This window comes from Aphelocoma coerulescens (assembly GCF_041296385.1).
Source record: "Aphelocoma coerulescens isolate FSJ_1873_10779 chromosome W unlocalized genomic scaffold, UR_Acoe_1.0 ChrW_unloc_scaf_5, whole genome shotgun sequence".
In the NCBI taxonomy this organism is placed as follows: Eukaryota; Metazoa; Chordata; class Aves; order Passeriformes; family Corvidae; genus Aphelocoma; species Aphelocoma coerulescens.
Window position 1 is genome coordinate 209,328 of NW_027184084.1, and position 72,089 is coordinate 281,416.

The 72,089-nt window shown below is 43.7% G+C and overlaps 1 protein-coding gene across 4 annotated transcripts; it reads left to right on the plus strand.

Moving 5' to 3' along the window:
* Positions 1-6,368: 6,368 nt before the first annotated feature.
* Positions 6,369-50,678, plus strand: LOC138102912 (protein fem-1 homolog C-like). Of its 4 annotated transcripts, none has more exons than XM_069000706.1 (3): positions 6,369-6,395; positions 7,327-8,036; positions 45,723-50,678. In XM_069000706.1, exons 2-3 carry the CDS (start codon positions 7,493-7,495, stop codon positions 47,027-47,029), a joined length of 1,851 nt encoding a protein of 616 aa, XP_068856807.1. In that variant the 5' UTR covers positions 6,369-6,395; positions 7,327-7,492; the 3' UTR covers positions 47,030-50,678. The 4 variants fall into 4 exon arrangements, with proteins under 4 accessions (XP_068856807.1, XP_068856804.1, XP_068856806.1 ...); XM_069000703.1 differs by having other exon boundaries at positions 6,386-6,461; XM_069000705.1 differs by having other exon boundaries at positions 6,388-6,446.
* Positions 50,679-72,089: the final 21,411 nt, after the last annotated feature.

Below are 72,089 nucleotides of genomic sequence, written 5' to 3' on the forward strand. Positions count from 1 at the left end.
ATATCCCCTGGTGCACCTGGCCCATCTCCTGGCACATCTCCTGCATCCCTTTCACCAGTACCCCCACCCAGTTCGGGTAGTCCATTTCTGAGGTGGGCTGTTGGGCGGTATCAGGCTGTGGGGCAGGGTCAGGCTGTGGGGCAGGATCAGGCTCTGGGGTAGGATCTCTAGTCTCTGGGGCCGTGTCAGGTTCTGGGGCAGGATCAGGCTCTGGGGTAGGATCTCTAGTCTCTGGGGCCGGTGTCTGGGTAGTTATCCAAGCCAATCTCAACTTATCCCTGAGTGCTAAATAGAGTAGGCCTACCAGCAGCAGGTGGTTAGTACTCAGAGGGAATCTAAACCCTTCAAAAATTGATGGGGTGGGTCCAAAGAACTGGTTGAGGGGTTGGGAGAAAACTTCCCCTGGTGTCATTTCCTCACAGAAGGTACCATTGTTAACATAACCCCAAAAACATGCGCTCAGTGTGTGATAGCCGTTTATCCACGTGCCCACATTCCAGAGGAAGTTAAAAACCCATAAATTCCTCACCTTCTCGACCCTTAGCGCAAACTGGATAACAGCAATGGTAGCCTTAGTCAGAGGACCCATGTTTAGGTAAGGAGCTGCAAAGGGGAAGAATATAGACATGACCACGTGCCACCCGAACCAGGGTAAACTAGACCACATAGTGCTGCCTAACAAGGTTCTAACATCCAGCAAACAAAATTAAGTTATTCAGGAACTGTTATTCCTTTTTCGCCTCTCTCTCTTAATGCCCTCATGTCCCATGGTTGGGTGCCAAGATCTGTCTTGGTTTGAAAGACAGGTGTCTGCTAAGGAAGGCAGAAGCCTCCCTTGGAATGGCAGATGCAACCCCCTTCCCCCCAAGTTATTATAATTTTGAAATCAAGGGGCAGGCAGGGCGAGCAGGGCTACAATGCAGAGAAGGCTAGAAGCAACGGCGGGGCAGGGTGGCCACAGCCCAGCTTCCAGCGGAGCAGGGAAGGCGGGCTTTGGGATCCCAGGGCTTCTCCAGCAGAAAGACAAACAGCCAAAGAAAGGCAGCTTCCTTATCTCTGGACGCCAAGACCGACTGCCCCCACACACTCATGTGAAAACAAAAGAATAGCCAGATGCACCCCACCCTATAGCTAGCTCTTTCGTTTTTCTTAAGTACTCAGCCATTTGCTCCCCTGGCAACCTGTATGGGGGAAATTCCTTTAACAGAAGAAAAAACCAGGAGACCTCCCAAAACCCCAACAAAAAGATTACTTCCCACTCCAGGAACCACACTTGAGTCCGAATAGAACAGCCGAATTAGAGAAATTAAAAAGTTATCAAGAATGGATAGCAAAAGGGCTGGAAAGGGCCATTCCCAAAACCCTAAATTGGTCAGCTTTGTATGCAGTGAAACTGGGTCCTTCCGAGTCACCATCCGAATTCCTAGGTCGTCTGAGGGACGCAATGCGCTGCAATACATTGCTGGATCCTGAGACTGAGGTAGGGGTACAACAGCTGGTATCTTTGTTTCTAGGGCAATCCACAGGAGATATCAGACGTAAATTGCAAAATCTTCAGGGGCCAGAGGGGAGGAACCTGGAAACTCTATTAGATATAGCTTGGAGGGTATTCAGTAACAGAGAAGAAAGTTACAAGCAAGGGATGAAATTAGTAGCAGTAGTAAGGGAAGGAAATAGGGAAAAACCTAGACAGGGACCCCCCAGACAAGGACCTCCCAGACAGGGCCTACCCCAGCTAGGTAAAGACCAATGCGCGATTTGCAGGAGACTCGGTCATTGGAAGAATCAGTGCCCAGAAAGAAGACAAGAAGACTGCACACACCGAAGTTAAAACTTTTAATCGGTCCGACAGACTGCCAGAACAGAGGAGACCAAGAAAGAGGGAGGGTGGTTGCACACATGAAAGAAGATTGAAGAGGACCAGGGGATTCTACCCTAGCAGATCCACTGGTTATAATGAAGCCAGGGGAAAAGGAAAAAGAAATAGAATTTTTGGTTGGTATGGGGGCAGCATATTCAGTTTTAAATAAAGCTTTAATGCCTGTGGGGGATGACTACATTGTGGTACAAGGAGCAACTGGTCAATCTGAAAAAGCATATTTTTGCAAGCCATTGAAATATAAATTTGGGAAACAATGGGCTATTCACAAGTTTTTATATTTACCCAATTCCCCAAAAGCACTTTTAGGAAGAGATCTTTTGGAACAATTACAAGCAACCATTACATTTAGGAATGGGGAAATTATTCTGGAGGTAAATGATCAACAGTATGTGGAAATACTGAGCCTAATATTAACAACTAAAGGCTTTGCAGAGGAAATTAGAGAAGAGATAACGATTCAAGTGTTCCCAGGAGTCTTGGCTACAGATGTGCCCAGAAGGGCCAAGAATGCTACCCCAATGCAGATCAGACTCAAAGAAGGAAAACAACCAGTTAGGATTAAACAATACCCCCTCAAAAGAGAAGAAAGAGAAGGGATTAGCCCAGTGATTGAAAACTTTTTACAGTTAGGAGTGTTAAAAGAGTGCCAGTCTGATTTTAACACTCCTATCTTGCCTGTCCGAAAACCTGATGGGTCATATCGGGTGGTACAGGATTTACGAGCTGTTAACAAGATAACTGAAGATCTCTATCCTGTGGTAGTGAATCCTTACGCTCTGTTAACATGCTTAACACCAGAGCTAACTTGGTTTACCCTTTTTAGATTTAAAGGATGCCTTCTTTTGCCTCCCTCTCCATCAAGCCAGCCAGAAAATTTTTACATTTGAATGGGAAAGCCCTAAGAGTGGGTGCAAAACTCAGCTCACATGGACGGTGTTGCCTCAAGGATTTAAGAACAGACCCACCCTGTTTGGAGAACAACTTGCGAAAGACCTAGAGTCCTGGGAAGCCCCACCAGAAGAAGGAAAGCTATTGCAGTACGTGGATGACCTTTTAATAGCTACCATAACAGAGGAAGCTTGCGTAGCCTGGATGGTAAGCCTCTTAAACTTTCTGGGGTTCCAAGTGATGCCTTAAGAGGCCTCCCAGAAACAGAGACTAGACAAGAGTAAGGGAATAAAAGTAGGTATTTATTTGAAAGGCCTTCAAAGGTATACCCTGGTGGCTCTGAAGCTATTCTCAAAATGGACCCCAAGATGGACCCCAGGTCACGAGTTCTTCACTCTTTTATAGGTTTGGTTCATTTGCATAACAGGGTTAATTCTCCAATTAAAGCTTCAGTTTTCCCCTCAGCTTGCCCCCCCCCTTAGCGGCTCTTTGGTTTATACTTTTGGCCTAGGACAGTCTTGGTGTCCTTGGAAAGCAGGGCCAGAGAAGCTTTGTTATGTCTACCTAGCATGACAGAGCAGAAATTAACAGGCTACAAGAAACTTCAGTCACACACCAAGCAGCACAGAATTTAAAAATATAAAAGTTAAAACCTAAGGCATCAAAAAGGTACAGAGTATCTAAGAAAAAGGCTCAGGTGGTGAAACAAGAAGTGATCTACCTGGGCTATGAAGTTAGCGCCAGACAACAAACTTTGGGGCAAGATCGCTAAGAAGCGATATTTCAAACCACTAAACCCCAAACAGTGAAAGAGTTACGGACTTTTCTGGGGATGACAGGATTGTAGATACAAAAATGGTGCTAGTGAGGATTTTCTTGCTATTTTCTAAGTCCGTGAAAGACTTTTTTTCTGTCACAGAAGAGGTAGCAGAGTATGTAAACAACCAAGCCACCTGGAACCTTGAAAAGTCTTATTTATGGTATAGTAGAAAAATATTTTGACAATGGATGTTTTAGGATTTTAGCCAATCACCCCCAAGGGGTGGCTGGTCCTTTGTCCAATTAGACTATGAAGAAAAAAGTCTATAAAAGATTTTGTAAAATAATTAAATAAATCAATCTTGCTGAAAAATTCCTGCCTGCTGGATCTTCTCTCCTCCTCCTCCCTATGGCTGCAGGACACGGTGATATACCCTAGGGCCTAGGCCTGCAGTAATACAGGATGGTGTAGACTATGGAGCTACAATTACGGGCTGCTCGTGAGTCTTTTCTGCATATCGCCCATCACCCCACAGGCACAGCAGGGCACTGAAACCCCCACACAAGCCTCTCACCCTGGCCTACATCATGGGTGGGCAGTGAAGGTCTGCCTACAAACTGCAGGCTCCGCAGGCCTCCATGGCTGCCTCTCCCACTAAATGGAGCATCATGATATGCAGAAAAGACTCCACTACTGAAATAAGCAGTCAAGTAGGTATGTTTATTCCAGTGCTGGGACGCATGGGGGATATTTCCTCCAAATTCATGTGTGCCCACAGCTGCATTCAGCTTGGTATATATTTGGTTACAAGCTCCATATTCAATACGTTTCCCAATACGCCTATAGATATTCATTACCTAGCCCCGCCTAGCCTCACCTCGTATTATAATGAGCCCAAAAGTCATTTACATCTGCATTGTGCTTGTGCAGTGTCGTCTGGTGGTCGTGGGCAGGGATCTCCGGGATGAAGTAAGAGTCTTCCTCAGATGAAGTAGAGTCTTCTTCATTCTGAACTTTTCACCATGCTTCCCTGCACATGCTCTTTATGTCCCTGGCCCAAGTACAAACTTCAAGGCTGGTTTAAGTTAGTTTTAGGTTTGAAAACAGGATCTTTGGTCAAGATTCCTTCCCCTTATCAATAGTCATATGTCATACATGAAATCCCTATTTGTGCTTGGTCTTTGCATATTAAGTGCTTTAATTAATTTTGAGTTAAATATTTTTAAATTGAATGTTAAAATTAACCCATCAGCCCAGGTACACAAATCAAGTTTTATTATTATGGTTTTCACTTGTTCAAAGCAGTTCATTTGCACCCTTCCCAGTAAAAAAATCCCCAGTTAAAAGTTCCCCAGTTAAAATCCCTTTTCAAACATTAATCACTTGTACACCATAAGAGTTATCCTTCCTGTGTTTACTGTATACTTTTACAAGTGTTTTAAGATGTGTTGGATGTATTTTTTTATGTTTTGTACTTTGGTTCCAAGGCAGATTTCAAAACCCCAGTTCCAACAAACAGCCCAGCCCCCATAGCCATTGCCCTGTAGGCAAGTACCATAGCAACCTGAATTTTAATGACCCTTATCTCAGCTAATACCACCCCTCTGACAAGGATGAGCCATTGGTGGACAGAGATAATCTGTCAAAGGGAAAACACCAATCACCTTAAACCAAAGGGGCGGACTGTGGGCGGACTGTGGGCGGACTGTGGGCGGAACAAAGGCCATAAAACAGGGAGCACAGGAAAGACACGCCCCTTTTGTCTCCAGCCTGCTGAGGAATTCAGTGCTGGAAAAACCTACTCCTTTTAAGGAGCCTTTAGAAATATATATATTTTTTTTTGACCAGCCTAGCACTACAAGCCCTTTTTTTCTCTACCTGAGGTCCAGTGCTGTCTAAGCCTGAAGATCTCTAATCCCTGCACTCCTGGGGCATACCTCCTGAGCCACTAGGATCCCAAATTTTTATATTTTGCTAATTTTTGCAATTTTTCAATTTTTCTGTTTTAATAAATTGTTTTAATTTCTACTAAGAGTTGTCTCATTCCTCACAACTCTTATCTTCTCATTCTGCTTTGGTAGGCACAATAAGTGTTGAGCAATCTATATGCATTGTTTTTAACAAAGAGCTTCTTAGCAAATCATGTAACCTCTGTTCTTCCCCCCTCCCCGATTCATCAAATTACTCCCTTCAATTCAGCAGTAAACCGATCTATTTCTGAGGAGGAAACACCCACTTTTCTTTCTCCAGACAGGGCAGGTTTTGCATCCCGCTGCAAGGGATGGGTTTATTGCCCAGAGCTGCTGAGCAGATCCGCACATGATCAGCCGTGAGGGATTTCCTCCTGCAGCCCTGCGGGGTTTTGCTACTTTCCATAGAAGCGCTCCTCTCCGAGTACCGTGCGCCCCCACTGTCCCCTCACCCCTGTGACATCCCTCCCCGCCGGTGCACGCTCCGCTGTAGCTCTGCCTTGCCCTTTGTTTTATTCTAGAGAATGGAAAAGAAGACACGGGCTGGGGAAAAAGAACCCCTCCTACCTGATCCCCACACACCACAGCTAATCAAAACCTACCTCCTTCCCGCTGCGTTCTGCCAGCCCGCAGGCGCTATAGTGGAGGGCAGTGCAAGAGTCCTCGCCCGCCCCCCCGTAGAGGACAGCTATCGCATCGCCACCGTCCGCCAGAACCGCCCCACTCTCAGCATAGATTGAGCGACGGCGTAGTCCCACCTCCCACCCTGCTCCGAGTGGCTGGCGGCGCTCAGGCGTGTTTCTCATTGGGTCTGGCGGTGGCCGGGATGTACTTGGTAGGTTCCTCTGTTCCGGAGCGTAGGGTTGGTGGTAGAGGTTCGTCGCTGTGGGGATTGGTCTGTCGTGGAGGAGCTGGACGGAGTGCGGGAGGCGGCGGGTGCTTCTATGTGAGGGTGGCTTAGGTGGGAGAGAACCGGTGGCGTCCTGGGAAAGTAGCCCGCACCATTGGGTCCTTCCCCACCTTTTGTGGGCGGAGGAGGCGGCGATGCCACTGCTGCCGCCTCTCCGGGCAGGCGGTGGAGGCCGTCCTGTCGCAGCGGTCGTGTGAGGAGCGGCTCTGAGGGAACTGGAAAGGGGTTTTTGGGGACTCTAGGGTGGTTTGGGAGGCGGGTGGTTGTTGGACTAGAGGTAGAAAAGAGAGGGACGATCTGAAGCGAGGCACGGGGTAATCCGGGGTGGCGGGGGGGGGGGGTAGGCGACTTTGGGGTGGGAGGCAAATATAGCGTAGTCTTGAAGGAGGAGGTTTGGAGGCGGGGGGCTTTGGGCAGGCTGACGGTGTTTATGATGGAAGGGCAAGTTCGGGGTTTCGGCGGTGTCTGATACTAAATCACGCGACTATGGCAAGGACGTGTTTTGTTTTTCCGATCAGGCTCTGAAATTGCTCCCTCGCCAGTAGGGTGGAGGTAGCAAGGGGACGCGTGTGTTTGTGAGCATGGGTCTCCGAAGAGGACCTGAGGGGGTGGGGCTCATGGTTCTTTACTTAGGCCGTACTTAAAAGCAGAAATTGATACAAGTGTACGGTTTGTTATGTTGTGAGGGGAAAGTGTTTTCCTGCAAATGGTATAGATAGTGCACTGCTAGGATCTGGCCTCCTGCTCAATATCTTCCTTTAAGAGATACTGTGCAGTCCAGGGAAGTTCCATGAACGGCAGCTGGATGTTGGTGCACCACAGCCAGTGGTTTAAGTATAGCTGTAGAAAAATGTAATTGTACATGCTTATTTGAGAAGTAAAAGGTAAAAACATCCAGATTTTTTTTCTTTTGCAGTTATCAAGTGCAGCCTGTGCTTTGTCAGGACCTCGTTCAGCGTGTCCATGTTTTCCCATCTGTCTGATCTGAGAAAAAGTTGGGGCTGTGTGTTTCCAATAAGGTTTTGTTTGTGACCCTGAAAAGGACAGGTGTGTATCCTTCAAGAAATAGAGGTACAGACTAAATGGATCTAAAGACAGCAGTGTTCAACGCAGCTCGTGATGGCAAGCTGCGTCTCCTTTCCAAGTTACTGGCAAGCAAAACTAGAGAAGAGGTGGCCTTACTAATGTCAGAAAAAACCAACGGTGCCACACCACTTTTGATGGCAGCCCGTTATGGGCACGTTGACATGGTGGAATACTTGTTGGATTATTGCTCTGCTTCTATAGAGATTGGTGGTTCAGTTAATTTTGATGGTGAGATCATTGAGGGAGCTCCACCATTATGGGCAGCATCAGCTGCTGGACACTTGAAGGTGGTTCAGTGTCTGTTGGATCATGGTGCATCTGTCAACAACACAACTGTAACAAATTCAACTCCACTTAGAGCAGCCTGTTTTGATGGTCACTTGGAAATAGTAAAATACCTTGTGGAGCACAAAGCAGACTTGGAAGTATCAAACCGTCATGGGCATACATGCTTGATGATCTCATGTTACAAAGGCCACAAAGAAATTGCTCAGTATTTACTTGAAAAAGGAGCTGATGTTAACAGAAAAAGTGTTAAAGGTAAGTTTGTTTTATTTTTCCTTGTAGTAAATAGGAGTGAAGTTACTCATATTCTTGAGGAGAATGACATCCAGAAATATTCCTCTAGTCTCACAATGTGAATGTATTTTCCAGTAAGAGATGAAGTGTATTTAGCTATGCTTTTACAATTTTTTTCAGCATACTCATTTAATAGTGGCTATAAAATGTAATTCTAAATTGATACACTTTAACCTAAAGACTTTGCATTTATGCAGATGCAAAGAGTTAATTGACTTTTGCTGAGAACTCCTATTTGTAGCAGGTTTGTATAGTAATAAATATGTGAGCATATATTGTGTAAATTTTAGGATGTTTTTCATACTGTTTAACAAGCCAAATATGCTGTATTTAAAATACACCTGTGCCACTAAGATTAGAATAGGGAAAGATGCATAAAGGAGAATAATTCTTTTCTACATTGGAAACGAATAATCACTTTCCTCTTTACTCCTCCTCTACCTCAAACTCCTGAATTCTTTTGGACCTTTTTTTCAATGTTAGTAGACAAAAATGTATTTTAGAATTGAGATGAAGCTTCATGTGACTGATTGCAACAGAAAGACTTCCAGAGGTGCACAGATCACAAAGAACATCTGTTTGCCTTGGTATACAATTATCCTGACACACTGTTCAAAGTGAAGACTTACGTCCTTTTTGCTGTGATCATATTTATGTGGACCTCTAATTCTAATTGCTGGCTTTTGTTACATCTCAAACTTATATGTGAATATGATATTGGCCTAAAAAGCATGTTGATTATTGCAGGTTATGGTTAACTTTTTTAGCTCATTCAGCCAGGATTGTGTCTCAGCAGCTTCTTTTTTTAAAAATATGTTTATTAATAATTTATCTCCTAATAAATCTTTCTGTAGCATAATATTTCAGTTGGCCTTTTCTGGATAATTACAATTTTAACAGTATCATATACTTCAAGTATATTTTGACAAAAAAACCTGTAGTGCCTAGCTTACTGCACAATATTGTTAAATACCAAATATGAGAGTAATCTCTTTGAAAAAGCTGTTCAGTTAAATATGCCTTTTTCCTGCAAGTCATGGAGTTAGGTGGGTTTCATATAAAGAAAGCTAAACAAAAAATGTGTCATAGACGTGGGCAGAGCAAAATAAATCTTCCTTTGGAAGGATTTAAGGTTGCCGAGGAATCACAGACTTGTGGTGGGATAAAAATGTCATGTTTCTAGACTGGGCTCTTGGAATAACAAGCTAAATATAAATATATAATGCTGTTATGAGAGATTACTACAGGTTCTCTTCCAGGTATTTTTGAAACCAGGTGTGGCAGAGTAGTAGACAGAAGACTCTCGGTCAGGAACAAGAAGTATGACATTGATTATGTGGCTGATAATGATTAGATTTATTGCTAATACAGTATCTAAATACTGCCAATGCAGTATAAGCAGGTGTAAAGGGTTAAAATATCAACAGGTTCGGCTAGAAACATACAGTTTTACAGTCTTTGGCCTTGCAGAATGCACAATTACAAAGTAAGAAAGCATCTATGGAGCTACTTTAGGATTTTATATACATATGTGGCCAGATCTTAGTGCTTTTACTCACCCATCCAAAAGTGAGTGTTCCCTATCTTTTGGACTGGATGTGCCTTGCAGGTGTCCCTGCCGGGGAGGGGGGAGGGATCCACCCGGAAGCTGCCTGCAATCGCAGGAGACCAGTTGGTCCGTTCTCCAGCAGCATTTTATACCCTTTTGCAGGTTGATGTGTACCAAAGTCAATCGCAATCATCATAGCTCCCCCATCTCTGGAATGCATTAATTTTGCGAGCTTTCAGACAGTTCCTCCTGCAATTCCCACAGGGTGTTCTTATCTTAGGACATATCGCATTGCCCATCAGAGACGGTAGGGGGAGAGTGTCGGGGTTCAGAGAACTCCCAAGAAGACCCGACTATCTTTCGTCGTCACAGCAGGGAAAGTGAGAGGGCAAAATTACTCGAACTATCCCTTAGGCTTTTCCAGTAGATTTTCTTATTGTAAGATAAGACTATTCACATTTAAAAACCAGGGACAATTCTAGAGCTGAGAGAAATGTGAAAACATGTTTTCAAGTGTTGACACTTCCAAGGAAAACTTCAAATACTTGGCGATTACAAGATAGGTAAGTCACAGAGGTCTAGAAGCCAGGATGACAAGTGAGACTGGGATAAAAGAGTAGTTTAAAAGCATGCAATTAAGTCCTGCTTCTACAATACAGTCATAATCCATCTGTGGTTTGGACTGCTAACATTCAGAATGCAGATGTTTTGGAAGTAAAGCTGTGGAAGTGCAAAAGTATAGTGATTCAAAGAAAATCACTTAACAGCATAACCTGTTAAGAAAGCATTCCTCTATTCAGTACCGGGAACGTGCTGGGGGTGTCCCTTTCCATAAGCACGCTCGCTGGGGCATTGTTACCTTGGGTTTATATACATTTTAATATTCAAAGAATTCCCCAAGCTGCACCCAAAGTCTGTCCCCCTTGGTATGTAACAGGCACGTAATTCAAAATTTCTTGGATTTTTGGTCCTTTATGTTTTCATGGAGCAAAATTGTCATCTACTGTCTGTTGTTCGGAACTGCATTCTTTATTTTGGGGGTTTTGGGGTGTTTTATAGGATTCCAGCGTTTTCCTCATCATGTCCTCTGCTTGAACTTCCATGCTTGCGCATGCCCTGTCCATCTGTGCTGACTTGTCCACCTTTTATCTTGGAAACGTGAGACCCATGCAATTAGCCTCAGCAAGGCAAAACTTATATGAGTCTTTCATCTTGACAGGTTTCTACTTATTTAGTGTTCTGAAGGTCTTAGGTCACTGTAATCAAGCCGCAGCTGGGGAGGTTTGCTCATCTTCTCAGTCCCTTGTTATTAACGTTCTACTATGAGCTAATAGTCTAAATAGCAATTAAAACAAAGCTACGAATGGTGGTTATATGGTAAAACTAAACTATAGATTGAAAGTTACAAAGTTTAAGCAAAGTCAAGCAAGTAAAGCTAAATTATAAAATGAAAGTTACAATGTTTAGGCAAACTACAAAAACGAGTAAAAACAAACTACCAAACTAGGCAAAAATACAAAATTCTTTTTTAACTCCATTTAAGAGCTAGGATATGATTTCTGAGCGCATCAGGTAGGATACTACACTGAGGTAAAGTATAGGTTTAGCACCATCTAACAGGAGATGATGGTGAAGGAGGAGGTAACAAGATGTTTGGGGTTAGACAAGTGCTACTCTGCAACAGATGGTCAATAGTTTTGAATTTAAAATATGAACATTTAGTTGTCTTTCTTCTTGCCCCTGTTTTACTGATCTGACTTTTACAGTTTCCTCAAACTTTTATGAAGAATATATGGGCCACAGAAATGGAAACAAAGGATTTTCTTAGTACTTTGTCACCTAAACAGTGCAGGGGGTGTGGGGGTGTGTGGTGGTGGTGATGATAAACAGGATAAGAAAACTCTCCTGTTTTTCTTTCAGAATTGTGGAAAATAGCAAAGATACCTGTAGAATTCAAGACATTTTTAGAAAAGCAGAAAGTAGTTAAAGCAATGCTTCCAATGTGAGTTAATTCGGCATTGTTGTCCTAATTCAGAGGCTTTTCCAGTACATTACTCTTAGTTTGAGAAGCTGCAGGTTACAACTATCTGGGCTTGATAGGTTTCACTGATATGAAACAGAGGTTTTGAACAGCAAATTAGTTTGTGTGGGGTTATTTTTTGTTTGATTGGGTTTTTTGTTTGTTTTCCTCTTAAAATAAGGAACAGTATGGACAGTACTGTGTATGGTGGTTTGACCGTGGCTGGATGTCAGGCACCCACCAAAACCGCTCTATCACTCCCCTCCTCAGCTGGACAGGGGAGAGGAAATATAACAATGGTTCATGAGTTGAGATAAGGATGAGTAAAGATCACTCACGGATTCCCATCATGGGCAAAACAGGCTATTCTCTGGGATTTTCTCTTTTGCTGTGGTATTGTCCGGGGTACAGAATAAAGGAGGGGTGGAGTTTCTAGCACTGTTTAATTCCATACCACCTACATCATGGCGGGGGTGTGGTTTCAGAAGAAAACGGCGAGCCGCCGGAAGTTTGTGCAGGTTTACCTCGGATGGGGAAAAGGGTAGACTGGTCCCTTAAACACACGGCAAGTGGTAACTGTTGCTGAAGCTGCAGAAAGGGGTAACCGTTGCCGAAGCCACAGCATGACGCAACTGCTGCTACCGCTGCAGCCGCCGAGAGCCCCACCGCAAGACACAGCGCCCATCAGGGCTGCCGCCAGGACTACCGCCGCCCCGGGGGGAGGGAGCCCCCTGCATCGGGACTGCTGCTGCAACCGAGAGAGCCACTGTTTTGGCAGCATAGCTCCTGTTAGGACTAACTACCTTTCCAGGTACCGCGTAGTCCACTGCGGGGGGGGGGGGCAGGCGCCATTTTTGTCTTTTGTTTTCGGCCGTGAAGCCTTGGTCAGTGAATGTCTTTTAGTATGTTAATCATCCTCTTTTTGTGTACTTGTGTATTAATCTTGTTGTTGTTACTGTTCATTTTTCTTATTTAATTGCTGCTTTTTTTTTCAAGTAAATGGTTCTTAACTTGGAATCTCTGCTTTTAGTCTCCCTTTCACCCGCGGGTGGGGGGGGGGGGGGGGCGAAGAGAGCAGTTTAAGTGGGGGTTAATTTATTCAGCTGTGTTTTTAAACAAGCACAGGTATGTAAATCAAAACTCAAACCATCAAGTTTAGAATCCTGATAAACAGCCTTTGTGACAGGCTTTTAATATAGCTGCTGCAGTGATTCAGTATAATTGGAACCCATACCTAGGAACCAGAGGAATGCATATTGTGAAAAACGAGGTTCACTCTCCTGTGAGAATTTAAAGGGTTTAATATAAAGACAATAAGAGACACATAAAATAAAGCAAAGGGGTAACGGCCAGGTGCCTTGGCGCTCTGGCAAGAGCACCCCTGATGCTAGAGGTGAGTCCTTTTTATACCATTTTTACTGTCTGTTCTTCATTCATATTAAAACTTTTCCTGGAGCTGTTCTGCATGGCCACTCCTTGGTTCTGCCTTTTTAGAGCATGCGTAGTCTTCTGCCTTGTGGTTTTATTTCTCTTGATTCTTGGGGTTGGGCCTGCTAGGTAAGAGTCGATGGTAGGGTGGATCTCTTAATTCTCCAGACAGTCAGGGCTGATTGCAGCTTTGGGCCTCTTCGTCTCTCTGGGCAGAGCGGTGATAACAGCTCTCGAACTCTCCTGGCCGCCCCCCCTTCTCCGGGCAGAGTAGCCTTTAGGCCCTTTTGTTCCCTGGACAAAGTGTTGATTAGCAGCTCCTTGGGCCTCATCCTCTGTTTGCTTGGAGGTTATCTTACTTGCTCACACTTGCTAACATTCTTGCTAAAAAGAGAGAAAACTACATCCACACAGCAAAAAAGCATTTCTAACATTATATAATATATACCTTTATACTTTGCGAGAAGCCAATATAATATATGTTTATAACAATCCCCCCTTTTTCTATTTTATAAATCATTTGGCTTGAGCAATAATTCTTTTTTCTTGGCTTCTAATGCCCGTTCGTTCTTTTCACAGATCAATTTGGCTTCTTCGAGAGGGTCTTTTATATCACTTTGTCTTTTTAATACAATAATTTTTTGTGCTGTTCCAGACATAGCCAACTTTGGGTCAGTAGGCATTGCCACAACTTGCATGCCTTGAACTACGCTGGTGATTAGACGAATAAAGCAAGGGATCAAGCAAGGGAGAAATATTAGACCAGCTGTAGCACATAAGAGGAAGAAACCTAGCTTCTTCCACCATTCTTTCCTCAACATGCCATCCCACCAGTTAGCAGACATCATTGATTCCCATTTTTGGACCGGTATATAGGCTATTTTTCTGATATTGTTGGCGATATCTAGAACGGCATCCCCATTGTCATCAATTTTTAAACAACAGTCCGATGTATTGAACTTCCCGCACACACCCCCTTCTTCAGCCAGTAAATAGTCTAAAGCCAGCCTATTTTGATATATTGCAGCTCTGGTTTGGAGTTGCTGGCTGACATTTAATTCCATAGCCCCAGCTGTTTCATTGGTTATGATTTCTACAAGAGCTTGGAGTCTGATGATACGATTCAGCATGTAAATTGGGGTTCGATATCCCCAACTTCCATCTTGTGCCCAGGTAGCTGGCCCATATGTTTCTAATATTCGTTCAGGGGGCCATTCCTCATCTTTCCATTTTTTGAATCCTCCAATTAAATCTCTTTTATTTCTTTTGAAGTCTTCATAGACAGGTATTCCTAATTGATCTCCCTCTGGTTCTGGTAAAAGGAAAAACCCTGGTTGAATGATTCCTAGTGTACAACTCCCTTTCCAATGTGAAGGGAGTCTTGGGTATGCCCTTTTCCCACATATCCAAAAGAAGCCATCTGGTGCTTTCCAATAATCACCTTCTTGTTGATTTATATTCTCCCAAAATTTGGATATTTCTGTGATTCCAAAATAAGGATTTTTCCTTGTGTCATTACACTGAAAGAGTCCAACTTCATTATCATATACACAGTCTTTTCCTTTTTTCCGAGCCCAATACCAAGTTGGTTTTTCTGGGACCCACCACGTTGAAGTTTTGTTACTCACTTTATACCTTTTACAGGGAGTGTTTCCTACTTCATTAAGAAAGTTTTTCCCAGTTCGCCAGAGGCATTCTTCTCCTATCACTGTTAAAATCCACCCCTCAGGTCGGTTCCCCCCTCTTATATTTGTCCGGTTCCATTTAAGGAGTTCTACCGGGCCTATGCTGCTACCTTTCCATGGCCATTCTTCTGTCATTAAAGCTCCTCCACAGACCCAACAGTTGGTTAAGTTCTTTACCTATCCTCTCCCCCAATTCCACAAACAGGTGTTTTCCTAACCTTGGGTTTTTCCTCTTTTAACTGTTGTTTGAGCTTTGCATACAGGTCCTGGCGTGAGGTGAATATAGGGTGAGGTTGCTGTGCTGGCTTTGTATCTTTACTTACCACTTGTTCTTTTACCAAATCTTGGACTGTTCCCCTGGTGGCAGCTGTGAAGCAAATCCATTTTTCTCCTTTTGGACAATTACTTCCTAGTCTGTTTCCATTTGTTCCTAAATTTTCTGTAATCCAATATTTTTCTCCTTTATGCATGCAAATACCTAATTTGGATGAGTCGTAACAGTGACTGTTGATATGGGTATGAGTAATAAGAAAGAAGCCCCGGTGTCTTTGCATGTAGGGTTTTCGATAGCATTTGTAACATGGTCTTGCCAGTGTCTCGAAAGGGACCAGGATAAGTGACAAAAGAAGGAATAACAGAGGTCCGGCATGGCTTATACTCCCACCTCCCTTGCCTATGAGGTTGCAACCCATAGCAGGTGTATTGGATCTTCTTGGTGGCGAGTACAGTGGCCAACCTGGTCTTGCCCTCTATTTCCTTGCCACTTCCTTTGTAGCTTTTAGGCAAATTTCTTTTGGCACCTTTTTAACTGTAGTATCTTATTGTATCTTAGGTGTTTCCCATTCAACAGGCACTAGTAATTCCCATCTGCAGAGCAAAGTTATTGCTTTTGTTGCTTATGATTTTGTCTGGATAGGGGGTCAATTTTGTGCTTGACACATTTTACAACTAGGGTGTCGATGGTGTGGAATGCCAATTTCCCTCCAGATTAATTACTTATATTTGACCTGGCTGGCATGCCCCGTGTTAGAATGATTCAAACAGGGTATATGATGTGGCACTGATGGAAGTTGTGATTCTCCCCCTTCTTAATACAAATCACAGGCTAGAATCAGAACATGAGAGTTCCCTGTTTGATACAGTCCCAACCCTTCCTGTTTGAAGTGAGAATATTCTTCTCCACGATGTCCCAGAATTTGTCCAGGGGCCACTGATATAAATTTGGCTTTTACTTCTCAGTTAGGTGTAATCCTTTGCATATCCTCTTGGATTATTTAGATTGTTCTAGTTCATTGCCACCTGGCCTCCATTTAAGAATCAATTTGGTATCACCTGGTTTGGATATTACAGTCCACTCTTCAGGTTCTTTTACAGGTCCTTTGATTCTGCTGGCATGGATCCACCCTCGTTCCTTGGTCCGGATTGCGGCCTCAGTCGTCAGCAGTACCTGAAAAGGACCCTCCCATTGTGGAGTCAAAGATTGTTCTTTCTATGTTTTTACTAGTACCCATTTCCCTGGATGGATATTATGAATTTTGAACTCTAAAGTTGTGGTTTGAGGGATCATTCCTTTCAGCCGCAAATTTTCAAGTGTTCTGGCAATTGTGGTGACATATTTTCTGACACTTACTTCTCCTACTTCATAAGTGGCTGTTTCATGTTGAGTGGTAAGGAAGGGTAATCCGATCATCTCATAAGGAGATACTCCCAGGTCTGACCTGGGCTGTGTTTGGACTCTCAACAGAGCCAAAGGTAAGCATTTTACCCATGACATTTGAGTTTCAATCATTAATTTTGTTAAAGTTTTTTTCAACATCTGGTTCATTCTTTCTACTCGGCCTGAACTTTGTGGGTGCCAGGGGGTATGTAATTCCCATTTTATTCCCAAGGCTTGAGTTATTTGTTGTAAGACTTTGGATGTAAAATGTGTTCCTCTATCTGAGTCTATTTTATTAACCATTCCATATTTGGGAATAATTTGTTCCAGAAGGGTTTTGCATACTACGTTAGCTGTAGCTCTAGTAGCAGGAACTGCTTCTACCCAATGAGTTAGGTGGTCTACTATTACTAATAGGAACTTCCATCTCTGTACTTGAGGAAGTTCAGTGAAATCTACTTGGATACTTTGGAATGGTCGCAGAGCTAACTCACGGCCTCCTAATGTTGTTTTTCTCATTATTTTCCTATTCACTCTTTGGCAAGTTATACAGTTCTCAGTTATTTGTTTTGCTACCCCAAAGATTCTAATACACCCATAATTTCTTAGAAAATGATCACACAAAGCTTGAGTACCCCAATGAGTTTTTTGATGCATATCTTCTAATATTCTCTTAGTGAGTGGCTTATTAAGTAACTGTCTCCCATCAGGAAGTTTCCATTTTCCAGATTGATCTTGTTCGCCCCCTATCTTAAATAATTCTTTTTCTTCTTCTTTACTAAATTTGGGGATTTCCAATTCTCCCCTTTCTGGGGTTAGGATTAGCATAATTCGTTCAGTCCCATTTTCTGCTGCATCTTTGGCTTCTTGGTCTGCTAGATTATTCCTTCTTATTTCTGGGGTCATCCCTTTTTGGTGTCCTTTGATATGCACTACGGCTATTTCTTCAGGCAATTTTAATGCCTCCAACACTTCTGAAATCAGGCCTTCATGTACCAGTTCCTTCCCCTTTGAATTTAGTAAACCCCTTTCTTCCCAGATCTTTCCAAAGGTATGTATTACCCCAAAGGCATACTTTGAATCAGTATAGATGGTCCCCTTTTTGCGTGCTAAATGCTCCAGTGCTCTCTTTAGAGCGTATCATTCACAAGATTGCGCCGACCAATTTGAAGGTAGTTTTCCTTTTTCGATGGTCTGCATATTTATCCTATCGACTAAGGCATATCCTGACATTCTTTTTCCTTGCAAGCATCTGGATGAACCATCCACATATATTTTTTTCCCCTTCTAAGAGGGCTTGTTTAGCTAGATCTTCCCGAACTTTTGTTTGGTATTGAATAATTTCTAAGCAATCATTTGCCAGGTCATCTTTTGGTTCTCCATACAGGAATTGGGCCGGATTGAGGCTTTTGCTTGTTTCTATAGTTAGATCATTACTGTCAATCAGAATTGCTTCATATTTTAATATCCTGGAGTCTGTTAACCATTTTTCAGCTTTTTGATTTAGCACATTTTGGACCGCATGGGGTGTGTATACAATCAGTTTACTTCCAAAGGTGAGTTTACGGCTCTCCTCCACCAAAATAGCAGTAGCTGCTATGGCTTGAATGCATACTGGCCAGCCACGGCTTACTGGGTCCAATAGTTTAGATAAATAAGCTATTGGTCTTCTCACCCCTCCCCATTCCTGGACTAATACACCATGAACTGCTCCATTTTTCTGCATTCACATATAAATGAAAGGGTTTTTCTAGTGAGGGTAAGCTTAGGGCTGGTACCGAGGCTAGTTTCAACTTCAGTTTTTCTAATTTATTATCATCATCTTTGTCCCATTGTATATTGTCTCCCCCTATTAATTTTTCATATAAAAATTTTACTGCTTGTGTATATCCTTCAATCCATAGTCTGCAATATCTCAGTAGCCCCAGCAGTCTCCTAACCTCCTTTTTTGAAGAGGGAGGAGGGAGGGATAAAATCCCTGTAATTCTTTCAGGACTTAGTTTTTGGCTACCTTTGCTTATCAGGTGGCCGAGATATTTTACTTCTGATTCCACAAACTGTAATTTCCTTTTTGATGCCCTTAGTCCCTTTTCCCCAAGAAAATTTAGAAGCTTTATAGTAGCTTCTTTAATTTCATCTTCTCCTGATATTAGAAGATCATCTACATATTGGATAATTTGTATTCCTGGGGGAGTGGGGAAGGTTTGTAATATTTCTCCCAAGGCTTGCCCAAATAAATTTGGGGCCTCACAATACCCCTGTGGCAGTTTAGTCCACCTCAATTGGTTCTTTTTCCCTGTGTTTGGATTTTCCCATTCAAAGGCAAAAATATTTTGGCTTTCCTCTGCCAGTGGGCAGGCCCAAAAGGCATCTTTAAGATCCACCACACTAAACCACTGCTGTTGAGGTGGAATTTTGCTTAAAAGAGTGTAGGGATTAGGAACCATAGGGTAGCAGGCCCGTGTTCTTTTGTTTACTTCTCTTAAATCTTGCACTAATCTATAATTTCCATCAGATTTCTTTACTGGGAGAATAGGGGTATTATGAGGGGATTTACAAGGTTCTAGTGTCCCATCCTTTATTAATTCTTCTATTACTGGTTTTAGCCTTTTCTCCCTTCTAAAGATATAGGGTACTGACGTACACAAATGGGACATTCTTCTTTTTCAATTGTGACCCCTATGGGGTCAATATCTAGTCCACCCCTATTCCCTTCCCCAGCCCAAACCTCTCTGTTAATTTTTCTTTCATCTTCTTGGCTAAGTTTTAACACTTTGGCCATCATTTTCCCTTCTTCTGGTATGACTCCAATCCCCAGTTGGATTTGTAAATCCCTTCCCAATAAATTGCTGCCAGCCCCAGGAACCAACAAAACATCCCCTATCCCTATTTTTGTTTCCCCTTCAATTACCACATCTTTAATGACAGGGACCTTAAATCCTTCCCCCTTTGCTCCCGTTACTTTTACCATATCATTACTTGCATCACACCCTTTTGGAATATTCATCACACAAGTCCTTTCTGCCCCAGTGTCAACTATAAATTTTAATACTTCCTCTTGGGGGCCCTACTTTTAAAGTTATCAAAGGCTCCAGATGGTATTTATCCCCCAAAAAATAGAGCCCATGACTTCCCTATTTTTCTTCTGTGTGTGTCTCTTGAAATATTTTCAGATCCCTCCTCAGGTGGGGGCATTCTCTTTTATAATGCCCCTCTTCCTTGCAATAGAAACAGGCATCCCTGGGTTGTTCTTGGAATCTTGACCGTGCTGAGGTTTTTATTTTTCTCCTTTCCACCATTTCTGAATCTTGAATGTTTAGGAGTGTTACCTGAGGGCTTTAGATTTTTTTTGGAAGGTACTCTCTCGCATAGTGGCTATCATGATCTTTGCTTCCACTTTGGCTTTTTCTTCATCCCTCCGGACATATATATCTTTTGAGCTTTCCTTACTAGGTCTTGTAATGGTTTCTCGTACCAGTCTTCTATTTTTTCTAATTTTTTCTAATATCTGGCCAGGCATGAGTGACAAAGTTAACTCTTAGCAGGGCTTGCCCTGCTAGGGACTCCGGGTCTATCCTAGAATATTGTTTCATATTCTTTCAGAGCCTCTCCAGCCACTCAGTCAGGGTTTCTTCCTTCCCTTGCTGCCCCTCAAGGGCCTTTCTGACATTTTGTCCTCGGGGTGCTCCCTCTTTTATTCCCTTGATTATCAAATTACAATAATCCTTCATATGTCCCCTCCCAGCTTCATCATTTTGGTTCCAGTTAGGAGGTGTAATGGGCATTTTCTGATCCCTGGGTGGACCTTGTTGGTTTTCTCTTTCCCAAATTTTTATTCTAGCAATTCTAATCATTTCTCTTTCTTCTTGGGAGAATATTATTTTCATTATTGATTGCATTTCTTCTCAAGTGAAAATGTTGGGACCTAAGAACTGGTCCAACTGTTCAGCTGTACCTATGGGGTCTTCTAATAATCCTTTAATTTCTTTTTTGAAATTCCTAACCTCTGTAGAGGTTAGAGGGGCATTCACAAAGCCGATTCCCCCTCCTCCCATAGGCACTTCTCTTAATGGAAATAAATGAATTTCTCGGCTTCCCTCTGTTTGTTTAGCAATGGAGGGATTGTTGGGCTGCCTCTGAGCCTTAATGGCACCTCTTGTATTCTGGTATGGTGCTCCTTCGTTAAGAAGAGGGTTTATTTGGGAAGAAAGCACCGAACTCCCCTGGGGAGGAGGGGCAGATTTAAAGTCTGGCGCTGAAGCCGAATATTCTGAAGTGCAGAGGGTGGGGGTGGGGTATGGCAGTGAAGCCAAATATTCCGGAGCACAGGAGGCGGGGACTGGCGCTAAACCAGGGTTTCTCAAGGCAGGAGAGGTGGGGGCTGAAGCCGGGACGTGTGACATTTCCCTTGATTCAATTGAGGGTGCTGCGATTCCCGAGATATATGGGAATGGTGGGATCCCCGGCATGGGCGGGGGCAGGGCTCCCCCCCGCTCCATTGGGGCGGGAGGGCTGCCGGGGGAAAGGCCCCTGGTGCGGGTGGAGGAGGGGCTGGCGGGGGAAGCCCGGGAGCTGGGAGGGGGGGGGCAGCTTCTGGTGCTGGCGGCGGAGGCAATACTTCTAAAGGGTCCCACCCTTTTTTCTCTTCTGTTTGCTTCTCCTCTGGGGTTTCTGATATTTTAAAGACTTTGGTTCCCAGAGGTTTTGTAATTCCTGTCCAGCAAGAAGCATATTCTCCCTCCTCAGGGTGAGATGGCTCTTTTGAATTTACAAATACATTTAGAGCCTGGCAAATCCATGCCTCATCAGGCCCATATTTTGGCCAGTGTCGGGGTCTCCTCCCCCCGCCATGTAGCCCTGGGAGCCCTGAGGGCACAGACACACGGGGTTTCCCTGCCCCTGCTCAGCCTCGTTCCCCATTGGTTGGTTTGTGTTCCCCTGCGCGGGCAAAGCAGCTCGGGTCCTGACTGTAAGAGTTCCTGGGCAGAGCCCGGCCATGCGGCTGGGGAAATAAACATCTCTGAAACATCTAGCAAGAATCTGTCTATATATATTTCTTTTCCACGGGACTCCTGGTTGGATAAAGGTGTTGCAGTATCCCCACTGTAACATATGGTGGAGAATTGATGACAGAACGATCCCCGATCCCTAAGCGACTTTGTGTGAGTAAACCCTGGAAACTTTGGATTCCTCTTCTTGGTTTTGTTTCGCTATTCCATATCTGGACTATGGAAGAATCGTGGGAAATGGGGCTCTCTGAGCCACAGAAAAAAATGTATCTAGAAGTAAAAGCAATCCTTGAACAACAAAACAAAAAAGTATTGGAACCAGGAGATCTTGAACACTTTTTTATCTGGCTTTTCAAACGGTTCCCCTGTATTTCTCGAGACTTACTTTTTGATATCGGACCTCCTGGATATTATCAGGAGTGTTTCTGGAACGAGATCTGTGATAAGCTAAGGGATGGACGAGCGATAGAAGCTGTCCGTGGATCCTTTGTAATCAGCGAAGCTCTTCAGGAGCATCTGTATGGTCCCATTACCCCTAAAGCAGAAGATCATACTTCTCCCGTGGCCGAGACCGCGTGGCAGCCACCCCAGGAGCATATGACTGCAGCCGTGCCGGTGGAGGTGCCTGCGCTGGATGCGCCCGGCCCCCTCGGGAGCGCGCGCCTTACTGTGGACCCCATCCCTGTCTCGGGGTCCCCGGCCACTCGACCGCGAGTGAGGGAGCGACGCCGCAGGCACCGCGGGTGCCATGGGCCACCAGCAGCCAGGAACCGGAGGTCAGCGTGGAAGCCCGCTCTGAGCACAGGGCTCGGAGAGCCCTATGCAGGGAGAAGCGGCGGTTTCCACAGCAACACGAGAAGCAGCGCAGCGCCGAGCCGAAACGAGGCCGCTCTCGAAGCAGCATGGAGTTTGAGGAGCGGAGCCGCTCACGGGGTGTGGGGCCAGCGGCGATGGCAGCGTGGGGCCGCGCAGAGCCCAGACAGGCGCTGGAGCGGGGCCGTGCAGAGCCCAGACACGCACCGGAGCAGCGTCGTGCAGAGAGCGCAGAGCAGCCGCAACGCGGGGGCCTGACCAAGACGTCGGAGTCAGCGAGGCGGCGGCCACGCGGGACCGGCACCCACGACAAACATGCAAGCATGTGATAGGAGACGTTCTAGCAACGAAAGTCACAGGAACTGTGAAATGGTACAATGTAAAAAACAACTATGGATTTATAACACAAGATGATACAGGGGAAGATTTATTCATCCATAGAACTGCCATTAAAAGGAATAATCCTAAAAATTACCTGCAAAGTGTAGGAGATGGGGAAGTTGTTCAATTTGATATAGTTCAAGGAAAGAAGGGTTTACAAGCAGCGAATGTTACTGGGCCTGGAGGTATTCCCGTCAAAGGCAGCCATTATGCACAAAATTATAAACAATATCCACTCCAGCAATTTCCCTACCCACAGCCTAATTTCCTCTTTTACCCTATACCCAATATGAACCCTTTCCTAAGTTTACCCTATCCCCAGTTTATTCCTAATCCGTTTTTCACCCCATGGCTTCCTTATACAATTCCATTTCCCTGCAATTCCTCTCCGATGCCGATGGGGGGATGAAAAGGGGGAGGGAAGAAATTAAACCCTCTCCTGCCTCAGTTTCCCCACAGGCATGCCCAGAGAGTTCTGTCTCCCTTCTGTCAGCCCTAAGATGTTCCACAGAATCTGTTTGGACATTTAAAGACTCAGGAGGGTGGCTTATTTTGTTTTGAAACTGTTCTTGTTATGTTTATCCAGTTGTCTTAATTCTCCTTTTATTAAAATAAAACGGGTGAAATGTCGGGGTCTCCTCCCCCCGCCATGTAGCCCTGGGAGAGGAGCCCTGAGGGCACAGACACACGGGGTTTCCCTGCCCCTGCTCAGCCTCGTTCCCCATTGGTTGGTTTGTGTTCCCCTGCGCGGGCAAAGCAGCTCGGGTCCTGACTGTAAGAGTTCCTGGGCAGAGCCCGGCCATGTGGCTGGGGAAATAAACATCTCTGAAACATCTAGCAAGAATCTGTCTATATATATTTCCTTTCCACAGGACTCCTGGTTTGATATAGGCGTGTTACTGTATCCCCACTGTAACAGGCCAGTACACATGATCCGGTCTGATTTCTTTTTTTACCCACTCTTTCATGCAGAATTGAATCATTTTTACTTTATCTTTTCCTTTTGTAGAAGGATCAGTTTCCTAGTTCGCGAGTTTGACCCCGAGGGGACTGTCTTGCGGTATATCCTCTGGCACCCTTTTATAATCTGAACTTAATTTACTAGGTTGTTGTCCCATTTTTCTAGGAGTTCTCTATTACTCAAAATACCAATTTATCCCCCTCTTTGAAATACTAACTCATCCTTTAAATCACTAATCTTCACTGCTGTAAAATACTACCCACCCTTTCACAGTACAAAAAACAACAAAAAAAATTATTATAGCCCACCTTCCCCAAAAACAAAGTTAACTTCTAATTACAAAGTTTTTCATTCACACATTCACTCTTTTTAATATTTGTTCACTCACTCATTCCTACTCACAACAGAATAATAAGGTACCTCTTTCAAGTCACTTGTTAGTATCCACCCATGGGTATGATATAATCCTTAGGATTCTGGGTGCTCTTGGATTTCCCTCAACCCAGCATTGCTAGCATCCAAACCCCAACCTCTCTTGGGGTACTTTTAGGCCCTGGGTGCTCTTGGAGTTTTCCTCAACCCAGCATATGGCGGGGGGGGTATCTCCCACTTTGCAACCCCTTCCCTGGGACCCCGTCCCAGTCACCCCGGGAGATTCTTTCACTCCTCTTATCTCTCGCTTCATCTCCTCGCTGGCCGCTGTTCTCGCGAACAAGACGGAACCGCAGCACTCAGAGACTGCCACACTCGCTTCGCAGATCTGGGGGTAACCAGTCCACGTCTCATTCACACACACTCATCTCCCGTAACCACCCCCTTTTTCATTGGACAATACTTACCAGTCCTGTTTCTTTTCCAGTGTCTGTGGGATTTTTGTCGAGAGCGCTCTCTTTCATTTGCTTTATTTTTGTGTCTTTCTTGTCCTCAGGGTGTTGCCCTGCTGCCACCAAATTGCGCCAGAGGATGCTAAGCAAGGTCCTGCCAACTTGGGCGGGAGGCGCCTTACCCTTGCTTCTTGAATCCTCCCACGCTTTTCAGAGGCGAGGTGTAGCTCCGGGACGAGCCCCCAATTGTGAAAAACGAGGTTCACTCTCCTGTGAGAATTTAAAGGGTTTAATATAAAGACAATAAGGGACACATAAAATAAAGCAAAGGGGTAATGGCCAGGTGCCTTGGCGCTCTGGCAAGAGCACCCCTGATGCTAGAGGTGAGTCCTTTTTATACCATTTTTACTGTCTGTTCTTCATTCATATTAAAACTTTTCCTGGAGCTGTTCTGCATTGTGAGGAATGAGACAACTCTTTGTAGAAATTAAAACAATTTATTAAAACAGAAAAAAAGTTGAAAAATTGCAAAAAACTAACAAAATATAAAAATTTGGGATCCAGATGGCTCGAGAGATATGCCCCAGGAGCGCAGGGATTCAGGAACTTTAGGCTTAAGACAGCTCTGAACCTCAGGTAGAGAAAAAAATAAACTTGCAGTTTAGGCTGGTCAAAAAGAAATCTATTTCTAAAAAGCCCCTAGAAAGGGGTAGGCTTCTCCAGCACTGCCTTAGCAAGCTGGAGAGGATGGGAGAATGAGACACGTGTCTTTCTTTTTCTCCCTGTTATAGCTTTTGCTCCGCCCACAGTCCGCCCACAGCCCACCCCTTTGGTTCAAGGTGATTGGTGCTCTCCCTTTGACAGGCCATCTCCATCCACCAATGGCTCCTCCTGGTCAGAGGGGTGATATCAGTTGAGATAAGGGTCATGTGCTTATGGGGGGCTGGGCTGTTTGTTGCAACTGGGGTTTTTTAAAATCTGCCTTGAAACCAAGATACAAGTAAAACATAAAAAAAATACATCCAACACATCTTAAAACACTTGTAAAGGTATACAGTAAACACAGGAAGACCAGAAAAACTTGATTAGTGTACCTGGACTGATGGATTGATTTTAACATTCAATTTAAAAATATTAAGCTCAAATTAATTAAAGCACTTAATATGCAAAGACCAAGCACAAATAGGGATTTCATGTATGACAAGTCCCCCCTTTTTTTCTCTTATGTTCACATCTTTGGTCTTTGCATTTAAGTGGAGGTGGATAACTCTTCAGGGATAGATTCAAGCTCTTTAAAACTGTCCCACACTTGCTGGGCAATTTTTCTCTCCTTTCTAGTTTTCTTATTGTTACTATTATTGACATGCATAATCTTTTGAGCGAATGGTGGACGCTGCTGTTGTCCTTGAAGATCCTGGATCAGTGGCATGCCTTGGACGACAGTGGTGATTAGACGGATGAAACAAGGGATTAAACAAGGGAGAAAAATAAGTCCTGTAAGGGAAAGTCCAACAATAATTAAAGCTTTCTTCCACCATTGTCCTTGGAAAATATTTTCCCACCATTCAGAAGTGATCAAGGGCTGCCATTTCTGCACTGGAACATGGGCTAGTTTCCTGATGTTTTGGGTAATCTTGGTGATGGCTTCACCGTGATCATCAATATGGATGCAGCAGTCTGAGGTGTTAAACTTGCCACATACTCCACCTTCTTCAGCTAGTAAATAGTCCAATGCCAGCCTATTTTGGTACACGGCTGCTCGAGTTTGCCCTTGCTGTGTGTTAAGTAGTTCAAGAGCAAGAGAGGTCTCATTAGTGATTACCTCAATTAGTGCTTGCAGTCTGATGATCCGGTTTAGCATGTAGATGGGAGTTCGGTACCCCCAGCTCCCATCCTGTGCCCATGTTGCAGGTCCATAAGTCTCTAGGATCCTCTCAGCTGGCCACTCTTCTTCTCCCCATCTCTGGGTCCCTCCTATTACATGTCTCTTAGTACGGAAAAGTTCATCATAAAGGGAGATTCCAAGGTGGGCTCCAGCGTTTTCAGCAAGTAGGAAGAAGTTTGGTTGAATGGCTCCAAGAGTGCAGCTCCCTTTCCAGCGAGGTGGTAAGTTGGAATAAGCTCGGTTACCACAGATCCAGTAGAGGTCTTGTGGTGCTTCCCAGAAGTGGGGTTGTATACTTGCTGCTGTAATCCAGTACTTGGAAATTTGTGGCAGGACAGAGTATGGATTTCCTTGATCCCAGCACTGCCAGAGTTTTTTAACAGGATTCAAAATGCAATTTTTGTTTTTAACCTTTTCTGCAGACCAGAATACATCTGGTTCTTGAGGTATCCACCAATGTTTTTGCCCATCAGTTACCAGGTACCTTTTGCATATTGTCTCACCAACTTCTTCTAAAAATTTTCTTCCTTTCCTCCAGATGCATTCTTCTCCAATAACAGTATTGCTTAGCAGCCAGGTTTCATTGTCATGTCTGGTTGTGGGGGAGAGATTACTCAGTCGGAGTAAATCGGGGGGTCCAAGACTGACTCCCCGCCAAGGCCAACTCTCCGATTCTAAAGTTCCTCCACACACCCAGCAATTTGTTAAATTTAGCTGTTGTCCAATCCTTTCTGCCAGGTCAATAAACAAGTTTTTCCTTGACATCAAAGGATTGTTTTCTTTTTGTTTTTCCTTTTCTTCTATGACCACCTCTTGGATCAGGTCAGTGTCATAGGTCTTTCTTTTTAACAAATCTTCTGTCTTGGTTATGTATCTAAAATTGAAACAGAGCCAATCATCTTGGGAGGGGCACTCTCCCTTCTGCTTATGTATTTGGGTGCCAATGTTTTTGCCAATCCAGTACTTGTGACCTTTTTCTGAGCAGATACTCAACCTTGTTATGTTATAACAAGATGGATTAACATAAGTATGTGCTCGGAAAAAGTGTCGAATTTGAAATGAGCCTCCTTCTGCCTGGTACACAGTCTTGTAACATCTGTTACAGCGGCTCTCGGCTGCTTGTGTAAAGGGAGGCCAGAGGACCCAGAGACAGATGACACTCAGTAGCAGGATGTTGCTCACTTTCCCCTTTAGGCATACCCGAGAGGAGCTGTCAGCATTTGGGTTGCCTCTGCTGGTGGGGGTTGTCATCTTTGCTTCTTTCGTCCTTTCTTTAGGCATCTCACCTTCAGATGGTTCTTCAGTGACCTCAGGCTTCTGGAAGCTCATGGTTATTTTAGGGTTGGCCTTGTCAAAGATTAGAGTTATCGTGCCCATAATTTTGGAGTCTGATTGGACTGTTATTGGAAGAGAATGCTGGCTTCAAATGGAGCCTTACTATACAGTTGATGTGACAATATGGTTGTGTGAAGGCAGAATCTGTAAAAGGGAATAACAAAGAACAGAATTAACAGCAAAATATTTTCAACTTAGTTTAACAACTTGTAGCTAGCACTTATTACTGAGGTATAACTGGGGAAGAACTGGGAGTACAGGATTTTATTAACTTGGAGTGAGGGATGCTGAGTGGAGCTTTCAAACAGGGTGTTTAGTTTGATGGTTTGTCTGGAGGTTTCTTCTCTTCAATTGGTGGTGCCACTGGACCCTTCACCCTCTTGACATGCGTCCAGCCCTTTTCAAATGTCCGGACAGCTGTTTCAGTGGTTAGCTGGACCTGAAATGGACCTTCCCAGGATGGGGTTAATGACTTTTCTTTCCAGGATTTTATTAACACCCAGTCACCTGGATTGATGTGATGTAAATTAAAATCAAGTGGGGGAGTTTGTGGTAGAAAACCTCTTTCCCTTAGCAACTCTAGATTTTTGGCAATTATCTGTACATATTTTTGTACATTGGTGTTTCCACACTCTTTCACATTCAACTCTTGTGGTGTAGCAAGGTAGGGTAATCCATACAACATCTCATATGGTGAACAACCCAAATCAGATCTTGGCTGTGTCCTAATTCTAAGAAGAGCAAGTGGAAGGCATTTTACCCAGGTCCATTTTGTTTCCAGCATTAATTTTGTGAGGGTGTTCTTGATTGTCTGGTTCATCCGTTCCACTCTCCCAGAGCTCTGTGGATGCCACGGGGTGTGTAATCTCCAATTTGTTCCTAATTGCTGAGCCAATTGTTGTACAATTTGGGAGGTAAAATGAGTACCTCGATCTGAATCTATGCGGTGGACTATCCCATAACGGGGGATAATTTGCTCGAGGATCACCTTACTCACTGTCTGGGCTGTTGCATTGACAGTTGGAATAGCTTCCACCCAGTGGGTAAGGTGATCAACGATTACCAACAGGTATTTCCACTTCTGGACAGGAGGCATTTCTGTAAAGTCAATTTGAATGTTTTGGAAAGGCCTGATTGCTAATTTAATTCCTCCGCCCGTGTTCTTTTTCATTACCTTTTTGTTAACTTTTTGACAGATTACACAGTCCCGGGTTATTTGGTTGGCTATTTCATAAACACCAGTGCATCCAAAGGTTCTGAGATAGTGATCCGCCAGAGCCTTTGAACCCCAATGATTGCTTTGGTGAATATTTTGTAGAATTTCTCGGGTTAAATTTTTGTTTAAAATTTGGCGTTTATCTGGTAAATACCAGCGGCCTTGAGAATCCTCATTGGCACCAATTAAAACTAATTTCTGTTTTTCCTGATCAGTAAAAATGGGCGTGGGTAAAATGTTAGTTTGTGGAATAGTGTCAGATGTGGTGGTGTTAGTTGGAAGTTGGTTTACTTCCATCACTTTTACCTCTTCTTCCACTGCTGCTTCTTTTGCTGCCAAGTCTGCTAGGTTGTTCCCCCGAGCTTCTTTTGTGGTTCCCGATTGATGACCTGGAATATGCACCACTGAGATCACCTGAGGCAGTTGCAGTGCTTTTAGAATTTTTAGGATCAATTCCTTATGTAGGATATCTTTCCCTTTGGTGTTTAGGAACCCCCTTTCGGACCAGATTTTTCCAAAGGTGTGGACTACGCCATAAGCGTATCTGGAGTCAGTGTAAATGGTCCCGATGCTTCCTGCTAGTCGGTGGAGTGCTTTTTCTAGGGCATAGAGCTCACAGACCTGAGCTGACCAGGTTGGTGGCAATCTGCCCTTTTCTAGCACACACATTTGGTGTCCATCGACCACTGAATAGCCAGAGCATCGCTTTCCATCCACCACTCGAGATGACCCGTCAATGAAGAGGATTTCCCCTTCATTGAGGGGACAGTCCACCAGGTCCTCTCTGACTTTTGTCTGGATGTCAATTATCTCAATGCAATTGTGTTCAATTTCTTTTTCTGATGGGGTCCCGTAAAGAAATTGAGCTGGATTTTGGTGTGTACACACAACTAACCTCAGGTGGTCTGAGTGCATGAGAATGGCTTCATATTTGACTATTCTTGGGTCAGTTAACCACTCTGCAGCCCTGTGAGCTAAAATGGTTTTGATTGAGTGTGGTGTATGCACTGTCAAGTCTCCACCAAAAATGAGTTTTTGACTCTCCGAGACCAGAACAGCTGCTGCGGCGATGGACTGGATGCAGACGGGCCATCCTCTGGACACTGGATCTAGTAATTTGGAAAGAAAAGCAACTGGCTTCCTGACTCCTCCCCACTCCTGGGTCAAGACGCCATAGGCAATTCCCTTCTCCACATTAACAAATAGATCGAAGGGTTTTTCTAGTGAAGGAAGGCTTAAAACAGGTGCTTTTGTTAATTTCTCTTTCAGATTTTGTAATTTTTGTGTGTCTGAATTAGTCCAATTAAAAGGTTCTTCTTCTATTAGTTTTTCATATAAAAATTTGGCAGATTGTGAATACTGATCAATCCACAGTCTGCAGTATCCAAATAGGCCTAATAATTGCCGGATTTCTCGTTTTGAAGTTGGAGGTGGTAGATTTAGGATTCCTTCTACTCTTTCAGCACTGAGTTTTTTGTGCCATGGCCAATTAGATGTCCCAAATACTTCACCTCCTGTAGCACAAATTGTAATTTAGGTTTTGACACCCTCAGCCCGTTCCTCCCTAGAAAATTCAGTAACTGAATTGTAGCAGTTCTTACCGTAGACTCCTGTTCCCCAGAGAGGAGCAGGTCGTCTACGTACTGAGTTACCTGAATCCCTTCGGGTGGAGAAAAGGAACTTAGCAAATCTTCTAGCGCTTGGCCAAAGAGTGTGGGTGACTCGGTGTAACCTTGAGGCAGGCGAGTCCAGCGCAGCTGCTGCTTCCGTCCAGTGTCTGGATCCTCCCAGGTAAATGCAAAGATGTCTCTGCAATGAGAATCTAGAGGACATGACCAGAAAGCATCTTTAAGGTCAATAACAGAGAACCAGGCATGTGCTGGGGGTACCCGACTCAGGAGTGTATAGGGGTCCTGCACCAGTGGGTACCTGGTTTGGACTCTCTTATTGACCTCACGCAGATCTTGTACAAGCCGGAATGACTTATCTGGTTTCTGGACAGCCAAAATTGGAGTGTTGTAACTGGATTTGCAGGTCTCAAGAATTCCATCTTGTAATAAGTCCATAATAACAGGCTTCAGGCCCTTTCTTTTGTCCTTGGAGAGGGGATATTGTGGTACACGTACTGGCTGGCTATTTGGGAGCAACTCAATTGTTAGAGGTGTGATGTCCATTTTTCCCCGGTTGCCAGGTTTGGCCCACACTACCGGGTCAATGTGTTGCTCATCTACTAAAGATAAAACAAACAATTTAGTGGTCATTTTTCCACCCTGCGGTACCACCCCAACCCTCAGAGGTATTTGGAAGTCACGTCCTAAAAGATTGATCCCAGCTTGAGGTAGGTATAGCACATCCCCTGTATGGGTACGTCCTTGTATGGAAAGGATTACATTTTTAATTACAGGAACAGCAAAGCTTTCACCATTAGCACCATATATATCTAATGTATCTTGAGAAATAAAACATCCTGGAGGTGTTTTAGTGACACAGGTTCTTTCAGCACCTGTGTCCACTAAAAACTCCACTTGTTGTCTCTGGGGTCCAGCTTCTAATTTTATCAAGGGCTCTTTAAGATGTTTTTGCCCCAGAGAATAAAGCCCCTGACCCCTTCAGTTGTTCAAAATTTGTCCCTCCATTTGAAGGACTCCTTGATCTCTCTGCTTTTTAAAACAGTACCACTGCCCGTGGCCTGGTTTATTACAGTATGTGCAAATTAACCTCTCAGGTCTTTGAACAATTGGGTTAGGTTGTTTATTGCAAACACAAACCTGTGGCTGTTGCTGAGAGCAGATTTGGGTTTGCTGTTGTGGGATGCCCCTTTGGGAAGTTCTTTGTGTAGGAGGGTTGTGGATTGGAGCATTAGTGCTGTTATTCATTATTCGGCTTTTAGCCTTCATCCTCTCTTCATCCCTCCTAACAAAGACTTTTTGGGCTTCCTCCAGTAATTCATCTAGTTCCCTCTCTGGCCATTTTTCCAATTTTTCTAATTTTTTCCTGATGTCAGGCCAGGAGTGAAGCACAAAATGTACCTTTAGCATAGTTTTGCCTCCCTCACTGTCTAAGTCAATGACAGAATAAAGTTGAATGTTATTCCTTAACCGAGCCATCCAAGCTGTTGGGGACTCATCCTTTTCCTGTTCCCCACAAAATGCTTTTTTCATATTATTAACTCGAGGAACAGCTTCTCTAATCCCTTTTATAATTAAATTTCTGTAGTCTTTCATGTTCCTCCTGCCCTCTTCTGAATTTGGGTTCCATTCAGGGTCTGTCAGTGGTAATTTTTGTTCTCCAATTGGGCCTTGATTAGAATTATTTTCTCTGTCCCAGACTGTCACTCCTGCAGCTCTAATCAATTTTCTTTCCTCAATGGTGAATAAGGAGTGAAGGATGGATTGTATCTCTCCCCAATTATAAATATTAGGGCCGAGGAATTGATCAAATTGGTCAGCTAGACCAATGGGGTCAGCCATCAGGCTTTTCATTTCTTTTTTAAATTCCCGTACCTCAGATGAAGCTAGAGGTACAACTACATAACCAATTCCTCCTTGAGCATTTCCCATGGGTACCTCCCTAAGAGGTAAAATTTTAGACTCATGGGGAGTGCTAAGGCAGGTGGGACAGTCAGGTGTTTTAAATGATTTCTTTCTAGTGCAAGATGCTGGGCCATCCTGGCTAGAAGAAATCTTTTGTCCGGTTGTCTTTTTGTGAGAGCAGGAAGGAACAGAATTTTCTTTTTCACTTTCATTCTCATTTTCTGAGTCCCTTTCGATTGGGTGGCTTGATGAAGGAAAGACCCTTTCTTGTTCAATTTGGACCCTCCTTTCTGGAGGAGTTACTGGAGGAAGGTAGTCTAGGGGGTCCCACTTTGGTTTATTTAATTTAGGTTTTTGTTTTTCTTTCTGTTTGTGTTCTTCTGCAATGGAAAAAATTTGGTTTGAATTTTTATTAAGTCCAATTGAATTAGATTTAGTTTCCTCTTCCAATTCTATTTTTTTGCTTTGGTCTTCATTTTGTTTTTGCCAATAATTTAACCAAATTTTAGCATAGTCTAATTCATCAGAATGTTTTGGAGCTTTGTAATGTACATAAGAATGCAAAGCCTCACAAAGCCATTTTTCAGAAGACCCATACTTGGGCCATCTGAGCCCATCTTTGTTAATTCTATGTTTTGGCCACTTAAAAACACAGTACCTAATCATTTGACACTGGTCTTTTTCTTTAGTTAAAAGATTTTCTTCCCACTTTAGGAGCATTTGCCCTAACGGACTGTCTGGGAAGATTTTGTATTTCTTCATTAGGTCTTTCTTTTTGCTATTCGCTTGTCCCATTTTGTTACTGGGAAGCAAACAAGTAGCTAGTGCAGAAGAAAAAATTTATTTTTTTTTTTTTTTTTTTTTCTAATTAAATAAACCAAAGTATTGTATTATATAAAACAATTAAAATATTGCATAAGGAAATAATATTACAAAATAACCTAAATTCAATACACTATCACAATAAAAAAATGATAATAAATTTATAAGCATAAAATACAATACAACTAATGTAGAGAAAAGCAAGCAGGGTTAGTAGATATATGATGGCGAATCTGTGGGAAAAAAATTAAATATGGCAGGCTGGTGAGAAACAAATATGTTGCAAGAAAAATTAATTTTAATTATAAAAAGAATAATTAGTGAATATTTAAATTGGTTAAAGTATAACTGAAATTTAGATAGTTTTATACATATATACTTAAAATTTAAGAAACAAGAGTTGTCTTTATTAGCAAAGGAGAGATAGATTAAAATATTTATAACCAAATTAAAGGAAAAAGATTATAATGAATAACACAAGCAGTAATTCAAAATATCAAAGTAGTGTCTTATGATTAAAGCAGATAAAGCAAATTACAACTACAATCCAATAACCCAAACACTCCAAACTAACAGGAAGTATAAAGGTGCTAGATAGCACTGACCACAAGAGTGCAGCTAAAACAAGTTCACACATGCACAGGGGTAGCAAAGGGGTGCAGTTCAAATTAAAAGGACACAAAATGGCGGCCGACCACGTGGCGGCCCGAAATTTCAAAATGGCGGCCGACCACGCGGCGGCGCGAAATTTCAAAATGGCCGCCGACCACGCGGCGAAAAGAAAAAGAGAGGGGTTTAAAATGAGGTTTCTCCTCAGTTCTAGACCCGAGGAGACTGAGACACTAATAAAAATGAATTTGGGGCTGCGCACACCCCTAAAACGTGGAAACCTCCCCCCAGAAAGGCTGATCACCACACTCGATCTTCCCCTCTGTGTCTCTAAAGGGGTGATCCCTCGTGGTGCCCTTAAAAATGAACCCTTTCAAGCACACTCACACACACACTGGGGGCGGCCAACCCCCCCACACACTCTCTCACAAAAGGAATTCCACTCGGAGGTTCCCCAAAAACGAATAGCCCTTAAAAAGGGTAAGTCCCTAACTAAGTTCCCTTTAAGAAGGGTTCAAGCCTTACCACAAGTCTTTCTCCACCGGAGGTGTCCTTTCTCTGCTGCAGTAATCCTTGTGGGAGCCCAGAAAATCCAAGGAGAAAAACCAAAAAACCAAAAAAATCGCAAAAATTCAAAAATAGTAAAATTAACCAAAATACCTGGATTTTAGGGCAAAAATAGGATCCCGGACGAGTCCCCAAAAGAGTTGTGAGGAATGAGACAACTCTTTGTAGAAATTAAAACAATTTATTAAAACAGAAAAAAAGTTGAAAAATTGCAAAAAACTAACAAAATATAAAAATTTGGGATCCAGATGGCTCGAGAGATATGCCCCAGGAGCGCAGGGATTCAGGAACTTTAGGCTTAAGACAGCTCTGAACCTCAGGTAGAGAAAAAAATAAACTTGCAGTTTAGGCTGGTCAAAAAGAAATCTATTTCTAAAAAGCCCCTAGAAAGGGGTAGGCTTCTCCAGCACTGCCTTAGCAAGCTGGAGAGGATGGGAGAATGAGACACGTGTCTTTCTTTTTCTCCCTGTTATAGCTTTTGCTCCGCCCACAGTCCGCCCACAGCCCACCCCTTTGGTTCAAGGTGATTGGTGCTCTCCCTTTGACAGGCCATCTCCATCCACCAATGGCTCCTCCTGGTCAGAGGGGTGATATCAGTTGAGATAAGGGTCATGTGCTTATGGGGGGCTGGGCTGTTTGTTGCAACTGGGGTTTTTTAAAATCTGCCTTGAAACCAAGATACAAGTAAAACATAAAAAAAATACATCCAACACATCTTAAAACACTTGTAAAGGTATACAGTAAACACAGGAAGACCAGAAAAACTTGATTAGTGTACCTGGACTGATGGATTGATTTTAACATTCAATTTAAAAATATTAAGCTCAAATTAATTAAAGCACTTAATATGCAAAGACCAAGCACAAATAGGGATTTCATGTATGACATGCATGGCCACTCCTTCGTTCTGCCTTTTTAGAGCATGCATAGTCTTCTGCCTTGTGGTTTTATTTCTCTTGATTCTTGGGGTTGGGCCTGCTAGGTAAGAGTCGATGGTAGGGTGGATCTCTTAATTCTCCAGACAGTCAGGGCTGATTGCAGCTTTGGGCCTCTTTGTCTCTCCAGGCAGAGTGGTGATAACAGCTCTCGAACTCTCCTGGCCGCCCCCCCTTCTCCGGGCAGAGTAGCCTTTAGGCCCTTTTGTTCCCTGGACAAAGTATTGATTAGCAGCTCCTTGGGCCTCATCCTCTGTTTGCTTGGAGATTATCTTACTTGCTCACACTTGCTAATATTCTTGCTAAAAAGAGAGAAAACTACATCCACACAGCAAAAAGCGTTTCTAACATTATATAATATCTACCTTTATACTTTGCGAGAAGCCAATATAATATATGTTTATAACTATATGAACCCTGAAGGGGAAGAAGTAGTGGTAGAAGCTACGACTCTTCCCATCAAAGGTTAATTATAAAAGTCACATAAACAGAAATGTGTTTTCTCAAATATAAGAGATCCTAGGTTAAACCTTCTGTGGTCATCAGTTGGAGATCTCTGACACATCATGAGGACTTTCTGATCTACACTTAAGTGACTTTCTTCAAGGTAAAGCTTTAACTCTTGATGTAAACGTGGAATCTTTTGACTTTGGAAAAGGGCCACGTTTATTTACTTCTGTTGTCAGTTGAGACAAGTTTTCCCAGATTTTTTGGGTTTGTTTTGTTCTGCTTTCAACAGTCCTGCAGTGATCGATAGGATGTTTATTACTTTTTATTGTATATTAAGCTCTTTCACAAAGTGGTTAAATATGCTTAACTCTGAAGGTGAATGCTAGGTAGTACCATTTCATGACCACACTTATATGCGATGTTTCAGCTGACTATGCAGGTGCTGAAATTGTCACTTCATCAATTTTTTACAAGGTACATCAGTATCCTTTTAATTAGTGTATGTTTCTGGAATTCACTTAACGTTTGAAGCTATTTCTCATTCTGACTAGCTGTTTGCAATTCAAGAAAGTAGGGAAGAGTTGATCAGCACTACTAAGCTATTACATGAGATAAGAAGTACAAGTAGCCTGCAATAAAAGAGTAAAACCAACCTCACTGAAAGTGAGATGATGTGCATAAATGGAAAGATGGGTCTTTTTCATTAAATAAAATTTTCCTCTTTAGAATTGAACTTGTATGGACATAGGAAGCTTAAAAAAAAAAAAAAAAGGCACATGACATCAGTGTGCCAGAATCATCTGTTTAGAAATGAGCTGTTTTCACTTCTCATGTAGGCTTTCAGATGAGTATTCTATTTTTGAATTTAAAAATTGCAACTGTAAGTTTAGCAATTCACTTCTATTCCTGAAGCTCGAGGAAGCATATTTCAGATGCAAAAAATAGTTCCTGTTGAAATTCAACAATTCAGAACATTTTATACATTACTGCCACTTAGTATTATTAATCTTGATAATATGAGTTATCATTAAGTACTTTTATGACCAAGGAAACAGTTATTCCATTACAGAACATGGAACAACTTGTTGAGGTTAATAGTTCTTTGCAATTTTTACTTTATTTTTAAAAGGAAGACAGACCTTTAATTTTCTTTTGTCAAGTATACTGAGTATAGACATGTAAAACAGTTTTCTTTTGCATTGCCTACGTTTGTATGTATGTACGTATCAATAATTTTTTCTTCAAAAGTCAATAAACCTACTAGAGGACATTTCCTTCAAGTGCCCTGCTTAGAAAAAAAAATAGATGTTTTATGAATAATTTCATTTTCTGAAGGTGATTAATTTCACCTATGAGGCTGCAAAAATATACATTCAGTTTATTTTAAACATATGAAGATAAAAAGATTTAATTTGAAGGATTGACCAGTGTGTAAAGCTCAGCAGCTGAGTGTGTATTTTCAGTAAGAGATCTTTAGTTTGATACTGCATTGCTATCATATTTTTAAAATAGTCTTTTTTATTTAAAAAGTTTTGGTTATGAGAAATTTGATTAAGCATTTTGCAAGTTTTAGTAAGTAGATGTAGTTAATACTGGTTGCAAATCAAGCCAAATCAGTTTCCTCCCCATGTCACAAGCTATCAGCCTAATTTGGGAATAATTACCTTCTGACACAACCTCATTAGACACACCTCCCTTGATGAGCTGCCTGTTGAGTTTTGGGTTTTTTTTGGTGGGTGGTTGGTTGGTTTGTTTGGTTTGGGTTTTTTTTTTTTTGTTTTGGTTGGTTGTTTTTTTGTTGCAAGACTGGATAGTTGGGGAATTAGTTCTGTGATACACCAAGCATTTGTTCAATGTTCATATTATCCCTGTTAAAGTAGGGCTAGAAAGAAACATGAAACTATCTCCTCTTTAATACAGCAGTAGATATAATGTTGATTTTAATTTTTACTAAAGGAATTGGTACAAAAATTGGATTGACTTAGCTGAAGAATTGCATAGATATGTTCAGGCACTGTTTATCCCTGTCACTATAGATGATACAGTATTTTTGAAATGGGTAAATTGTGGAACATAGACCTTGAGTTAGATATCAAGGCTAACTGCCATGTCCTCTCAAATTCTTCCTCAAATTTAACACTTGATAATTACTAGGTAGATGTCTGGAATTCTTGTCAATTCTTAAGGTTGGGTTATGTGTGAGTGTGGGTGTTTGTTTCTTTTAATTTGGCAATTCTATACCCGTCTATCTGTCCATGTCCACTTTTGGTTTTTTGAAGTTTGTATTCTTATATTTCCTTCCTGCTGCTGTTCCATCCAGTCAAACTGAAGTGCAGCCACTAAAAATTAGTCGTGATCACTTTCATTTAATTTTTTGTGCATTGCTTGAAATAATTGTGGTCTCCAAGGCCTACTACAATATAAGTAGCTAGAAAATACCCTATTCCTGATATGTTTTCAGTAACCACTTTTTCAGTAAATAATTATGATAGTAAGAAAAAACAAGTCTCTTAATTAAGGAGATCCAGATGGATAGAATATTAAAAATCCTTGGTGATTTAGGAATATTTCCATGTGTTATGCATAGCTTCATTGTGAATTAATGCCATATAAATTGTTGGTTTGTTCTTGAATTATGTAGGCACTGGCTAAGCTTAATTTGTATGAATTTTTGCGCTATTGGTGTGTCACGGCATACATTTCTGGTAACTGATAAGGTAGTGTAAAGGGCATAATTATGTGGTTATGGGCCCACAATGTGTAATACGAATAGTTGCCGTTGATCCTATTGTCAAATATAGCAATATGTATATCAATAGTTAAATAATTGTAAGAACTTTGGTGGTACTAGTGCATTTTGATATGTTTGTCTGTAATATGCATTTGTTATGACTTTTAATATCTTAAAAATCTTGACTTGAAGGTAGAAATAAAGGATTGTGAATGACAGTATGTAAAGATGAAATAGTTGTGACCTAAGGATGACTATAATATTTCAACAAGTACAATATGGTCTGCAATAAAACATTTTTGTGAGGTTGTATTTTTTTAAAATCACCTAACACCTCAAATACAACTTAAAATATGTATATGAATATTTTGAAATTTAAATGTTAAATTTGCCTAGCTAACACAGCATTCTGACATGTATTGGTAAAAAAATCTTTTTCATCCCAGGCCATGTCTAGATTGGCATTGGAATTGCCAGCCTCCAAAAGACCTTTCTAGTGTTTCAGAGCTCTGCTGTGAGTGAGGTAGCATGGACTTGAATATACCCTAAACTGGCTACAGTAACTGGTGGCTTAGCCTACACCCAGATGGATCTGGTTTTGGCTTTATCAGTAAATGTTTCAGAAGTGCAGATGGTCTGAGGAGCCAGTCAGTATTTGCTTCTGGGTTGACAACTATAGTTAAGTTTTGTCTTGGGGTGACTTTATGATATGTATCCCATATCGCTGCCCTATGCCCAGAAATTAATTTTTGTGCCTTTCTATGCCTTTAAACTGAGCCTGAGAGGGGGAAGGAAAAACTGAGCAAAACTTTTTCAAAGCAGTTTGCAGCTTGTTCAAGGTCACACAGAGATAGAGACTTTTTTTCCCAGCCGCGTCAGAAGGAGAGCAGGAGGAAGGGAAGCACCCAGCTTGCTTTTCTTTCCAGCCAGCTTTCAGCAGTTTTTTCCTCAGCTCTTTTTCCTTCGGAGAGTTGAACTTTTGTTTTTCCTGGGACTGTGTTTTTTTCCTTTTCTCTCTGCTGGACGGTTTCAACATCAGAATACATCGGGAGAACTTTCCACTGAGGCCTTGGCCCTGGAGGTGGGCCCACCACCCTGTCCCAGCTCCAAGGAGGGGGAGAGAGAGATCTATGGAAGGACTCTGAAATTTTCCCAGGTTTCTCTCAGCAGGGCGAGGGGTTTTATTATTTAGCATTATTATCCTTTTCCTGTGTGTTTGTTAAATAAATAGTTTTTATCTTTTTCACTTTCCTTTGAGGAAAATTTATTTTTCCTGAACCTGGTGGGGGAGGGGTGGTTGTGCCTTCTCTCAGAGGATGTATTTCTAAATTTGACCAAACCAGGACAGTTTTTACTAGGCTTTTTCCAGCACAACAAGATGACTTTTATATCATGTCTGTGTTAATTTTCTCTGTTTTCGTTTTGTCTCTGAATCACGAGTTCTTTTACTCAGAGTTCGGATTGAAACGCAGGAGATGCCAGACTTTTCTTCTAATTGGTGTTTATTATTTTCTTATCTATAGCACAGCTGCACGGGATGTGCCTCTTAGGTAACAAGGTGGAAAATGGCCCCGAGTTCTAACTTCCAAGGCCATTTAAAGTCCAACTCAACCAATTATGAAATGCTAAGTAATATGTTTTTATTTATAATCCAATAACTATATATTCATGACCCGCAGTGCGGGTTTTTTGACTCAATATCAGAACAGCCAGATTTGTGAAGAAGAAGGAGAAAAGAAGAAGAACAAATCCACACCCAAAACCCTCCATATTGTTATATATATATTATTATATCCCAGAAACCTAAATTCTCTTAACCCAGGGTTCCAACATGTCTGTGTATTGGCAAGCTAGTTACGTGTATTTGTCTGCTTTTGTTCTCTTTTCATCTTAGGAATTTAAAGATCTCATGCTTGTCAATCTGGAGGTATGAACAGTTTTACGTAATAAAAAAGAAGGAATTTTAGTTAATAAACTGCAGTTGACCAACCAAACTTTTAATGCACCTAAATTTGGAAAAATATCTGTTCCCATGATTGGAGATTTTGTTGGTCTCCCTAGAAACTTTAGTGTGACCAGACCTCTGTATTGATCAAGCTCCTGTCACTGATTTAATTCCCCATTAGTGACAAAGATTGCCTAAGGTATTTGAGACTGAAATTCACTTCCTTTTAAGACCTGGTTTTAGTTTCATGAGTGTTGGGAAATAGAATTATTGGGATCAATAAAAGAACTGTGCAAGCAATAGGCCTGGAAGTTTTAGGCTTGTGTGTGAGAACTTTCCATGGGAAAGTCCCTGTGTGAAAGATAACAAGCAGGGCTGGGAAACAAAAGAGGGAGTCTTGAGATGGTCCAGCTGTACTATCCGGGAGTGAACGAGGGAGATAGACACTGACTTCTTTATGGAAGCTTGCCAATGTAAGTCCAAGTATGTAGAAATAGAGATGTGTTTTGATAAGCTTTAAGCCACTTAGGAGTTAACAAGCTGGTATACTATATAAGTGCCTTTGGACTGCTAATAAACTGAGTTTTGCGGAGTTTGCTCTATCAACCATATTGGCTGGCCTGCATCTCTCCCCCCCTGTCGGGGGCCCGGGCTCCTCGTCTCACTAAGCTTCTGACATCTGGTGCCCGAACTTGGAACACGGAACTTGGAACACCAAACACGGGACTCGAACACGGAGCTCGGAATTTGGACTGGGACTGGCACTTTGTTCCTCTTGACCCGGCGGGAGCCTACTGCGGTGCCGGAGCAGCGCTGGCGAGCGTAAAAGGGTCGGCAGCTCGCCCGACACCAGCCTGGACCGACCTGACATCAGGGATTCGCCGTTTGGCTGACAAAGGCTAAACCTGAAGGCTGCAAGACCCTGACAGCAGGGACAGCGGTAAGACGCGGCTTTGTGGAAAGACACGGGTTGTGGCAAGACACAGTGCGGAAAAGATGCAGCTTATGGGAAGATACAGTTAGTGCGGTTTGGTACACATTTTGCGGTGTGGTACGCAGTTTGCGGTGGAGACGCGGTTACGGAAACGGAGGTGGCCTTTGGTTTACTTTTACACTTTTTAGAAAAGCAGGGAATTAAGTATACCTTAATAAGGAACTAGCTGATCCAAGATCGTTTAAAATGAAAGCTACAGAAACAAGAGCTCTCAAATTCACCTGGAGAGCAGTAACTAGCACTCTCGCAGAAGTAAAAACAGAAAAGACAGTTGCCGAGGCTGCCATAGAGATTTTAGAGAGCAGCAGTGCTGGCTGTAGCAGCTCCGGGAAAGAAACAGACGCGGGACTTACAGAGCGGCGGCCAGAGACCGCGGCGGAGTCCGGGGTAGCACGGTCCTTCGGGCTAGCCGCGAGAAAACCGATTAAAAACGTGGCGGCACACGTCCGCTCACTGCAGGAGCTGCTAAACTCGGCAGAGCCGGATGTTGACTCTCCAACGGCTGAGGGAGAAATGGCTGTGAACGCGGAAGCAGAGACACCAGATCCAGGGGGCGGGGCGCAGGCAGGCCGAGGAGATACAGGCAGTCCTGCCGTCTTGCCGAAAGCAGCAGAGCAACGAAGAGGTCCTAAAGTCCGGCCAAAAGCGGCGGAGGGTAACCCCCCCACGCCGAACAGCGAAACGGCCGGCAGCAGTGCGGCTTCTACGGTTTCATCTCCTGCAGAGCCAAAGCCGGCCGGGGCAGCCCGAAAACAGCCCCAAAAGAAAGAGAAGTACCAACAAACAATACAAAAAGTAATCAAAAAGCTTGCTAACTTATCTACACAAAGCATTTTCTAGTCTGTCTTTACAGCAGATGTCCTGTGTTCAAAAGTATTACATCAGCATCATACAGTTGTTGTTAACCCCTTCACAGTTCCTGCTCTGGGAACGAACGTAGACTACAACACTGCAGAATGTCCTGCAACAACAGGGACAAGTCATTGCTACATCACTGACCAGAGAGGTGCCCAGCAAAGTGGTGCCATGCTACAGGACCCCGAAACGAGACAGCACAGTCAGCATCAGCCCCTGAGGAACGTGATGCCACTGCTTCAACAGCTGGGACTTTGAGACCTGTCCCGAGGAGCCTTGAGAGAGGCTGAGACGTGGCTGAGTGAAGGAGCTGAGGACTTGCCAGATCCACCACTCTCCGTAGCAGGAGAAATAGTGAGACTCTGGGGCGAATGTAACAGCTGCCTTAGGTGGTTGCTAGTGACTTGTGGTGGGTGTCGGGGAACCCTTTCCAAAGACAAAACTAAGAAAAATAATTGCATAAATTTTTGGGTATATTGCAAAAATTTTTTGAGTATAACACCAAACACAGAAGTAAAGTGAAAAATTGTTTTTTGAATGTCTTGAAACAAGAGCCTTAGCAGGCATTTTCAATCAGCTGCCTGCCCATTTAGATCAAGTGAAAGCAGTCAATTTAGCAATTAGTTATGCATTTATGTTTTTACCTGGTGTTTTAGCAAACAGGGCTTATGCTATTTTGCTTAAACTTGCTTGCTGGGAGAGGAATAAGTTTAATATAACCTTGCAAATGCTTAATAAGTTAAGTGTGTGTGTTATTAGTGTTAGACATATAATATTATAAAGTTAAGTAGCCATTGATTTTCTGCTATTAGCCCACAGCCACGGCTGTGAAAGGTTCCAAGGTTTGTGCTGTTTAAGTCTTTCTAACCACTTTTTCCCACTTCACTAATAGATAAGTGAGTTACATCAATTAACTACATAATTATAGAAAAAAAGAAGACGGTCTCAACTTAGAGGGATGGTTAAAGTCATTAGGTTTAAAATCATAACTAGTTTTATTTGTGTAGCATTTGATTACTGTAGAACTAGCAATACTGTTAATAACAGTGTGTTCACCTTGCCTCCCGATGCTTGCAATAGATAATATACAAAGTCACTACATCTGTGACCCATCAAGTATTGCTTGCACAAAAGAAAAACGGGGAATTTGTTGGGAAATAGAATTATTGGGATCAATAAAAGAACTGTGCAAGCAATAGGCCTGGAAGTTTTAGGCTTGTGTGTGAGAAAACTTTCCATGGGAAAGTCCCTGTGTGAAAAATAACAAGCAGGGCTGGGAAACAAAAGAGGGAGTCCTGAGATGGTCCAGCTGTACTATCCGGGAGTGAACGAGGGAGATAGACACTGACTTCTTTATGGAAGCTTGCCAATGTAAGTCCAATTATGTAGAAATAGAGATGTGTTTTGATAAGCTTTAAGCCACTTAGGAGTTAACAAGCTGGTATACTATATAAGTGCCTTTGGACTGCTAATAAACGGAGTTTTGCGGAGTTTGCTCTATCAACCATATTGGCTGGCTTGCTTCACTCTCTCCCCCCGCCGGGGGCCTGAGCTCCTCGTCTCGCTAAGCTTCTAACACATGAGTATTGATCTAACAGATAATTTTGGGTGCTGCTTTGTGTGGAGTGTCTTCCTTGGCTTTTCAGTTTATTTTGATGCCCTGTTCAGCTTTTTAGACAAATCTCAGGCACACTTCAGGAACTAATTTGAGTTTTACTGGCTACACACTCTAATGTAAAGAATAAACTGCACATTCTAGAGATAACAGCCGGGGGGGGGGAGTACATTAAGAAAATGCACTAAGGTAAGTCTAAGCTAAATCATTGAAATTAGGAGACTGTATACCTACAAAATGCACTTTTCCCAAACATCAGCTGAAGATTTCAACCCTATTGATTTCTTTCCCTACCTACTTCAGTTCTGTTTATAGATCTAAAAATCCAAAGAAAAGGCCACTGCAAATCAGTGTCTTGTTGTCATAGAAAAAAGCCTGCCAAAAATGCAAATGAGAAAGTTTACGAAACTTTCTGAACTTTTTAAAAGCCAAATCAGATTACTATGAATGTACAGAATCCTTGGAAAAAGGTTCTCTGACTTGAGGATGTGGAAACTTGCTGATGATATAACAGATACTGATGGTCTGATAGCCAGTAAACCAGAATTTGCAAGGCTAGTAGTATAAGACATTTTAATTCAGGAGTGGGAGGGTGGGATTCTTACATGGGTGTGCTGTTAATTATTTTCATGTTAATGTAGTGGGAGGATGAAAAGTTGGTATGCCTGAATCTGTAGTATATATGAAAAAGAAGCTAGGTGTAAATTGTGTCATTTTAAAGGCAATAAACCCCCCAAGAGGCTTTATTATGTTGGGGAGGATGGAGAGAGTTATTGGTTGTCCATCTTCCTGTCTCCCCCAGTGAACTATTCATGTATGGTCTTAAGCAAAACTTTCTTCTACTTGAAGCATAGTAGTTTGATATTTAACTGTGGTGTCCAATGTTTTCTTTTTAGTTTGCTACAAATGTTTTTCAGTCAGTTGGCATTAGTGCTTGCTGGAAATTTCACCACATAGTGTGAGTGCCACCTGAATACTTTTAGCATGATATTGCATGTTCTCTTCATGAGGAATAATCTTAATGTAAATGATAAGACTTATAAGACAAATGACTGCATGTTGTGTGCTGAAGGCATTGTTTGGGTTTAGGGGCTTGGGTTTGGTTTTTTTTAGCTTTTGGGAATCCTGAGCAGAGGAGGGGTTTATGTGGGACTTCAGAATAAAGACCTAATAAAGTACTAGAAATAGTTTGTCTGTGTGTATACATAGGCTTGACAAAATAAGTCGGTCCCTCAGAATATTCTGGCAATCCCTGAGGCCCCAGCTGATATGAAGGGCCTGTTGTGATGAGCTGTATTTGCCTTTATGTACAATTATTACCTTGGAACGCTTTAATTAAAGGCTTTGGATGAAATAGAGAGGAAGAGGTACAGTATAGAGGTGAGCAAGGCCAATGTTGAGTTAGAACAGCTTTAATTTTTATACAGATTTTTTTTTTATTGTGGATGGAGATAGGGATGAAGAAAATTTGAAAAGGGAAGACAGGAAAATATAACCACTTAAGATGGCAAGCTTAGGTTTCTGTTTTATACTTGAAAGCAGATACAAAATTTCTCATGTGGTAGAGAATTCTGGTTTAAGTTTTGAATAATGAGACATGTCCTTAAAATCTGTTTATTTCTTTTGGGTAATAATGTCAAGCATTTTGGTTTGTATAACTGTGTGGCAGCCTTGATGTTTTAATCAGATCTTGAATGTTTTTAACTTGTCATTTAAGCCTTTCATAGTTTGTAGATGTCAAAACAGATTTTTTTAACCTATTAGTGTGGTGATATCTGGACTAATAAGTTGATTATGATTAATGTAATTGTTTTTCTTCTTTTGCTAGGAAACACTGCATTACATGACTGTGCAGAATCTGGAAGTTTAGAGATCATGAAGATGCTTCTCAAGTATTGTGCTAAGATGGAAAAGGATGGCTATGGAATGACTCCTCTTCTGTCAGCCAGTGTGACAGGCCACACAAATATTGTGGACTTCCTGACCCAACATGAACAGACAAGTAAGATAGAATGTATAAATGCTCTGGAACTTCTAGGAGCAACATTTGTGGACAAAAAGAGAGATCTGCTTGGTGCTTTGAAATACTGGAAGCGAGCTATGGAAATGAGATACGATAGGATTAGTATCCTGAAGAAACCTGTGCCGCAAACACTAATTATGGCCTATGATTATGCTAAAGAGGTAAACAGCTCAGAAGAGCTAGAAAATCTTATTGCAGATCCTGATGAGATGAGAATGCAAGCACTATTAATTAGAGAACGTATTCTTGGTCCTTCTCATCCAGATACATCCTACTATATTAGATACAGAGGTGCTGTCTATGCAGACTCTGGAAACTTTAAACGATGCATCAACTTATGGAAATATGCTTTGGACATGCAGCAGAGCAATCTAGATCCACTGAGCCCTATGACAGCCAGCAGTTTGCTATCATTTGCTGAACTCTTCTCCTTCATGCTGCAGGACAGGGCAAAAGGCCTGCTAGGCACTACTGTCACATTTGATGATCTAATGGGTATACTATGCAAAAGCGTACTTGAAATAGAGCGGGCCATGAAACAAATCCAGTGCCCTTCTGATCCAATACAGCTGAACAAAGCACTTTCTATCATTTTGCATTTCATTTGTTTGTTGGAAAAAGTACCTTGCACCTCAGAACAGGAGCATTTTAAGAAACAGACTATTTATAAGTTTCTTAAGCTTCAGCCTAGAGGGAAGAATAACTTCAGTCCACTTCACCTTGCTGTTGACAAGAATACTACATGTGTGGGTCACTACCCAGTTTGTAAATTCCCCTCTCTACAAGTTACTGCTATCCTGGTGGAATGTGGTGCTAATATAAATGTCAGAGACTCTGATAACAACAGTCCTTTACATATTGCTGCACTGAACAACCATCCAGGCATAATGAATTTTCTTATCAAGTCAGGTTCACACTTTGATGCCACAAACTTGCATAAACAAACTGCTAGTGATCTACTGGATGAGAAGAAAATAGCAAAAAACTTAATCCATCCTATAAACTATACTACATTGCAATGTCTTGCTGCTCGTGTTATAGTGAATCATAACATATGCTATGCAGGGCACATACCTGAAAAGCTAGAGAAATTTGTTTTGCTCCATAGATAATAGTGTGCAGTCACAGAGTGCTGTTGTTGAAGCATGACTTGGTGACAATGTTTTTCTTGTGCACTGTTGCAATATATCAGCATTCCTTTAGTTTGCTCCATCTTGCTCTCATTTTCTAAAGCGATGTTAGAATTGCATCTGCAGAGTTGGTTAACCAATATTTGAATATCCCATACATTATATTTTGTGGATTATTTAGAAATATAGTGCTATATTTAGACTCTTAAAATTGTTTGCCATAAGCTCGTCTATGCCAGTCTTTTTTTCCTCTCAGGTGTTTAGGACTGAGTTGGGTATTTTCCACTGATTTCTTTTTACTACAGCTGTTGTGTGGATTTTATACAGTTGGAGGGTCATCTTTTTTGGTTTTGCTTGAGCATTTCTACTTTTACTCTGTTCTTTTTCTATGGACTTGTTAACATTTACAACTACCATAAGTGCTTTTAATCTTCTCTATGCACTGACTTAAATGTGACTGTGGTGAACAATTCTATGCAGCAGTTGGCCAATTTCAACTTAAATGCCCATTTTGATTTGCAGTTTTGTTTGGAGCTCTTTTTGACAATGCTGCCTTCATAGCATTACAAATTTTGGACCTACATATCATCTTTCTGAACTGGGGTTTAACTTTTTTATTCTAGCTGTAACTGATATTACTTTCTTGTTGATCCTCTGGAAGTAAGCTAAGTTTGGGAGAAGAAAATATCTCTTGTTCTCATGTTAATCCACTTGAACTTTTAATCTGATAATTGTTCTCTCACATCATGCAGTTAGGGAACGAGTACTCATCATGTGCAACTGACAGCTTCCCTTTTACACTAATGTCTTGCTTGTGTTGGTTATGTGACTAGATGTAAAGCTTGTTCAAAGTTGAACCAGAAACTTAATTATACATTTCATCTATTTCTCATTAGAGTGTATGCCATAGTTTAAATTTGCAAATCAACTTCTTTGGCTACAAAAGAAACTAAAGCACATTGGTGGTGTGATGCTTATCAGTCCAGAAATATAGGCATCACCAGTATCATTATAACATAGTAAATGGCCGTATGGCAGAGTAATAGAAATTCTATAGCAGTGTCTCCTCTTCTTAATTTTAAATATCTTTTAAATGCATGTTTTTTCTATCTCTTATTATGTCAGCTGTACTTAAGAAAAAGCAGATTGTTGTATGTATATATAGTTCCTAATTAAACTTACCTATTTTTATAATATTTGCATAATAGCTTAACTTTTACAACAGAAAGGGCTCTTTTGACTTGATAAGAATCTATAAAAGAATTTCATAAAGGAGAGCAAGATTCAGGTATTTAATATAATTCAGCACTTTACTGTTGATCAATAGTAGAATTTGTTATGGCACATTAGCCCTGCAAATATCTAAGTGAAATTAATTTGTGTTGAGTAGAATACAGTTTACCTGCAAATTTAATATTCCAGCATATTGAAGATTGTTGACTTGGTGTTTCATTTCAGTGATGGGCAGTAAATAGGTTTCTTGCTCCAGAAACTCAACAAGTTGATTAAAGCTTTTATTTGTGATAGAGATATTTAAAAGTCAAATTAAGTAGATAAAAAGAAAAATTATTTAGGAGGGTTTTTTAAAATTTGTTGTTGGAGTATTTTTCGTTTTGTGATTTAAGTTGATGAAGAATGTATTGAGAGTATAAAAGAGTATATATTAAAAAGTTCATCCTCGCTTCTTGGCTGTTTTGGGTTTTCTCTTAGTATTCAGTGTGGAGCCAAGTTTAGCCATTCTTGGGGAAAATATTGTAATACTTTTAAACAAAGATATGTTGAAAGTAATGCTGTTTGTATATTGCCACTTTCAAACTCTTATTTTTAAACCACTTTCATGTGTTTGTCCCATGGTATACCTATATTGTATGAAATTCTGTGTATAAGAAAATCCTATTTGTTTCTCTTGCAAATCTGCAGCAGTAAACTTGTATTAAATTGGCTGATTTTTTTCTGATTTGTAATGATTAAACTACATTGCACCCAAGTTGTCAACCCATAAAGATATTGAGAACATTAAGGAAAAAAATTGTATGCTCTGTGGGGGTGAAATAGATATAAAAATTGATTAAATAATTTGCAGGTATGCATTTTTAAAGACAAGGATATTGATACCCCCTTGCTTGTTGAAACTTCTGAAATTGGATTTTTTTTTTAATAAATACTCAAAGCACTCTTCCTGGACTTCCACTGAAATACTTCAGCCAGGAAGATGAAAATTACTGAGGTAAAAAAGAAAAAATGAAAAAGCTGTTCTTGTCAAATTCTAAAATTATATTCCTATTTTTATATTGCTTATGTCAGTAACATGATTCCAGCTGTCTGTAGTATCTCCAAGGTTCTGATTGTTAAGCACATGGTAGAAAGCACTTTTTAAAATGCAAGGCAATAGTGTGGTTATTTTTTCCATGCATACTCTGCAACAGTCCTTGGATAGGAGGTATTTTTATATATTACCTAAATACCAAAATTTCTCTTTTACCAACTTTTTTGAAACTGTTTGAAATTAAACTCCTTTCACTTTTATAAAGCACTATCTTATAGAAGGAATGGAATGCTATAGCAAAATTCTTACTGAGGTATTAAGAAAGAATAAAAACCTTAATAGGAAAGACATATGCCTCTTCTCAGTTTTACATCAACTGCTAGTTAATAGTGACAGGATATGACTACTCTGGAAACAGCTTCCTTGTTCTTTGAATTATAGAGTGGAATGTCTTTTATACTCTCAAATATTGACAAATGTGAGTACAAAGACTTAACACTAATTTCTGTGTTCTGTGACTACAATGAAGTGGTATTTAATGCTTCAAAGTAACTTTGAGGAATGTGATGGAGACATGCTAGACTTAAATATAGTTTATTTTACATTGTTCAAATCTCTTTGCTATGAGGATGACATAGCATGAGGATGCATATCATGAGGATGAACTGTTGAACCCTCAGTGAGCAGAATGAAAAGTTATTGTTTATTTGGTTTTAACTAACTCTTTGTATTCCATTATATCACAGACTTCCTGTGCAGAGAAATTCCATGTGATTGAAATATTTGAATTATAAACTCTAAATATATCAATTCCATGTATTGAAATACTGCATTTTCTTTTTAAAATTAGCTTAAATAATAATGTAAAAAAAAAGGAATAACAAATATATTTCTCTACTCTTACTCTTTTTAGGCTCTAAATGCAGATTACATTAAAAATATGCTCTGGATAACACCTGTCTGAGTCCATATATCTGTTTTCTTCAGGGTTACTGTAATACTGGTTGCTGGACCTCTTTTTCGTTTAAGTATGAATAGTTAAATGTGAATGCTACAGATTTAGGCTTTGATCTTCTTGTTAATTATTATGCCTTAAACATACTATAGTGTTTCATTCTCTTACTATCCTCCAACCAAACCTTTGAATTCTGATGATGGGCAGTAGTAAGGAAAAGGCTTAAACTAGAGGATGCAAGAGACTTTCACAGTTTTTCTAGAAAATGCATTTGGGCATGCTATTAACTCTGTTAAAACATAGTTGTGTTTGTTTATAGCATAAATAAAACTAGCAAGATCTTGTAATAAATAAGCAATAGACACTTTCCCAAGAAAGTTGCACAATTTTATTTAATAGCTTTTGAAGTCTCTGACCTATTGCTTCCATTATGTAAAAAGACAAAAAAATACTTCCAGGATGAGAGAATTATGTTAAGATTCTTATTAAAGAGGTCTTCAAAAGTCTTCTGTTCTGTAGAACATCAGCATAAGAATTTTGAGATTGTTATAGTTACACACAGTAGTCATATTTAAAAGGCAGTGTACACGTCATTTCAGATTTTATTTAGATTGATTCTTAATTGGTAACAAACAGCATCAAGCTGAGGCACTGGATGAGGAAAACTAGTACAGAGCTTTCATGGCAAAATAATTGTTACATAGATGACTTACTGAATCAAGTATAGATTCTCTTAATTAGGAAACAAAGAATTGGAATTACATAATTATTCAGCTCTCTGTAGTTGCAGATGATGATAGATATTTAGTCTGGAAGTGTCTGATGGACTATCTAAACTATGCCTATGTGTCATGGTTTGACACTGGTTAAAACGCCAGGCACCCACGAAAACTGTTCACTCACTCTCCTGCTATAGCTGAGCAGAGGAGGAGAAAAAAATGAAGGGCTCGTGAGTTAAGGATTGGGAGAAAACATTATAAGGGCAAAATAGGCTCAAATTTAAAGTAAATTTATTATTAACAGAGTCAGAGGAGGATAACGAGAAGTAAAATAAGCCTTTAAAACACCTTTTTCCTTCCAGCCCCTCCCTCCTTCCCACCAACAGCGCAGGGAGACAGGGCATGGGGGATGGGGTTGGTCACTTCATTACTTGAGAACTTTTTCAGTTCACTCAGGGAGAGAAGTTTTTTTTTTTTTTCTGCTATGCTGTGAGTCCCTCCCACAAGTAAAACAGTTTTCCCAGAACTGCTGTGACGTGGGTCACTGGTCCACAGGGTGCTGTCTTTTAAGGATAGGCTGCTCTAGTTTGGAAGCAAGAGCCCTCCTTCTCTATCTCTGGAAGCAGGGGCCCTCTCTCTCTTCGGGTCTCCCACCGGATTACAGCTTTTTCTGGCCTCCACTCGCTCCGGCGTGGGCATCTTTTCCACGGGCCACAAGTGGATTTCTGCACTCCCTGTGGACTTCATGGATTACAGGGGGACAGTTTGTTTCACCATAGTCCTCATCACGGCTTGCAGAAGAATTTCGACTCCGACATTTGGAGCACCTCCTTCCCCTCTTTCTTTTCACTGACCTTGGTGCTGCTATGTTGTCTTTCTCCACATGTTCTCACTTCCTCCTCTTTCTCCGACTAAAAGAAAAATTGCTGCTCATAGGTATCATTGTCAACAAATTTCACAAGTTCAAAGATTTTTGCAGCATCTCGCAGCGCCAAGAGGTTGATCTTGTCTAAGTTCCGTGTTGGGGAATCGCTCGCCATGTTTCTGCTGCTGGCCACGTGGCCCCTGCTGCCACTGTGTGGGTGGTTGCTGCCGCCGAGAAAGGGAAGCCACCACCGCCGCCCCTGCCCTTCTGCCCATGGTACAGCTAGCTAAGGGCAGCCAGGCAGGCAAAGTTTGCCATGGGCTGTGCCAAAATGATGGCGGCAACGGTGACGCATTGCTGCCTGCTGCTCCAGGATGTCCCGGCAGCGGCAGCTTGCCGCCCATGGAAGAAACTGTGCGCACACTGATTTTCTTAAATATGTCATCACAGAGGCATTACCAACCTCTCTAATTGGGCCAGCATCATGATTGGCTCTGCTGGACATGGTAGAAGCTTCCAGCAGCTTCTCACAGAAGCCACTTCTGTGGCCTTTCCCTGCTACTTAAAACTAGACTGTGCCCAAATCAGCACACTGTAAAATCTGGTTTTCTGAATTTTCCAACTCTCTCCAATTCTCTTTGTGCAGAAGTTTCTCCAGCTGTGATGACTTATAATCATAGAAGTGTGTAGGTTGGTAAACACCTTTAAGATCATCCAGTCCTAATACTGTCACTGCCCGGCTCCATGGGGTCCCACGTGCACCCACAGAAGCACAGGTGGGTTCAGTATTATAGTTGGTAGCAAAGAATCAAGAAGGGTATTTGCAGGCGTTCTGGCAGGAGCATTTGTTGCTTCTACACTGTCGAAGGTTGCAGCGGCAAATATGAACATGATCCCAAAGCTCACAGTTTTATCTGGGGGCGGGGAAAAGGCAGGACTAGGGAATGGGGACCAATGGGGAAACTCTGGGGGAGTGACGAGGGGTAGAGGCCAACAGCCAACCGGGGAATTCAAACTGGGATAGATTAACATAACAGAACAAGCATCCTGGGAGAAGCCTTTTTGGTCACCCTAACATGAAGTGGTTCTTATGGTACTAGGGACTTGTCTTACTGAAAACTCTGTCCCTTGTAAGGTATGTTCACTGACCACCACAACTCCTCCTTTCTGTATTAAACAAAAAGGCCTCCCCCAGGGATCCCAAAACCCAATGTCTCAAACAACCAAACATACACAAAACAATAAAAACAATCAGAAGCACCCACAACCTAATGACCCAACAAGTCCTCAAATCTTTTAGAGGATTTTTCTCTGGATGCTAGAATGGATGCTCTCACGGGCGGTGGTGAGGTTGAAGCAGCACAGTTCTCTTTGGGCTGTGGCACAGTCCAAGCATTCACTGCTGGTGGTACCAGGAGCATCTAGAGGACGGGCAGGGTGATAGGTGTTGGGTGCTGGGCATCATGGTGGTGAATGCGGGCACAGGTTCTGGCAGTTGCTTCTGTTGGGGTTTCAAACAAAGTTAAAATTTTGCAATTTCAAATGGGGGGGGGCTTTCCCTTCCACCCTTCTCTTACTTAAAGGTCTGGGGAAAGGGGAATGGTATAACTAAACAAACGTATGGGAACACATGGTTAGGGAATAAAGAGAGGGGTGCAAGTTAACGGAAAACATCTCAATAGGAGTATTGGGGAGTGTGGTTGTGGGAAAGGCAAGGCAGAGGGGTGGTAGTAGGGAATATTAACTATTGGGAAAGCAACAGAAGAGGTAAGATCTGGGGAGACACCAAAGGTGTCTTGACTTGTCCTTTCAAAGTTTTGGTCTCAGTTCTGGTGACGGGACAGCGTGTCTGTTTCTATGGTGGACATCGGTGCTGTTTTGCATCGTCTCCGTTTCCAAGCAGCGTCTGTCTGGTCTTTTGACTGCGCCCTGTTCATCTTGGTTGGCGTTGTGTCTACAGGAACGGTGTTTGCTGGGCTGGTGCAGGGCTTGTTTTTCTCTGGCGGTTTCCAGGTATCATCTGTGGTCTTTGGCTTCTTTACTGCTTGCTCTAGCTGCACCTGTGAGCTGGTCAGGTCGACTGCTTCCCTTACGACGTTTTCGCAGCTCTCTGGGAACAGTCTGAGTCCTACAGCCTGGCTCCTGCTACCCCCCTCTTTCTGCTTCTCTTGCAGCACAGGAGCGGGGGGTGTGGCCAGGTCTGGGGCCAACGTGAAAGACACCATGCGGGCAGAGTTCTTGCAGCTGGGGGAGCAGAGCGGCAGCGGCTTGGTAGCCTCAGGGCATTCGCATAGCAGCGGTAGGGGGAAGAAGGCGTGGCTCCGCAGTGCCGTGGCAGTGAAGGAATGGCTGGGGTGAGCTGGGGCAGAGCGTTCTCGCAGGAGCTGCCTCTAGCCTGCTGCCACAGTGGGGGGAAACGACAACAAACTGTCCCTTCAACTCCCATGCCACGTGGGCGGCCAGGGCAAGCCGCAGCAAGCAGCCGTGCGGGGCTCGGTCCCGGGCTAACAGCCTGGCTGGCTTGGGCATGCCCCCGCCTCACCGGGGGCAGGCAGCCAAGCATGAGCCGGCAGAGGGTTGCAGGCGGGCTCGGCAGCAGCGGCAACGGGGGAGAAAAGTGTCTGAGCTTGCGCCCCGTCTAAGCTGCCGCAGGGGAAGGAAGGTCTGGCGTCGGTCAGAAGACCGAAGGGGACAGTCGGTAGCCTTTTGTCTGGGCTGAGCATGCTGCATGCCGCTCGCTGCCTTAGAGCTTTTTGGGGGGGCTGGCGACTGCTGCCTCTCTGCTGCGGCGCCACCGGGGAGACTGAGAGCTGTGGGATCAGGCATTTCTAGCACTTGCCACAGCTTCCGCCGCTTCTTCAGTCTTTGTTCGGAAGGCACTAGATCCCCTCTATTTCTAGTATCGTCATGAATCAGGGGGATGAGAAGCAAAGAATTAGTTTGTTAGGAACAATGCATCTACCTTGGTCAGCATACCAGAGCAGGAAGAAAAGATAAGAGACCACTGATAAGGGCAGGGGGAGTCTCAGACAGACATCCTGCGCTCAACCCAAAACCAGCTCAAACCAGTCTCAAAGCTTAAACTGAGGCCAGGGGTATAAAAGAGCATGCGCAGGGAAGAAAGGTGAAAAGTTCAGGATGAGGAAGACTCCTGACTTCATCAAAAAGACCCTCGGAAGACCCCCTACCAAAATCACCAAACAACACTGCACAAGCGCAACGCGGATGTAAATGACTTTTGGGTTCATTATAATATGAAGCGAGGCTGGGTGGGGCTAGGTGATGAATATGTATAAGACGTATTGGGAAACTTAATGAATATGGAACTTGTAACCCGATAAATACCGAGCTGAATGCAGCTGTCAGCACGCATGATTTTGGAGGAGCTATCCCCCGTGCGTCCCAGAGCTGGAATAAACATACCTACTTTACTACTTATTTAGTAGTGGAGTCCTTTCCGCTCATCAGTCAGGCTGTCTCAAGCCTTCCAGGGAGTTCCCGAATGCCGCTTTTTCAGCTTGGGGCTTCTCAAGCCATGGTAGGAACCCACCGGGGTCGTGACACTGGGGTGGCTCCGCGGGCTTTGTGGGCGGGTCACTGCCACTTTGCTCGCGGCTTCTGCTGGGGCTACTGGGGCTCAAAGCCGGCTCGGCTGGGGCACAGAGCCGACTCTCGGGGGCAAGCTGAGCCTGGCGGGAGCGGCTGGTCCAGCACAGGGCTTGGAGCAGTCGGGCGCAAACGCTTCCCAACCTCCCCTCATGAGGCAAGTACAGGCTCTGCGTTCGTGCAGCAGTTTTGGCAGTGCCTTGCACTCTAGCGCACATAGTCACAGCCTCACTATGGCTGGGTAGCGAAAGGAAGAAGACATGGGCAGCGCACGCGGAGCGTCCTGGAGTTTCCCGGCTGCTACCACCCCCACTCTCAGTCTCAGCCACGTGGGAACGTGAGGTGGGTTGGTTTTCACGAGCGGGACCACCGATGGAGGGGACAGGGACACAGGAGGGAGATGCAGGGTCTGCGGCTGGGAAGGGATTCTCAGAAGAGGGGTAAGGGCCCGACGAAACACGTATTGACGCGTGAGAGGGGCCAGGGATGGAAGAGGGACCGCACGCGGTAACATAAGTGGGAGCAGGTGGGGGAGGGGGACTGCGCACAGGCGAAAAGCCTGTCACTCCTGCTGGGGCTTCCACATGGTGTCTGCCATGTTGAGGAGTGGAGGCGGGAGAATTAAAAATAAAGGTAGCAGCTGGATTTGCAGGACCGGCCATGCTGCCACCGTCTTGGAGCAAATTTAAAGTGGAAAAAACAGGGAATTGGGTACAGGGAAGAGGTTTGGGGTAGAACCCAGGGTGGCCTGGCCAGTACCCCCCTGAGCAGGGAACAAAGGAGATTGGGAGAGAGCAGCCAGATGGTAGCAGACCTGTGCACTCTGGCAGAATCCATCTCCTGGTTTCCCTTGAAGCAGGGAAGAGGGAACAGGGATGCAGGGAGAGGGAAGCGGTAAAGGGTTTTTTAAACTGGGGTTAACATTTCCCAACCGTTTCACAAGACTATCAACAGCTTTTGCTAGCTTGTAAAGCAAATAACCTTTTCCGGACATAAACAACCATCGCACAAAGCGTTTTAAATACTCAACTAACCACTGCTTAAATAACCACCGAACAAAATGTTTTAAACCTTCCCTGGTATAACGATAATTTTCTTGAACAAGGTCTCTTAGAACTGGGAGAAAAACTTCTCGCAGGAGACGAGAGAACTCTGCCCCCATCTCCCTCTCTTCCCAACCCCCAAGATAAAAGGCAATTAACAAAAAAGGATACAAAAGTGACCCATATTACCTTAGAGGGTCAAATAAAAGTCTCAAGGTTGGTCCACTGACTTTAGACCAGTCTTCTCTTTCCCCAGAAGGTTGTTGGTCTCCCCTTCCAAGCCCCTGATAGAGGTTTCTTTGGGGCTATGGCTGCTCAAATGCAACTTAAATCCAGAAACTACTGGAGATGCTGTCAGGGATGGTCTGAGGCCCCATGTTGGGCGCCATTTAATACTGTCCTTGCCTGGCTCCGTGGGGTCCCACGTGCACCCACAGAAGCACGGGTGGGTTCAGTATTATAGTCAGTAGCAAAGAATCAAGAAGGGTATTTGCATGTGTTCCGGCAGGAGCATTTATTACTTCTACGCTGTCGAAGGTTGCAGCGGCAAATATGAACATGATCCCAAAGCTCACAGTTTTATCTGGGGGCGGGGAAAAGGCAGGACTAGGGAATGGGGACCAATGGGGAAACTCTGGGGGAGTGACGAGGGGTAGAGGCCAACAGCCAACCGGGGAATTCAAACTGGGATAGATTAACATAACAGAACAAGCATCCTGGGAGAAGCCTTTTTGGTCACCCTAACATGAAGTGGTTCTTATGGTACTAGGGACTTGTCTTACTGAAAACTCTGTCCCTTGTAATGTATGTTCACCAGCCACCACACAGTCCAACTGTTAATCTAGCACTGTGAAGTCTATCACTAAACCATGTTCCTAAGTGCCACATCAACACATCTTTTGAATACCTCTAGAGATGGTGACTCAACCACTTCCCTGGGCAGCCTGTTAAATGCTTGACAACTCTTTCAGTGAAGGCATTTTTCCTAATATCCAATCTAAACCTGTCCTGGCACAAGTTGAGACCATTTCTTCTTGTCCTACCATTTGTTACTAGGGAGAAGAGATCAACACCTGCCTCACTACAACCTCATTTAAAGTAGTTGTAGAGTGGTAAGATCTCCCCTCAGCCCTTCCTTTTTCCAGACTAAACACCCCCAGCTCTCTCAGCCGCTCCTCATAAGACTTGTGCCCAAAACTGAACACAAGATTTGAGGTGTGGCATCACCAGTACAGGGAAAGAATCACTGCCCTGGTCCTGCTGGCCGCACTATTTCTGATACAAGCCAGGATGCCTTTGGCTTTCTTGGCCACCTGGGCACACTGCTGGGTCATGTTCAGCTGGCTGTTGACCAACACCTCCAGGTCCTTTTCCAATGGGCAGCTTTCTAGCTGCTCTGCCCCCAGCCTGTAGCGCTGCATGGGGTTGTTGTGACCCAAGTGCAGGACCTGGTGCTTTGCCTTATTGAACCTTGTACCCTTGACCTCAGCCCATCGACCCAGCCTGTCCATATCCCTCTGCAGAGCCTTCAAAAAAATATTTTTCTCCCTGCCAAGGAAGAAATTTACTTCATTTGCCTTCACCTCCACTGAGCTCAGCTGTCCACTCTGCCTAGCCAATCTGGCCTTGCATTGCACTTTTTTTGGTTTGAAATAATTTAAAGGAGAACACTGGAATGAGTTACCTCCCTTTATAGGTTCAACTAATCCCTTTCCACCAATAAGAAATGAATATGAGTAGATATAAGTGAAAAAATAACAGTTTACTTACAAGTGGAACAGCAACAGGCAAAAAATAACAGTAAATAACTGCTAGATAAAAAATTGCTAAATCTTGCGGACTCCCCCCAAAAAAGAGAGACCCAAAAATGCCGGTGACAGCCCCCCACCCCAAAATGGCACTCTGCAGCTGAGCACATGGTTCAAAGAACAAAGGGAAAGGTGGTGTCAGTCTTCCCCCTGCCTCCCCACTGCTCTGCTTATCTCCCCGACAGCTGGAACTACAACTGGTATTCTTCAGATCAAGGGCTAGAACTTGTGGAAGGACTTCACCTTCCTTGTGGCAGGAAACAACAGAACAGGCAAGGAGGCTGGGCTGGGGCAACTTGTGGTCTTCTCTCCTTGGCCAGGTGCCATTGGAGAGTTGGAGCAGCTTGGACTGGAGCAGGGGCTGCCTCATTTGGCAGAAACAGGCATGCGCCTGTGGAATTCACCCCAAGGCACCCTCTCTGAGACAAGAAAAAAGACGAAACAAATGAAAAGAGAACCCAAAAAAGATAAAGCCTTTGCCAAAGCAAAGACCAAACAGCCAGTAAAGCCAAATACCACGTCAAAGACCCGGAAACTGCCTGTGGCAGACAATTTTAAAAGTGCCCACAATAACACCCCCTCCCCACAAGGTTCTCGTCTGTAGGGTCTAAAGAGACAATAACAGTTTTTGGGTGCAGATAGATATGGAATACAATAACATGAATCACCCCAGGACATTTCCACCCCTTATTCCATATCATCAAATCATGCCCAAATTAATACATTTCACCTGTAAACACACTGTCTCGGTTTGAAAGACAGGTGTCTGCTAAGGAAGGCAGAAGCCTCCCTTGAAGTGGCAGATATAACCCCTTTCCCTCTGAGTTATTATGATTTTGAAATCAAGGGTCTTTAGGCAAAGATGTGGGAAATAGGAATAACAGTTCTTTACTATATATATATATAGAGATATATAGATATATAACCAGTCGAACAAAACAACAACAACTATGACAGTAACAGCAAACACAAACCCAGTCCCAGCCTTCTCGGCTGTCAGGCTATTTCCCCTCGGGTGCAGTTCCGCTCGCAGCCGGCAGGGGCGCTGGCGGCTCCCGGTGAGCAGGGCAGGTGCGATGGTTCCCCTGCGGCTGCAGGGGGAGCTCCGGAGCGAGCTCGGGGAGCACGCGGCTGCTCTGGTGCCCTGGGATCCCGGGGAAGGATGGAACAAAGGCTTCACGAACCGCTGGGCAGCCGATCCTGGACTCCCAGAACAGCAGGCTGGAATGGCAGGCTGGAGCGGCAGGCACAAACACAAATCCGGGGGGGCAGACGAGATGTATCCAAAAGGGGGAACCCCCGGGGGCTCCAGGCAGGCAGGGTGAGCACGGCTACAACGCAGCGAAGGCTCGAAGCAGCAGCAGGGCAGGACGGCCACAGCCCAGCCTCCAGCAGGGCAGGGAAAGCAGCCTTGGGATCCTGGTGTTGTTTCCAGCAGAAAGGAAAACAGGAACCAGCAGTTCCTCTCTCTCTGCAGCTTCTCCCTCCAGACGCTGAGAGCGAACTGCCCACACGCCCAGGTGAAACAAAGAGTAGCCAGGCCCACCCCACCCCCAAACCCCAAAGGGGCTGCTGCTTTTGTCTTTCTTAAGTACAGTCATTTGTCCCCTAGCAACATGCATATGGGAGAAAATTCCTCTAACAGAGAAAAACTAGGACTAAACTAAAACCCCAACACACACATATCTATACATATATACATATAACTATATACAAATACAATTATTTCAGTGGTCACTGAACATCCCTTAGGATATGGATTGAGTTCATTTGCCCCATGACTGGTAAAACAGGGAGCAGTCCATTCTCATAGTCCATGGTAATTACAACATGTAGTGGCAGTGACATTCAGCAACCAGTGGTAAATAGGCAATCCAGCATTACAGGCTGTTCTCACCCAAAATCAAATCCCCCTGAAGTACACAACGTGTTTCCCCATCCCTCTGCATTACCCACCAAGGGTAACCAGGTCCTTGAGCAAAAACAATCGCATGGATAGGTTTGCCTTTGCTCAAGGCAGAATTAATCCCAACAGTCTTTGTTAACATACCTCTCCTATGCACCACAGGGACTTTATCTCTGTCTGCTGTATGCAGGGGTTCAGGTTGGGCAGGGCCAGCTTAATTAGTGGAACCTCTGGTGTTGACTAACCATGTAAGCTTTGCTAAATGCAGATCCTACTGCTTGAAGGTCCCACCTTCAGTGTTGTTTTCAACAGTCCACTGCACTGCTCAACTTGCCTGGCAGCTGGTGCATGATAAAGAATATGATACACCCACTCAATACCACGTTCTCTAGCCCAGGTGTTTATAAGGCTATTCTTGAAATGGGTCCCATTGTCAGACTCAATTCTCTCAGGGGTACCATGCCTCCAAAGGACTTGCTTTTCAAGGCCCAGGATGGTGTTCCGGGCAGTAGCATGAGGCACAGGGTAGGTCTCTAGCCATCCAGTGGTTGTTTCTACCATTGTGAGCACATAATGCTTCCTTGGCAGGTTTGTGGCAGCGTGATGTAATCAATCTGCCAGGCCTCCCCATACCACAAGGGCTTTACCTGCTTAGCCTGCTTGATCACAGCGCACATCTCACAATCATGGATTACCTGAGCTATGGTGTCTGTGGTTAAGTCCACCCCTTGGTGTAACACCCCAAAACATTTAAATGCAAGGAGGTTTTACAAGGTTCCTTTACTCTGGGTTGATGCACAGGAGACATACTGACCAGATATTCTCAAGAGGTCAAAATTTTACTGGCAAAATATAGAAAATCAAGGAACTTTGGCAAAGGATTTAGTACGACATCCAATTCAACATAAAACACTTACAGCATTAACTTAGCCCATTTAACTTAGAAACCTTTAAACCCATTCGATGTTGTTACCCAAAATGTTCCATGAAAAAGGAATTAGAAGGAGAAGAGAGAAAGAAAATATATATTGTTGGAAAAGGGTCCGTGGACTCTGGCGGGGGGAGAAATTGCTGACCCAGCCAATATGGTTGATAAAAGCAAGCTCCGTTTATTAGCAGTCCAGAGGCACTTATATAGTATCCCAGCTTGTTAACTCTTAAGTGGCTTAAAACTATCAAAGCACATTTCTGCTTCTACCTAATTAGACTACATTGGCAAGCTTCTACTAGTTATGTTATGATTAAAAGAATTCAGAGTTCCCCCTCCCTTCTCACAGCTGTACATCCTCAAACTCCCTTCTTGTTCCCAGGCCTGTTTCTCACACAGGGATTTTCTCATGGAGACAGTTTCTCACACTAACCTTTGCTTGCAGGCCTATTGCTTGTACAGTTCTTTTATTGATCCCATAATTCTATCAATGATCCATGCCCCTGATCGTTTAATCATTTTGCAACAATATATAAAGACACATATAGCTACCAACTCCTGGGTTCCAGAGTGGATTCCAAGAGGAGGCAGGGTCAAGATGCATGGTCACCACGTGGTCAGCCTTTTAAACCCAAAGGCCTCTGTGGCCCTTCCCCCAGGTGGGACTTTTGGTCACTTGGCCACTCAGGAGCTGGGTTAGGCAAGACTGGGGCAGCGTCTGGTGTGCCATGATTGACAGACACTGCAGGGCTGGGATGCTCTAGCTCTGGGCTGGGAGGTGGGGCAATTCGCTGCCTCACCTGGGCAAGGCCTGACCTGCCCCTCCCACCACACACACACAGGCATCCCAAAATGTCTCGAGACGTCAATCTTTTCCAGTCTCTGACACTCAGTCACAATCCCATCAGTATGTCACATCTCTTCCCTGATGACCTAAGGCATCAAGGGCCCACCTAGGTAGTGTTACAGTGGGGATACTGTAACACGCCTATATCAAACCAGGAGTCCCGTGGAAAAGAAATATATATATATGGATGGATTCTTGATAGATGTTTCAGAGAGATGTTTATTTCCCCAGCCACATGGCCAGGGCTCTGCCGAGGAACTGCTACAGTCACGGGACCCGAGGGTCCTTTGCCCGCGCAGGGGAGCACAAACCAACCAATGGGGAACGAGACTGACCAGGGTCAGGGAAACCCCGTGCCTCCCCCCCAGGGCCCCTCTCCCAGCGCTACATGGCAGGGGGGAGGGACCCCGACAAGGTAGAAACAATTCTCCCTTGAGTTGCCAATCCAAATCCACCTGTGACACCTTGTTTTTGGTAGACTGATCCACTCGTTCGTTGTTGTGGTGTTCCTCATTAGCCCGACTCTTGGGCACATGATGGACTTTTGCTGTCATCTTCTCTACCCGAGTAGCAATGTCTTGCCACTCTTCAGCAGCCCAAATTGGTTTTCCTCTACCCTGCCAATTGGCCTTTTTCCACCTTCTCAGCCACCTCCACAGAGCATTTGCTACCATCCACGAGTCAGTGTAGAGGTAAATTGCTGGCCACTTCTCTCACTCGGCTATGTCCAAAGCCGACTGGACAGCTTTCAACTCTACAATCTGACTGGATCCAGCCTGTCCTTCAGTAGCTTCTGCGACTCGCCACATAGGGCTCCATACAGCTGCTTTCCATTTCCTACTGGTCCCTATGATACGGCAGGATAGGTCAGTGAAGAGAGCGTATCGCCTCTCACTCTCCAGTAGCTGGCTATATGGTGGAGCCTCCTCAGCACATGTCACCTGTTCTTCTTCCTCTTCCAATGATAATCCAAAACTCTCACCTTCAGGCCAGTTTGTGATTAATTTCCAAGATCCCAGGGTGATTTGGATTTCCTATTCGAGCTTGCTGTGCAATGAGGGCAATACACTTACTCCAGGTAGCATCAGTGGCATGATGTGTTACAGGTACTTTTCCTTTAAACATCCACCCCAGCACTGGTAGTTGGGGTGCCAGAAGAAGCTGTGCTTTGGTGCCAATCACTTCTGAGGCTGATGCTGAATGATTTTTGCCTTTTTCCTTTTATATATTCTCTGTATTCTTTACACATATATTTGTAGCCTATTATTGTATTAGTAGCTAGTCCCAGTACTTTTCCCTACCTTTTCCCTAGCCAGAAAGCCAAAACATATTCCAGAGCTCCAAGCCCCAGGGGGTACAAGACCCCTATCCTATCTTGGTTCTTTCTGGGAACAAAGGCTGATAAACAGCTCTTCAAGACACATTTTCATCAACAAAGTTTAGTTCCATCTGAGGGGGGACGATTTAGAGAGGGTTGAACCAGTGGAAATTACCTCACCTCTTATGTCTCTAATTGGTAATTTTTGTCAAATATGCTAATTTGCTAAACTTATTAAACTGTATTCACCCTATGTGGGGGTGGACATTTTGTGGACATTTTCCATATCTGTCCCTGGAGGCCTTCAATAAAGACCAGCCTTTATATTACCTTCTATACTAATATTCTCTCGAATGTGTGTTGTTTTATTTCTAGGTTCTTTAAGGCATCAGGCAGCTCAAACCCCTTTATAGGCTGCTATGATCTCTTTCTCAGCTGGGGTGTAGCTGGCCTCAGATCCTCTGTATGCCTGACTCCAGAACTCTAGTGTTGTCCTTGAGTCTCCCCAGGCACCTCCTGCCAGAGGCTCCAGGACAGGCCATTCTTTCTATCTGTGGTGTAGAGGACATTCTTCACATCCTGTCAGGTCCTGAATGGCCCAAGGGCTACTGCTGGGGCAATCTCCTGTTTGATCTGCTTGAAGGCTTGCTGTTGTTCAGGGCCCCACTTGAAATCACTTTTCTTTCGTGTCACAAGATAGAGAGGACTTACAATCTGGCTATACTCTGGGATGCGCATCCTCCAAAAACCCACAGCACCTAGGAAAGCCTGTGTTTCCTTCTTGCTGGTCGGTGGGGACATAGCAGCTATCTTATTGATCACCTCTGTTGGAATTTGTGTCCATCTTGCCACTTCACCCCTAGGAACTGAATTTACTGAGCAAGCCCCTTGACTGTTTAATGGCAAAACCCACTTTCAGGAGAATCTGGATGATTTTCTCCCCTTTCTCAAAAGCCTTCTCTGCCATGTTCCCCCATACAATGATGTCATCAATGTACTGCAAATGGTCTGGAGCCTCACCCTTTTCCAGTGCAGTCTGAATCAGTCCATGGCAAATGGTGGGACTGTGCTTCCACCCCTTGGGGCAGTCAGTTCCAGCTGCCCCTCTGATACCAAAAAGGTTAACCCAATTTCTACTGTGTCTGTGTACTTTTAGCAAAGAAACAGGGTATGCAGGATCTGCTTTCTCAGCAAGGACAGAAGGAAGATAAGGGAAAGACATCTGGCTTAGGAATGAAGCTACAGCCAAAACAAGACTATAAAACTCTGAGAAACTGAATCTGGGAACCTGGGGAGGGTCTTATGATAATGAACATTTATAATATGCATGTGGTGACTTTCTATAAGCAACTCACTTGGAGTACTTGGTGTGCACACAAGGTGGAGCTATCCCTTGTGCAACCAGGCCTATAATAAATAATGCACTTCTTAACGCTACATTGGTGGTAAGGAGTTTTATTTGACCACTTTTCAGTGAATTTTGGTGAGACATCCAGGTGAAAGCAAACTGTGGCCTGCACTCTGCTGCTAAAGGAATGGAGAAAAATGTGTTAGCAATGTTAATGGTGGCACCACTTTGCTGCCTTGTACTTCAGTTTGTACTGAAGTTCCAGCATGTCTGGCACGGCAGCACTCAGTGATGGTGTGTCTTCATTCAGGCCACGATAGTTCACTGTTAGTCTCCATTCTCCATTAGACTAATGCACAGGCCATACAGGACAATTGAAGTGTAAGTGAGTCTTACTGACCACTCCCTGGCTCTCCAGTTCACAGATCATCTTCTGGATAGCAATCATGGAGTCTCGGTTGGTGCAGTATTGCCGACAATGTACTGTTGTGGCGATCAGTACCTGTTCTTCCACCCTCAGGAGTCCTACTGCAGAAGGGTCCTCTGAGAGACCAGGCAAGGCGTTTAACTGCCTAATGCCTTCTGTCTCCACAGCAGCTATCCCAAAAGTCCACTGTAGCAATTGAAAACACAGACCCTGTTCTGAGTCAACAGAATTGCTTTATTAAGCACACGAGTATTTATATGATTTTTCTGTGTACAAGTTTAGGATCAAACTATACAGCCAGTGAGTATGAGAGGGAGCAGCATGCAAACAGAGCAGATGTTTCTTGCTCTTATCAAAAAACATTCACACGTCCCACACAGCCTTCTCACAAAGCATTCTCACATAGGTATTTATGGCTGGAGATGATCTTTTGGTATGCACTTTCCCATAGGAAAAAAGCTGCTGTTAAGGTCGAGCAGGCTGAGCAGGCCCAGCAGCTGCCGCTTCTACAGCCCACCAATGTCCTTTTGGGTCATTGAAATGACCACTTCTGAAGTAATCTATGCCAAGGACACACAGGCTCTCTGGACCAGTCAGAATTGGGTGTTTCCTCTACTCCTTCCCAGTCAAGCTCACCTGAGCTTCACACAGTCAACTGCTGCAACCCCTCTGTCACCCCAGAAATGGAAACAGGTTCTGCCCCCACATGTCCCAATGGTATTAAACTACACTGTGCACCTGTGTCAACCAAAGCTTGTATTTTTGTGGTTCTATGTGCCAGGCTGTTGAATCCACACAGTTCAATAGATCCGATTTCCCCTGGCCTCTACCTGGCTAGAGGAAGGGCCTCTAGTTCTGGCTATTGTTTCCTCCCTGGGAATATATTCTGGAGATCCCTTCAAGGGGATCAGACATATCATCCTCCCTTCTGTTATACCTAGCAGCTCGGTCATGGGAAACTGGAGCTACATTCATTCTGATGGAACTCCCCCTGTTAGTAATTTCCACTTTTATCTTATGCATCCGTCTTGGGGTGACTTTATGATGTGTATCCCCTATCACTGCTTTATGCCCAGAAATTAATTTTGTGCCTTTCTCTGTGTCATAGGTTAGCAAGCATAGTCCCGGAAGTGATGTCCTTGCAAAGGGGTGCTTACAGCTTCCTCTGGGACCTGATAGAATCTATCAGCTGGCCAGTTTGAATATGGACAATTCTTTAAGCCACTTAAAATTGTGACCGCCTCTGTGATACACACTTAAGAATAGACAAACTCCCCCCCCAAGCTCTCTCTCGTTTCCGGTGCTGGGACAGGTGGCTGCAGGCCCCGTGCGGGGCCCAGCGGGCCCAGCCAGGCCCTGCTTGGGCCGGGCCGGGCCACGGCCATCCTGGAGTCAATGGACCTGTTCCAGCCGTGGAACCCCACCCCCCCCACTGCCTTGCCGTGGGCAGCCGGAGCAGCCTGGCTCTCCCCCCTCTCCACTGCGATAAGAAAAATTCAACATTCCAGCTGCAAAGCTGCAAGGCCGAGGAGAGATTAAGCCTTTTATTGCTGTGAAGAGCTGAAAACCTGAGGGAAGAGAGAGAGGAGATGCTTAAAGCTGAAATTCTGTTGTGAAGCCATGATATATTAGAGTATCCCATTGTAATTTCATGAAGATATGGGGGGGTGGAGTGTTCAACTCGTAAGCAATAGGCAGATGCTGACACAGCTGTAATTTCATGAGAAGTTTGGACAGGGAGAGATGGACCAGATGAGGACTTTTGCTCCAAATGGGAAAGGAGAAAACCTCAGTTCCTAGAGATGCTCCCAGAGATTGTCCTAACGATGAAGATGAGGAACACCCTTTGCTCCCAGGGAAGGAGAAGGGCCTCTGTTTTTTTGTTTCTGAACAGCTCAACCTTAAAATTGTACCCCAAAAAACTTCAAGAGTGGGCCCTCGAAAGCAGTTGTGGGAAAAGCTGCAAGTCAGGGGAAGGGACTCACATCGCCAGCAGAGAGACTCCTCTACGTAAATGGACTGAACAATATTTGGAAGTGGGTGGCTGTCTCGTTGTGATACTGTTTTCATAGCACGAGCAAGAAGAGACTTCTCTTTCTGAATGGACTGAACAAGGTTATTTGGAAGTGGTAAACAGACTGAACATCTTAAGGGTTGTCTTTTTACATTGTCAGTGGGAGAAGGGAGGAAGGTGGGGGGAGGAGGAGAGTTCTGAAGGTGGTATAATTTTTTTTTCCTTCTTTTAGGTCTGTTAATAAACTTCTTTATATTCTTTCAAGTTGGTGCCTGCTTTGCATTTCTCCTAATTCTTATCTCACAGAAGATAAACAGTAATGAGTATTTTAGACCAAACCACTATACTGTGCCTTTAAACTGAGCCTGAGAGGGGGGAGGAAAAAAACTGAGCAAAACTTTTCAAAGAGGTTGTTAAAGGACACAGAGATACACACACTCCTCTGTGTCCTGCGGCAGCAAGAGGAGTGGGAGGAAGCACCCTGCTTGCTTTTTTTCAGCCAGCTTTCGGCCTTTTTCTCTGGAGGGAGATGGAGAGTTGAACTTTGTTTTCCTGGGATTTTGGTTTTTTCCCTGCTTCTTTTTTCTGGACTGTTTCAACATCAGAACACCTCGGGAGAGTTCTCCACTGAGGCCCGGAGGTGGGCCCACGACCCAGCTCCAAGGAGGGGGAGAGAGAGACTACGGAAGGATTCTGAAATTTTCCTAGGTTTTCTCTCCTGTAGTGGGTTGAACCTGAGTTGATGGACAGTCTTTTAGACTAATGACGCTTCTCACAATTTACATATTTAAACCGCACGAAAGGCCGGATTCCCCCTCTTGTCCGAGCTCGCCTGCTGGAAGGTGGGGGGGCTCCGAGCCTCCAGGCCCCACCGGGCCGGGGCCACTGCCCCTTCCCCCCTTTCCCAACACTGCGGCACGGACCCTGGGTCTCTGGGGGGTGCTGTCCCAGAGCCTCAGGCAGCTAAAACCAGACATGGACTGCTACACAGCTAAACCCATCCTGCGCGGCTTCTGGGGACAGGCGGATCCTTCTCCTCTCCATGCGGAGCCGGCGGAGTCAACGGGAGCCAGCATAGCCTCCTTTCTGTGGCCAGCACACTTCGTGCTGAACTGAAGAAGACACCATGCAGCCAGCAGCACAAAGGGAAAGAGGCTTTCTCTACCGTAAAGCCTGAACAAGAACACTCTTCAACATGGCGGCTTCAGAGTCAGAGAGAAAGTGAGTAAGGTGAGATGAAGCTGAAAATGGCGACGGGAGAAAAGAGGGCGGTGCCGCGATTCTCGTGCGTAGCTTAAAATAACTTCTTGCATGCCGTGGTAAGAAACTGTAATACCACAAACTGTTTGTCTCTTTAATCCATTTGAAGTACATGGGGGGATGGAGAATCAACATGTTGCCTGTGAAGATTGTGAAGAGTGCCTATGCCAGGCTATATAGAAGCAGTGAGAGGTTTTTAGAGACTTGTGGCGAAGAAAGCCTTTGTATGCAGGCCAAAATAACGTATCCTTAAAAAGATTAATAACCTCATGTGATGGCCCATGTTTTGCAGTGTGAAGGAACTGTGAGATTTTTCATGGGAGAGATGTTTTACACCACAGCAGATTGATTGTTTCCGGGCAGGTCTGCTGTTGGTGGCAGTTTGGGAACCACGTGCAACTGAAGAAAACCCTTTTTTCCTTAAGCATAAGAGAGAGACCTTTCAAGAACTGGAACACTGACTAACATCCCATGTTCTGTTATCTTTTGTGCGAGTTGGGTAAAAGGAGAGAACTGGAAAGGGGGGGGGGGGGATTTGCTTTAATTTCTTGTTATTTCTCTTTACTTTTAATTCTATTAGTAATAAAATTCTTTCATTGTACTGCAACTGTTTAAGGTTTGTGCCTGCTTTGCTTTCTCCTAATTCTTATCTCACAGAAGGAAAATAAGTAAGTAATGAATATTTTGAACCAAAACCACTACACTTAATTGGTGTTTCTGCCCGGTTTCGAACTCAACCCGCTACATCTCCACAGCAAGTGGGTTTATTATTTAGCATTATTATCCTTTTCCTGTGTGTTTGTTAAATAAATAGTCTTCATCTCTTTCACTTTCCTCCAAGGAAAATTTATTTTTTCCCAAACCTGGTGGGGGAAGGCTGGTTGTAACCTGCCTTCTATCAGAGGATATTTTTCCTCCAAATTTCTCCAAACCGGCACAGCATCCATGCTGCGAGGACAGAAGTGGGTTTTCCATCCCATCTTACCATATCTTCCTCATGCTCACATAGGAAGAGTTTGAGCCACATCACTGTCATACATTTTACCAGGTCTGGTCTCTGGGTGGTTTGGTTGTCATTTCAGAAATGGATCTCTCTCATGGCCAGTTCCTGTAAGTGCTGGATTCTTTGCTCCATGGTCTTCCAAGGGCCTTGCTGCAGCTGGAGATCTTCTGGGCAAAGGTATCTTTCCTTCACACTTGCGTCCAGAGGCTGAGGGGCTCTGGCCTCCTCGCAATACCCTGGTCAATACCCACATTATGCGACAGAGATCCCAAGTGCCTCACTTCAGTACCATCCAAAACTGTACCATCACCTGCAGTGTCCCAGACTTGGATTAACCAGGTCAATATAGACTCTTCAGGTCATTGAGTAAGGTCTTTTCTTAGATTGCAGAGACTTCCTAAGGACAAAGGCTCAGTGATTATTTCTGGTTCTGATTCTTCTGCTGGCTGTGAGGGTTCTGCCTCCCCATCGTCATCTACCGGGCAAATGGATTTGGTCTTATATCTCCTCCTCTGGACAGGGGCGACTGCTATTGGCTTAGGTTGCCCTTCTGGTTTTACTGCAGCCTGAGTGACTGGTGTGTCTGCTGATTTGTTCTCCTGCCCCTCTGGCTGTATCTGCTGCTGTACCGTATCAAGCAGCATGCGATAGGCATTAGCCAGGGCCCCGCACAACGCAGTGAGCTGGCTCACTTTGGAGCTGTCATTGCAATTTTCTTTCAGATATTTTCCTACCTGTGCTGGGTTGAGGTGTATTCTATTACCATCCTCATGAGCTGAGGAAATCAGGTGGGGCAGTGTTTCCTTGCCTCCTCCCCCCAGACTATCTTGCTGTTAATGGCCCATCATTGTCCTGCTGCATGACTCAGAGATAACTCCCTCCAGACTATCTTCTGTTAAGAAACCTAATCAACACTTGGCCTCATGACTCATTACCCTATTGTGAGATGCTCCACCCAGAGGGAGGAACCAAGCATCCCATCGTGGATATAATCTGGGACTCTAAGTACCAGAGACACTCTCTCCACTGGATTTCCAGAGGACAGGAGCTACACAGCCACCACTGGACTTTCTGAGGAAGAGCAGACCCCTTCTACTACAGGATCACCACTTCAGAGGACTGCTACCACCACCCCGCCTAACAGGGACTCAGGTTGTATCTTGACTCTGTCAGTGTTTTCTTTTACTTTCTTTTCCTTTCCTTTAATTTCCATTAAATTGTTATTCTGACTTGGTGCCTCTCTGGTTTGTTTTCAAACTAGCACATAATTTGGTGCCCAAGGTGGGGCAGGCTGCTGAGAAAAGTCAGAATTACAATTTTGTATTGTAGAAGCCACCTACTCACTATGATGCTCAACATGCTTACATGGGTCTTGTACCTAGCTCTCTATATTTTTCCACACATGGGGAACTATCTGCCAATTGTAATGCTCCTGTGTAGACCAGGGTATGGTATAAAATTTGCTTTATTAGTGTATTATGCCTACTGCATGATAACCTCCGAGACAATGAACATAATTCGGAATATATACTCAACTTTGTCTGCTTGTCCTACTTTAGGCTGCTACATCTGGGGCCTCAACAATCATACCCAGTCCCTGGGGGGAGGATTAAAGAATGTTTTTTTCCAGCCTTTCAGACCGGACACAGCAGTTTTTGAAAATATTGAGTTCCCTGTGGATGTTAAGGATGGCATAATCTTCTTGTCAGTTCTTTTCTCTTTTTTCTCCATGACCTGCACTGTGTACACCATGCTTAGGATCAGAGCTATGGCACAGCATCCTCAGGATGAGAGGAAAAAAGGAGCCGAGCAACAAGCACAATGTCTACACAGATTGTCGCAAAGAAGAAAGGAACCAAAAGCAAAGTGACAGCATCCATCTCTACGCAGACTGTCACAGAGGAGAAAGAACCCAGACGCAAGACCACAGCGTCCATGTCCACGCAGACTGTCACAGAGGAGGAAAAAGACAAAGGAGCTGTAAGCATTTCCACACAAACTGTCACTGAACCAGAACAGCCTAAACCGATTGCAGTTGCCCCCGTTCAGAAGAAGAAATCAAAAAGCAAGTCAGTTCGCATAGTGACTGACGAGAATGCAGCAGGACCTTCGCACCCAGCAGAAGAGGCAGAGCCAGAGATCATCACTCAGTCACTATCCCTGGGTGAGCTGCACGACCTGCGGAGGAAATTCACCCGCCAGACAAATGAGTCCATCCTGACCTGGCTGCTCCACATCTGGGACGCTGCAGCCAATGACACCATTCTGGACGGAAGTGAGGCCAGGCAGCTGGGATCTCTGTCCCGGGATGTGGTCATTGACCAGGGGATCGGGAGAACCCAAGAAACTCTCAGCCTCTGGCGGCAACTGTTTACAAGTGTAAGGGACAGGTACCTTTGTAAAGAAGACCTCCAGGTGCACCAAGGGAAATGGAGCACAAAGGAACAAGGTATCCGGTGCCTGAGGGAATTGGCTGTGTTGGAGATCATTTTCTCAGAAGACGAGAGATTTCCTAAGAGCCCAGATGGTGTCCAGTGCACATCACAGATGTGAATGAGGTTCGCACGCCTGGGACCAGAGATGTACTCCCGTTACCTGGCAACGCTGCAATGGAGGGAAGGTGAGGACAGGGTGGGCGTCTTGGTGAACAAACTGAGGATTTACGAGGACACCGTCACAGCCCCGTTTCGCACCCATGTCTCATCCGTGGAAACAAGTCTTTCAGCTGA

Coding starts and splice junctions, on each gene's coding strand:
- LOC138102912 (XM_069000706.1), top strand. CDS start 7,493: ATGGATCTAAAGACAGCAGTGTTCAACGCAGCTCGTGATGGCAAGCTG. Junction 8,037..45,722: donor TAACAGAAAAAGTGTTAAAG/GTAAGTTTGTTT, acceptor TTCTTTTGCTAG/GAAACACTGCATTACATGAC.